Consider the following 72089-nt stretch of genomic DNA (forward strand, 5'->3'; position numbering starts at 1 on the left):
ATCCCATGGTCAGTGTCCATGTGGGTGGACGCTATGCCTTTAACACCTGGCACTTTTGGTGGAGAGGCTTATTCACAAAAGGTCAGGGACACGAACCCTTTTTGAATAGACATACTCCTTCAAGTGCACCTTGAAGGTATGTGAAACATTGAGGTCAATCATTGTTCCCCGGGTGAAACCTAGATATGCAGTCTCGGTTTCCTCTTTCTTTTCCTGAGTCTCTTCTGGTGCTTCTGGCTCTTCATTGGTTCTGCTGGGGCTAGCACACGTGGAATGGCTAGGGGTAATAGTCTTGACTTCATCTTCCTCAAGTTGTTCTGTTGTATGCTTAATAATCTGTATCATGAATTCTGCATGCTCATTAAAATTTGCAGAAGTCCCTGCTTTCTTTGTTTCAAAGATTGTGAGAGGGTCCTCCAATGGTATCTGCTTCTTCTGGGCATCCTTTGATTTTGCCCTTAAAGTCTCTAGCTCATAGGCCATGGCCTCGTATAGGCATATGCAGTTGATGTGAAAGCATCATATGGGCGCTTTGCTATTGTAAAGAGTCTTCCCTTCAAGGTATTCCACATCTCCTGGGCTATTCGGACCAGCTGATTCTTCAACTCAGAAAATTCATATTTTTTAAGGAATATGCCATTTCCTTGCGAATTGGACAAAGAATTCATCCTTCATCTCTTGGATCCATCCTGTCACAGTCGGCATGCAATCCTCTTATACCTTGACCTATGCTGTTAGCTTTGCAATTCTGTTGCTCCATAGACTTTGCATATTCTCTCTGAAGTTTTGCAAGTTTGGCCTGTGCACTGGCAAGCTGTTGCTACATGTCAGACTGTTTGATCATGAATTCTTGTGCTACCTCTTTTTCTATCTGCAACTATTGGACTTGTTGCAGCTTTGCTTGTTCGTTCTATTGGTGTTCAAAATACTTTTGGAGTATGAGCAGGGCATTGCCTGTGCCCGCCTGCATGCTTGGCACCTCTATCTTTGGTGCAAATGCTTGTGTGTACTTCACAGGAGTTTCCTACAAGTCTAGCTTGCGGATTGCAGATAAATGTTCAAATGGGGTCTTGGGGGGTGAATTGAGGACCACGTTGTCCTTGGGCTTCAACCATGTTTCCTTTGGCATCATTGCTTTAGCTCATTGGTTGAGCTTAATTTTTTTGGCAGATTTCTATTCTGGTTGCTGAGGGGGCATCTCCTCCTTGGCCAGTGGCATGTCCCAAAGTGTATCTGCTGTTAAGGACTTACCATATACCACTTGTAATGCCTCATCCTGAGAATACTGAGACACTTGCAACTCTTGCACTATTGCATCCTTCAATTTGTTGGATTCTTTGCTTTCTTGGAGCTCTATTCTATCATGCATGTGCTTTTTTCAATCCTCTCTGTATTGTATAATGACATTTGGCAGCTCTTCCTTGTTATCAATTGCAAATTCAAACAATGCTGTAATGAAGGGTGCAATCTTTGAATGTGCATTAGATGTAGTCAAATCTTTATTTGCTATCTCCTCCATGAGACATGTATGCAATAGGTGAGCCCAACTTATGCGTGTGCCCTTCTCGTCTATGCGGAGTACTACATATGGATCCTGACTCATTGTGTTTGGCTTTTGACCAAAAGCTGCATTCTTTCTAGATAGCACACTAGTTATTGGCAATGGCTTGTATCTTGCACATTACTCACAAAGAAATTGTAAGAAAATAATATGACATCTGTGCTCAACAGATAACAAGATCTCGTACGCAAGAGAGAAAACAAGATAGTATGGAGAATCAAAAATTTGATTACTGTAGAACTGATACAATAGATGGCGCTGCCTCCCAACCGTGCGCTCCTGTGAAAGAAGCTTCGATGGCATGCTGGAAACAGTAGAAGACGGAGGCTGGATGCTAAGGAATCAGGGTTAATGTAGCCAGTGATGAAATGGGCTTCACGGGCTTGCTCTTATATAGCCACTAGTCGTAGTCAGTTAGGCTCAATTGGGTGGCCGACCCAGTCCGCCCAAAACGGTCGACTGGGGGTCGGTCTTGAAATAGGCCACCAACCATATGATAAAACCGGTGCAAAAACAGAGCAACTAACCTGCGGTCTCCGTTCAGCCCACAGCCATCCGGGATCATCTGAGGCTCCAAACGGGCCCCGTAACCCGAGAGTGGGCTGCCCCAGGAAATGCTCCTTCTACCCTTAGTGCAGTCAGTCAAGGGATGCCTTCCTGCACTTGCATGTAGCCTAGTTGGCGGTGTGCCAACTCTATCTGAAACTGTCCAGCCATCAGGCCACACATGGCCCCCATCTGGTGTCCAAACCAGGACCTACCGGATAATCGAGCTACTCAAATGCCTTCTCCTCATATGGGGGGCTTACAAGTAGAGTTAGCTGGTTTCTGCATAGTTTGCATAGTTACACGAGAGTGGAGCATTGATATCTAACACCCCCCCTCAATGTCCACCCGCACGTGAACTTACTTTTTCGGCCCAATGCCAAGTCGATGAAGATGCCTCTCCAGCAAGTCGCTTCCAAGAGCCTTCGTGAAGATGTCCGCAGCATTCTCTGTAGTTGGACAGTACACCAAGTCAACCTCTCCATCCATGATCAGCTCGCGTACAAAGTGATATTGAATCTCAATGTGTTTTGTGCGAGCGTGGAACATTGGGTTCTTTGCAATCGCCATGCAACTCTGATTGTCACATGATAACTGCGTAGGATTGTCTGCACTGCACCCATGTCCCCCAAAATCCTCCTCAACCACATCGCTTTGCAAGAAGCAAAGTATGCAGATTTGTACTCGGCCTCAGTAGAAGAAAGAGAAACTGTGGGTTGCTTCTTGCTGACCCATGACACAACTCCAGATCCAAGTGAGAAACAGTACCCTATCACTGTTCTCCTGCTGTCCATGTCTCCTACCCAATCCGAGTCACAGAATCCGATCAAGATGTTGCCCTTGGTATAGGTGATGCCATAATCAAGTGTGCCTTTGATGTATTTCAGCACCCGCATCCCTGCCCTCCAATGGTTCTCCCGGGGTTTATTGGAAAACCTGCTAGTACACCAGTCGCAAAACTGATGTCCGGCCATGTGTTGCACAAGTAAATCAAGCTGCCCACAAGCCTTCAATACTGCGCTTCGTCCACCAGTGGTGATGAATCCTAGCTTGAGAGCTTCGCGTCAACCTCCATAGGGGTACCAACTGTTTTGCACTCAGCCATGCCAAATGCCTTCAGTATCTCTCCAGCATACTTCAGCTGTGAAATGAAGATCTGTTTCGGCTCCTGCCAAACTTCAATCCCCAAACAAAAATGCATCAGCCTGAGGTCTGTCATTTCAAACTCTCTTCCTAGCAAATGCTTCGTCTGTGAGATCTTCTCTTCATGGTTTCCTGTTATGACAAGGTCGTCCACATAAAGGACCACAATCATACACCTGCCTCCTTCTCTGAAGATATACAAATTTACATCAGATGGGCTCCTCCTGAACCCGTTTTGCAGAAAGTAGGCATCAATTCACTGGTACCATGCTCGTGGGGCCTGTTTCAGCCCGTAAAGTGCCTTCTTCAGTTTGCAGACTTTACCTTCTGAATCAGGGATCTCAAAACCTGGTGGCTGTTCCACGTATACCTCCTCCTTGAGATCTCCATTCAGAAAGGCGGATTTCACATCCATCTAAAACACAGGCCAACTTCCCTGGGCAGCTAAAGCCAAAACACTGCGAATTGTGGTTAGTCGAGCTGTGGGAGTAAAAGTATCTTGATAATCAAAACCATGTACCTGTGCAAATCCTTTTGCCATGAGCTGAGCCTTATACTTATCCAACATGCCGTTGGACTTGTACTTAGTCTTGTACACCCACTTGGTTCCGATTACCTTGCGTTTTGGTGGTCAATCTACAAGGTCCCAAGTGTTGTTCTTCATTATGGAGCCATACTCCGAATGCATAGCCTCCATCCACCTATCATCACCTTGTGCCTCTTCAAGACACTTGGGTTCATCAGCACGGATCACTTCTGCCATCAAAGCATAGTTGACCAAGTGTTCTTGTGCCCTTCTTGGCTCCTTTAATCTCTTGGACCAGCGATGTTTGGATGGTTCCTCCTCAATGGCTGGAGGTTCTCTGCCATCCAAAGGCTGCTTTACCCACTTCGGGAATGGCCGTTGCCATTGTGGTTTTACAGGCTCTTCTTCATCTTCTTTGTCTTGAATCCTCCCAAGCACCGTTGGGGGAGTTCGGTCTGCTATTGGTGGCGGTACTGGATGGATATCATGGTCCTGGTTGTCTAGGAAGGAAGCATCCTCCTCCAATTGATGCGGCTGTTCTGAGAAGACCACATCGCGACTTACAATTACCTTCTTGGTAACAGGGTTATAGAGATGGTAACCCTTCGCCTTTTCGCTGTAGCCCAAGAAAATACACTTTCGGCTCTTCGGTTCCCATTTGGTCCTGGTAGCATCAGGGACATGCACAAAATAGTCACATCCAAAAACTCTGAAATGTGCAGCTAAAGGTTTCTTACCAGAAAAGGCTTGCAGTGGAGTCATCCCATTCACAGCCTTCGTGTAGCTACGATTGAGGATGTAAACTGCAGTGTTACATGCTTCAGCCTAGAAAGTCTTTGGCAAATCTTTCCCTTTCATCATACTCCGGCCCATTTCGCAGATGACGCGCATCTTATGTTCTGCTACTCCATTTTGCTATGATGTATGCGGCGGGGGTTTCTGCCTCTTGATTCCATGACTTTTGCAGTAACTTTCGAGTTTGTATAATGGGTAGGCTATGTAGAACAAGATGAATCTTCTATAGTAGCCTATGTTGGACTCCCTTAGCATTGGTGAGGGGTGGTAATTCCAAGATGAGTTTGATTTTGTTGTGGTCCATACAGATTCCATTTCAGGGCACTATGTGGCCAAGAATTACACAATGTTTGACCCAGAATTGGCACTTAAGAGGGTTCAAGGATATGCAATATAATTGGCACTTCTTTAGGATGAGTCTGAGGTATTTTAGGTGATCATCCCACGTCAGTTCATGCATATGTCATCCAAGAAGAATTCCACAAAGACTCAGGTACTCCTTCAATACCATGATCATCGTCCGTTGGAAGGTGGCAGGCACATTGGTCAACCCGAATATCATTACTGTAGCCGCATACACACCCCACTCAGTTGTGAAAGGCTGTTTTATGTTGATCCTATGGGGCAATAGACACTTGGTTGTAACCAGAAAATCCATCTAGGAAGCTATAGGCTTCCTTTTTGGATACCGTTTCAAGGACATGTTTCGTGAATGGCAAGGGATAGTGGTCGCATCTAGTGGTGGCATTAACCCTTTTCAAATCCATGCATACTCTAATTTTTCCATTTTTCTTCAAGACTATCACGATGGGTGACACCCAGTCCATTTGCTTAATCTCATTGGCAAATCCCACATCTATGAGTTTCTGGATTTCCTCCCTCACTATGAGTGTGTGAAAAATGATTGTCAAGATGGATGATTTTAAATATTTGTTCATTTTTCCTAGCTTTTTGGCCTATCACCGTAGGTAGCCTTAGTGAAGGTTATGGTTTTGAGATGGGAAAATTAAAATCATTGTTATTATTTATGCTCTCTTAGGTGTTAATTTGTGGTTGGTGCACTTGTAGAATATTAATGATTTGGGGTCCCCTTGTATGACTTTTGGGCTATTCTCATTTACTCCTCTTCGCACACTCTTAATCTCCTTCCCTTGGGCCTCCAATTTTATGTGCTCTCTTGGGCATTTCACCCATACACAGGCAGGCCTAATGAATGATAGATACATCATTCACCTTGTTTCCATATGTGGGGTGTATTGCAAGGGAAAAAAGATATGACATTTCAGTTGACATTTGTATTTTTTTATCGTGTTGTAAAGCTCTTATGATAACTGTTGGCTACTGCCATTTTTAAGGAGTATGTCTTTATGATCATTTCTCTTTGGGACACAGTGGACTTGATGAAGGTGGGCACTAACTGTAATCTTGAGAAATGCAAAAGTCGACATGTTCAAGGGCACCATGCATTTGGCAGTAGATCAGTGGGGACGAGTCGAGGTTATTGACGCTGGAAATTTGATTGCAAAGGAAGATAATAACCTCTCTTTAGTTAAATATGAGCTGGTCAGTGTAGCTGATGAATGATGAATGAAGCAATGATTCTTGCTAGTGACTGGTGGTGATCTTTTAAACACCAGGGTCATCTATTAGAGTTTTGGATGTATTATCATTCACAAACCAACTGCACCTATCAATTGAATGTGCTTGGGTTTGAAGCTAGAGACAAGTTTGCTGGAGCATACTTTTACTATGGCCCTTAGTTTAACTACATGATTAGGGATGGTTGTCGAATGCACACTAGGGAAAATGTGATTTTTGGCCAGCTATGTGAAGATTGCAATGCCTTTTTTAATCTAGGGAATGGTTGAAATGCATGGCAGTATGAGCATGATGAGTATATGCTTTGTACGAAGAAAAATGAAGAGTGTGATGATAGTGGCACGTCTTGTTGCTAGATAGGTATGGAAAAACATCAGAGGCTATATAAGGTTTGTGGAGGAAGTAACTTTGCAAAAGGAAAGTGCTTTCTAGGTTTTTTGGATTTGCTCTTATGATAGCAACAAGTGGATGTGTTATCACATTGAATGTCTCAAGGACTATGTAGCAAGAAGGGGGCCAGACAAGTGAGATCTATCTTATCAACATCATAGGATTTTGAATGGTTCTTTGAGTGCACATTTCCATGATATTGCAAAGCTGAATCTTTCAACAGCAAGCGCATGGATGTGTTTGATCTCGGCATTAAATACTTTTTCTTTCAGCTGAGTGCTGTGCTCACGAGTACTTGTACTCGCTTGTTGTCTTACAAACGAAAGAGATAGAATAATGTTTTTTTTTCATTTAAAATAATTTGTAAGTATTTGATTGAAAGGGACAAAAAAGATAGATACATGATCTCAATGATAATATTTTTCTCTGTGTTATTATGGGAGGTAGCTGTGCTGATTAAGTTCAACTCCATCAATTTGTGCTATCCACAATCTATTGAACGATCTGAGAACATCGGAATCATCCCGCACAAGGATACACACAGATCCTCTCAGGCTCACATTGGCAAGTTTTCGGGATATCGTCTCTAAGATCAAAGAAATCGACAAAAGACTATGATAATTTGAATATCACGTAGCATGATGCTCGTAGTAATTTTAATGGCATTCGACTACAATTATGACTATTGCCATTCAGGTAATATGCCAATATCTTATCTATTTGCGAGACTTATCCTCGATGCTAATATTCTCGGTGTTTATATTCTTGACGTCTTCTCGGCACCCAGGGAAGGGCCCATTCTCTCGGATTATAACTCTTTGGGGAAGGAAGCGCGTTGCCTCCCCACCAATACTATATGTGGTTATAATAATTAAATATTATATACTACCATATAAATATTTTCAATTGCTCGTCCATTCAAAATTGCTTGTTTTCAATCTGAATTCTTACAACATTGCGAGGGAGCAAAGAAATCCAAGATGGATGCAAGATCGAAGGATGACGACACCTTTATTCATATGTGACAATATTGAATAGACAGCAACGAGGATCAGTTATTGTATCACCTTATTCGTGTATTTGTTGGACTTCAGCTTCCAAAGTATGAACATCACAAAATCAATAATAAATCACCACCCCTGACATTTGCATGGAGGATTGGGTCCGTTAGGACCTCTATGTCGCATCTCATGTCCACCATTTTGCTCCTTTGCTTTTTTTCTTAAAAAATTGATAAATTACTAGGATTCAGGTTCGATTTGGAGTTAGTAGTTACGTGCTCAACCACAAAAAGTCTGCCTACCGCAAATCTAGTTAAACCTTGGTTAATCCAAAACGTTTCCATGTAGACCATATTTGATTGGAAGAACACAATGATTAACTTTTTGGTATAGTTTAAATCCATTTTGACCATATATCCATTATCCACAGAGGTGGTGCACTGTTGGGGGTTTTGGGACTTAAACTAACACGGAAAGGCAACTGGGTTCGAGACTTAGATAAAGCACAGAAAGGCCAATGAGCAGACGATAGCATTTCTTCAAGACATTCCGAACTCAAAGGGGTGCCCCCTCATGGCGGGCTTGCTCTTGCCTAGTCTCGTTTCTTACACCTCTCAGGCGTTTCTTCCTTCTTCTTCATTATCGTCACGTTCTGGTGCCACTTTCAAGCAGCGCAAGATCTCAACAGTAGTATTGACATCATTAAAGCGAGCCGTTCAAGTAGACGTTTACAATCCTTATGGAAAGGTCGATTTCCCGTCAATCGAAGATGAAGATGGTATGCTCACCTTCCTTACAGCTCTGTTGTTCCTGGCGCAGTTGGCCGCTGCCTTTAATAAATCTTAGTTTTGCGTTCTTTTGTATATATATTTTAATTGTATAGGACCTCCAGTAGCTACTAGATTGTGAGGCACTTAAAATATGCACTTTAGTATCTCCGGACACTTCTGCGCCCTTGCACCTGCTCGCAGTCCCTCCCCTTTGTTCTACCTCATACTGCTTGCCACTGTCTTTCACTCTGAATCAATGCATACGAGATTGTCCTCACGAAAATATATATGCACATATGTCCTGGTTACCACGTAGCATTATTATTTCCTTGAGGCTTGTCAACTGAGCTTATGGCATCGTATTTATGGAGGGAATTTAAACAAATTTGAGGGCTGTTTCCAACGATGTGTCCCTCCAGGTCACACAGAGGTTTTCAAGTCAAGGCTGTTGGCACTTTGTTAAAGAGTATAGATTGTTTAGTGAAATGATTCTGGCCTGAACATTCTCAGGCTATTATAAAAATCAGATTACCATCTATCAAATCATCAAACTAATCCAAAGAGTCAGCTGTCTGCAAGGCGCAGAGAGAGAGAGAGAGAGAGAGAGAGAGAGAGAGAGAGAGAGAGAGAGACCTAGCTGCCTTGCAGCCTGCTTCGTGTCAACAACTAGTGTGGAGGACTACACAACCGACCGATTATTTGTGGAAACTTAAAAAATACATGCAGGCGGAGCCTTGCAAAATCCCTCCTGCTTTTAGTTAGCCTTCATGTAGAATGCCCAAGCTCCCAACATTGCATGGTCATACAACACATTTTCCAACTCCATGGTCTGTCAAAGCATAACTTCTTTTTTTAAGCAAAACATATCAATGTCTTCTTCTATAATTTCTTTGATTTTTCTTATTAAAGTTTTCCTTGCAATTTCAGATATAATTGAGGATGGTTGGGTCAGGGACTCGATGTCCACACAAGTTGTAAATATCGAGTGAAGTCCCTCGATTTGGTAATGGAGGACCAACCCAAGAACTATAATCTCGAGAGTTGGTTAACAGAGGTCAAACCCAGGAGACACCATGGTTAGGTGGCCTATTCTGGTTAGGCACACTCAAACTTATTGATTCAGGACCAAAGGTGCAATCTTGAGGATTGCTAGATACCAATTATATGTCTTTCCGAGTGCCAAACCATAGAGGCCACTAGATAGTCTAACCAAAGAACCCATTTAACATAATTTACTCATCTTCTTCTTTTGGGAGCTTAATGATCAATCAAAACTTTCCTACAGGTAAGCAAGAGCATACAAATTTTGCCACAGCTGACAAAGGGGTGTCATGCTTTTCCCAAAGAGATGATTTCCAGGCTTACTTGGTAGATGGAAAGCGTGTTACGAGTCAAGATATTCAGGTTCGAGACCTCCCTCTCAACAACAACCCAAGTTCTTGCTAAGGGATAGTGTTTGGGAGACGAATCGATGCTTGGAACATTTGGTAGCACTAGTGATAGGGGGCCAGCCAGTTCAACAAGTTGCCACTCTCATCGGCATCTAGCTTAACATTATATACACCTTGGAAGGAAAGTTCTTACGAGGGATGAAATGTACCATTTTTTACAACTGATCAACGACTACCATAATTTGTATGTTACCTTTGGAGTATCGCAAGAACGATTACCATAATTTGTACGTTACCTTTGGAGTATTGCAAGAGTTGCTGATGAGGCTGTGATACCATGTCAAAATTTCAGGAGCTGAAGTATGCCCCTATGCACAGCGGGAAACATACATGACTCTCTCCCTATACACAACAGTAAACTGAACCCACAAACTGTAAATAAAACAGGAAATAGAGCAGCAAAGGAACTTCCAAGATATACTCAGTTTCGCTCATCACAAAATTGGCTGAACTGGTTCAGGGTGAAGCAGCAAAAGTCCAGCAGGGTGCTGGGCAAAATGTAGTTAAGGACGACTCCTCAAACTGAGGTATAGATGAAGGAAGAGATGCTCCTGAAATTCTGCTCCTGCATGCCTTTGAAAGGGCTTCAGTGGGATGCAGAATAGAGAGACTGAGGCCTCTCTATATAGGGCAAGGAGCCCTAATAAACTGACCCAGCCGACCCGGTCTGGTCCTTCTACCTGACCTGGTCTGGCCCTTTGACATGACCTGCAGGTCTGTTTGACTGCCAGCTCAGCTGACCTGGTCAGTCCCAAAATTCTGCTGAGAAGGCAGTCCAAACAGGTGCCTAAAGGGCACACTGTTTGCTACCCTCATTCACAGCTTGCAGACAGCAAAACCCTAAAATGCTGATAACTGCACTGTTGCGGCCCAGCATACCCTCACCTGCCTACAGATGCACTGCCCTGATGTCCTCATACGGGGGCTCACAGGTGGATCAGTGATCTTCTCTAACAATCCTTCCATTAGTTTTCACAGTGTACACTCCAGTTTGTTAACTTATTGAGACCATTGTTTAGAGACTCTCCTATTACACCAATTGTCTCTTTTTTACAAGTAAAGGAATGGATTCACAAATGATAACTTCAATATTTCCAAAGGAGTTACCACACAGTTTACCACCTCGATGGCTAATGGACCATGCAATCGAACTGATTCCAGGTACTATTCCACCGTCAAGGCCTCCTTGTCGGGTTTCCTTCACTCAGCATGAGGAAATTCAAAGACAAGTCTCAGATTTACTTGATAAAGTTCACATCTGGCATTAGATGCAACCGGTTTAGTTCTCTAAACTCCTTGTGGACAAAAAGAATAAGTTTGAGCTCTTAATAATCTCACAGCTAAGAACAAGTACCGCTGCCTCGCATTTATGACCCTTTTTTATCAACTCTTATATGCAGCAAACTTCTCCAAGGTTATCTTTGCTCATGTTTTTTTTTCAAAGAATATCTTTGCTCATGTTATCACCAGATACCACATATGAGAAGGAGATGGATACAAGACATCTTTTCACACAAACTACGGGCATTATGGATGTTTGGTCATGCTGTCCAGGTTAAACAATTATGAAGACCCAGCCATAGCTTTGTAGGTTTGTCATCGTTTGCTTGGATGACATCATAGTTTTCAGCATCCTTGATCAAACACAAGCAACAACTTGAACCTAGGTTTTTGAAGTTCTCCGAACAAATTCTTTACTACATTAACATCAAGAAAAGTGAGTTCTTCTCTACCAAGCTCAAATATTTGGGGCATGCCACTTCATCACAAGGCACCTCAATTGATCCCAAAAAGAACGAGGTTATTTGTATTTGGCTCACCCCAAAGAATGTTCATGATGTATGCTCTTTTCTCAGGGTTTATCAGCTCTCCGAGATTGCAGTACTACAGCTTTTTGATGGCTTGCCAAAACAAAGTATAGTTTCCAACAACTTAAGCACCCACTCACAACAACACCAATTATGGCTATTGTTGACCTCAATCTTCCATTTGAGGTCATGACTTGATGCTTCCTACATAGCTACTGAAGCAATCTTGATGGAAAAAGGCAGAGTTATTGCTTTTGATGGGCATAAACAATCTAACATCCACTCCAAATATCTGGTTTATGACAACGAGTTCATTGCTATTGTTCATGTCTACCGCACATGGAAACATTATCTTATGGGAGCGGACTTTGTGGTAAAAACAGATCATCACTCATTGAAGTATATTTTCACTCAACCAATTATGTATGCTCGTCAAGCACATTGGGTAGAATTTGTTAGCTCTAGCCTCATCTATGGTAACCTCTACTCTTTTTGTTGATATCTCAGAATCTTTCAAAGGCAAATATGTGCATGATAAAGAACTTCGGCAGAACAGCACAAGTTCTTCTCAAAGATCAACTATTTCCTAAAGAATAGGGATTTTCTCGTCCTATTCTTGCAAAAATGACCTTCTGTATTATCATGATGGTATTTGGGTTTCTCATGACAAGGATGTATGATGACTTTTGTTGCAAGAGCGCCATGTAGTTCCGTATGCAACACATCCAGGCATCAACAAAAATTACGAGCTACTTAGTGTCACTTATTACTGGGCATCTTCTACCCTTTCTCTATTCCACCTGAAAGATGGGAATAGCATCTCCATGGATCTCATTAAAGCCTTGCCTTGTTCCTTCAACCCTGAAGGAAGGAGCCCCTCTCGAGAAAGAGGCAACCCCGTTTCAGGAATAGATTTATGTTTTCAGTTTGGAGAAAGGTCGCACTCCCCCTCCTAAGCCTTTCACATCCTCGTCATGGCAAGCAGACTTTCCACATCCCAAGCTTTGGGGATTTGGGAAAACTTGATGGAACAAAGAAGATGAAGATTTGGAGCTGCCTTGTGTCCCTCTATGCAGCCTCACCACGAGCATGTTAGCAGCACCAGCAGCAGGCAGATATGGCAGCATCACCAGCAGCAAGCAGTAACAGTAGGCAGAAGGTGGCAGTAGCAGCAGCAGCAATACTGATCTGCAAGGGGTGGGGAAGGAATGGGATGGGGGGAGGCTGAGGCTGTGCACCTATAGGGGGGGGCTGGGGGTGTGGAAGGAGGGGTTTCAGGGAAGAGGAGGGGGGGAGGGGATAGGGAGAGGCATGACTGAAGTGGGAGGGCTGAGGGTTGGGAGGGAAGCTGCGAGGGGCTGGAGGGCTGCATGACTCCAAGGGGAGGGGCGCAATGAGAGGAGGAGGGGTCCTGGGGTTGAGCTGACGAGGGCTTGGGCCTGTGTGTACTGCAGGGCAAGGGGTGCAATGGGAGGGGCAGGGGCTGGGAGGGGAGCTGCAATGGGCTTGGGAGGGCTGGGGAGACTCTCTGAGAGAAAGAAAGAAAGAAAGTCATATTAACGTCCTCTGGGGGCCTCACGGGCCTATGGGACAGTGCAAAATGTCAAAATGACTTGCAACATATGGATAGACCAGAGAGTCGAGTAGTGCACATGGCATCTCAGCTCGAAATTATTATAGCATAACTATTACATTCCAAATACTACCCTGAAATTGGTCTGAATAACATCAGTTTAAGACTGAGAGTCTTTGGGTCTAGGTTTGAAGTCTCAAATGAGTGCCTGCCCATCTCGATAAACTGTCCATTTGCCCTCTTTGCATGCTCCCTTCACTTTGGTAAGTTCATTTGCTCTTTGTTTGAGCTGAGTTGGAGTGAGCTCTTCAGATATCCAAACTCTAGTGCCCTTCATCTTGTTGGTTTGTTTGAGAATCTTGGTTCTTGAAATATTTGCTTTGAAGTAGACCTGTACTTGATTCCCTTTTCGGGTGATAAGGCCTTATGTCCTCATCCCATTTGATTTGTGGTATTGCCTTCTTGAGTTGGGTATACCTCTCTTCCTCAGTGTATTCACCTTCCTCATCAAAACAATTAATGCAACTGTCTTGTAATCCCCCAATGCATAAGATCTTCTTGTTTCTTGCTATGGCTCCTTGCTCTTGTACCTCTCCATAAACATCACATTTGTTACTCTTGCTATGCATTGTTGCTGTAATTTCTTGTCCTATAGATTTGAGCTGAGTAATGACAATTTCTTGTACCTTAGTCACAAGGTGTGGTGCAGGAGCTTTGCCATTGCTCTTCATTTCTGAAATTGCCTTCTCCAAAGAAGCAATTCGAAGCTTTGCATCCCTGAGTTCTTGTTGTAGAAAGTAAATCTTCTCATGTGGGTCTCCTTGGCTTTGAAATCTGTGGTATGTTAAGGCATAGGGGGAGGGTGTTGAAGCCATATCAGCATAGGATGGCTTCTTGCTGGCTGGAGTCGAGGGGAACAGCTTTGTCTTGGAGAACTCCATCACAAATGACCTGTGCAAATTTGTCTTGCCCTTTGACTATATCTAACCCCCAGGGCTAGGCCAAGGGCTCAGCCTTGCATGGGGTTTAGGAGCAAATGCTTGTTTGGAGGAAGTACAAGAGATGTATGGTACTGGTACGACGAACTGTACGAACGACATGCTGCGAGCTGTACGGACGGCGAGTTGAGAGGGCTGTACGGATGACAGCCTGTGAAGTACGGACGATAGGCTGAGGTACAGACTACGGTCTGCAGTATGGCCAGCGGGCTGAGTACAGACAACAACAATGGGCCGAGTACGGACGGACGGAGAGGCTTACAGTGGGCTTACTATGGGCTGAACAGACGGAGAGAGAGAAAGAAAGAATGAAAGAAAGTCTATTAACGTCCACTGGAAACCAAAAGGTCTATGGGACAGCAAGAACCTGTCTAGTACATCTGCTTTAGGGAGGGCACATGGCAGCCCCCAAGGAGTGCAAAAAACAACCCTCATTATTTTAGAGTGCCTACATAATAGTCTGAAAGAGTAAACAGCCATACATCAGGCCATACATCAGTTTAAGACTGAGAGTCTTTTGGTTTTGATTGCATGAAATGTTCTATGTGTCTTAACCCTCCACCTTCTAATACACTTTTGTTCACTGAGGAAGCAACTATTAAGAATGGATGCTGATATTGTTTCTCGTCATTTCTCTATTTTAGCATTCCAATATTCTGAGACTCACTACTTTCCCTCTTCTATTTGTAGTTAGTCTAGAGGTGGTACCAGCACCGCCTCCGTCACTAGGGCGCATTGACATAACTATTGATAAAGACATCATCAGGAGGTTAGACTTGTCACCTGCTCACGACGTGCTTAGAGGCTATGCAAATCAAACAGGTGGGAAGGATGCTCTTTGTCAAATATCTTTACCGTTAATCTATTCTTTTGTAGATGACATTTAATAAGTGAAAAGATGCACACTCATTTGGAAATTTCTTCTAGCTTTTAGACATTGAGATCGTGTTTGGTTCTGATTGCAGGTATTCAATTGACTTGCAGGTGACCACACAACGGTATCACCTCAAGATCCGAGGCAATTGATGCAACGTACAGTCGGATTTGTAATAAATTATGAACGAGATGATCCATTAGATTCCCGTGAGCTGTCAGAAATGCCTGATGTAAGGCTATGGTTTGTTCGACTTGATGCTGCCTATCCTTGGCTCCCGGTTGTTTTAGATTGGCGAGGAGGGGAGCTTGCTCGATATGCTGCCATGTTGGTGCCACACCAGGTCTGGTTCTAAGGGGGGTAATAAAGTTAGAAGTCTTCTTTCACATCATGCAAAGATTGAAGAGTCTACGACACTCAACGACTGTTCATGAAGTGTGGTAGTTTACATAAGATGTGATCAATGTACATAAATTGATACTTGCTATGTCTTCCCTTTTTGACAGATGAGCAGAAGACTTGGCATAGTGTTCAATCCAGAGGCCCTTGAATTGTTTGCAATGAAAAAATTATTTATCATATACCCATGGTTAGGAGCTTGTAAGGTGGCTAAACCTTCTGCCAAGATGAATGATATGCTAAAAATGCTGGGCTTCAATATTGATGATGAACTCTATAAGCTTTTGGAGACATCCCCTCCATATTCGGCAGTTTGACTATTATGTAAAGCCTTGGGTTGGACGTGCATATCTAATCTTTAAGTAGATGCTTTAAGATTGCCTTTCCTCTTTTCTCTCTCTAGAATTTTTTTCCTTACTCTCTCTTTACCCTTCTCTCCCCTCTCTTTCTCCTAATTTTTCCCTAAAACCTAAACTCCACTAAAACCTCTCAGTTTACCCCACTCTAGCACCTAATTATTTCTTAATTTTTCTAATTCTCTCCTAATTTTTTGTATTTTTCCCATTCTTCCTTCTCTTCCTAACTTTCCTTACTCTCCTAATCTCAAATTTCTCCCTAATTATTTCTTGTTTCTTCTTATTTCTCCTAATTTTTTCTAAATTATTTCTAATTTCTCACTATTTCTCCTATTTTTTCCTAATCTTTTCTTTATTTTTTCTACTTTTCCTTTTTATCTCATTTCCTAATTCATCCTATTTTTTCTTAATTTTATCCTAATTTTTAATTTTTCTTAAATTATCTCTTACTTTCTCACTATTTTTCCTAAAAATTTTTCTACATTATTCCTAGATTAGTCCTAATTTTCTCCTTAATTTTCGTGTCTAAGTATTCTTAAATCTTTTCATATTTACTTCCCTCCCACCCCACTACTCATACCCATCTAATTACCTAGTTCGTCTCACCTCCCAAACTCCCCATCTCCTCGAGTCTCCCCTCCCTGACTCCCTAACCACCCCCGTCTCTATGACTATCTCTACCGACTAAGCTCCCCTACTAAGCTTATCTAACCTTTAAATACCCGTCGCCTCCTACTTGCTCTTGCTCACTCACCTCTCGCGGTTGTCTCGTTGCCTCGGTTGTTGTGTCGTCTTACGTGTCTCCAAGCTCTCTCCTTGCCCTCTGTTGGTAGGTTGTCTATCTGCGTGCGAGCCTTGACGTCTTCGCCTCGATTGCGGCACCTTGGACCTTGGTTGTCCATCTCGCCTCACCCAGGTGCTCCTCGTTATATTCGCCTCGTACTCGCTCGCAAGTACGCAACCTACGCCTCGATCCCTTTTGTCATTGCCTCACGTCGTCGATTGACTCACAAGTCTACTTCTTGCTTTAAAACTCACTCTCTTTTGTACCGGTAGAGATGTTGAGCGGGAAAGCACCATTGAGGATGAGTATGTCGTTGGCGAGGTTGGGGATGATGGAGTGATAATAAGAGTAGTGGTATCATCGAGATCAATTGCAAAAAGATTATCAGTAACTCTTTGAGTTCTTGCTAGAGCGCCATCAATTTTAGAGCGGGAGAATTTTAGAAGTTTAACCCAATAATTGAAGGAGAGGGTTTTGATGAGTAAAGGGAAGTTTTCTGCCAAAGCATTAAGATCATGAGTCTTTATAAACAAAAAGAACTCAAACACCTGAAAGTAGGGGAGTATTGCCTGAGAAGCGGGAGAGGGAGCAGGAAGTGGATTGTTGAGAGTCTTTGCTTGGAGCGAGATATCTCAGGAATGTTTCTGTATAAGAGGGTAGAAGAGAAAGAAAACAAGTTAGATCAAGGAGTCAAAAAGCAAAAAAAAACGGTCTTGATGACTTAAAGGCACTATGTGGAACTGTCCAAAGTTGCAGGGGAAAGTGTGTGTGTAGTAGACATTAACAACACCCCTTTCATAGTGAAGAGTAGACAAATTTAGAGTGAAAAAAGAGAAATGTTTTAATAGAAATACTTTGCAATAAATATCCACAAAAAAGGAAGTAACATCATTAAAGGATGAACAATCTTTTCAAAAGAGACAAAGCGAGCAGTAAAGCTTTGAAAAGTCATTGGCAGCATCACTTTTATTGAAGAGGGGAGTCTCCCTACCTGTCACCATCTAACAAGAAAAATGTGCTGAGAATCAATTAAACCTTAGTTGGTAAGACGTGTCATAAACATCCCTCCCTTGTTATCGGAGTCACTGTAAAAATAAACACTTGACAACTGACTTATAAAGCAAGTTAGAGAAATTATGAGTACAAAGTTAGTATGGAGTAACGGCATGATCACTAGAAATAAGGGTTTTAATTAATAGGAGTTTAAAAAATAGGGGTGGTTTGAGGGGGTTAAGAGGGGAGAAAAATATATTTAGAGAATGTAAGCAAATAGGGAAAAAAGGAAGCAGATAGAAGGTAAAAAGGAGGAGTTACTGTAAGAGAGAGAGAAAAAGAGAGAGTGGGGTTTAATGCAAGGGGTATAATGAAGGACCATAGATCTAAAAGATCCAAAGAAATTAAAGAAATTTAAGGTCCATGGAATGGGAAGAGGTAGAGAGGAACAAGGTAAGGAGTCTTTAGTTAAATGAGAGGGGTTGATGCAAAAATAGAGAGGGGGATTTTTATGTGTATAAAGAAAGAGAGGGGGGACATATGTATTTATATGGAGGGGAGGGATTTTAAAATAAAAAGAAAGGGAAAGAAACTAGAAAAGAAGGGGGATTTTTTTTAATGGGAGGAAGAAAATTTAAAGATACATAAAAAGAAGGCAGAAAAAACACTAACATGTAGGGGAGATTTAAGAGACAACTATCTAGAAAGGGAAAAAGAGAAGGGGGGACATTAGATGTCGACGAAGAATTGTTCATGTAGAGTTAAATAGAAACATAGAGGGGGAAAGGGGGATTTACTAGTTTAAATTAACAAAAAAAAACCTTAAAGAAACGAAAAAGGGAAAAGCGGGGGGGGGGGGGGGGGGGAACCAAAACAAAGGAAGGAGGGGATAAATGACCTCAGAGTCCATGGAGAAGCATGACAGCACAGACTGGGGGGTGAGGAGACGGCGTGGACCACAAAGGATTGGGACAGTGCTGTCACGAGGACAGCGTAGATTGGCGGCAACTAGTAGCAGAGAGGCATAGGCAGGGAGCAGAGTGCGAGGTATGGGTGTCGCAAGGACAGCGTAGACTGATGACAGCTAGTTGCAGAGAGGTGTAGGTGGGGAGCGAAGTACTAGGAGCGGGTGAGAGTGTAGTGGGGGGTAGGCAGTGTGTACGAATGGGCGAGGGGGTTGCGCAGACTGTAGAGACTGCAAGGTTGCAGAGGATTGTTCAGAGAAGGTGGAGGTAGCGTAGAGATAGCGGCGGGGAGGATGATAAGTGTAAAGGGCTAGAGTGCGTAGTGAGAAGTAGATCAGGGGAGGGTTTTAATATATAGCGGAGGGTAGGGTAGTCGAGGAGTCGGGGGAGGTGAGGGGTCTCGAGGATAAAATGCAAGGCCCTCGGCTCGTGCAACAAGGACTAGGGCCACAACTCAAGGAATTAGGTAGGGCTGCATAGCGAGGGAGAGAAAAGGGATAGGCAGGGGGTGAAAGCAAGGTAAACTAGGGGTATTAAGTAAAGAGAGGAATTGAGGGATTTAATTTAGGAAGAGAAAAAAAGGGGGGGGGGTATGGGGGAGGGGTAAAATACTAGAAAAAATAGAAATTAATAGTATAAAATTAAGGAAAAATAGGAAAAAGGGGGAGATTAGAAAACTAGGAAAAATAGGAGAAAGGGGGAAATAGAAAACTAGGAAAAACAGGAAAATTAGGGAGATTAGAAAACTAGGAAAAATAGGAAAAAAAAGGGGGTTAGAAAAAAATAGGAAATTAGGGTGATTAGGGAAATAGGAAACTAGAAAAAATCGGGTAATTAGAAATTAGAAAAGATAGGAAAATAAGGAAAATAGAAAGATAGTGAAAAATTAATAAGGGGTTAGGAAATTAGGGGAAGATTAGGGAAAAAGGGGGGAATTAGGGAGAGAGAAAGAAATGAGAGTGTAAGTGTAAGGAAATAAGGGGTTAGGAAATTAGGGGAAGATTAGGAAAAAAGGGGGGAATTAGGGAGAGAGAGAAATGAGAGTGTAAGTGTTAGAAGGGGAAGGGGGGGGGAAGGAAAAAACGTAAAGTAACTGTAAGGGAAAAATGAATAGGAAGTGTGTGTGTGTGTGTGTGAGAGAGAGAGAGAGAGAGAGAGAGAGTTGATTGGGAGAGGGAGAGAGAGAGGGAAGGAGAGAGAAAGACTAGAATAGAAAGTAGTTAACCAAGGCATGAGGTGTCCAAAAACTATTGGGAGGACATTTTTTTGCAAAACTCTCAATAGAGCACTGCCCTTGTAAGGTAGTGCTAACAAAACAATATAATTGGGAGGACACTTTTTTGCAAAACTCTCAATAGAGCACTGCCCTTGTAAGGTAGTGCTAACAAAACAATATAAGAGAAATTAATGCAATGATCAACACGATTATAGTTGGACCCTCCTCACCTCCCAATTGACTGATCTAATTTTAGATTCGAAAGGGAGTCACGTGATTCAAACGGGCTGCTAGTGATGGAATATGGGAAAAACATGTGCGAAGATTAATGGAAATGGCACTACCTAGCTAGTGAAACTAGGTCTGTTGAAAACTCTTTTCATGCTTCAAAGTGTGAAAAAGCGAGGAATACCCAAGCTTTCTATGGTGCTTCTTTTATCCCTATCACATCCACATCCTCAGGCAGGTAGTGCTCTGATCACCCTATCTCTATCAGGTCTAGTTTTAATCACTCGCCTAACAGCTCCTTGCCCGTGCGGAGGCTAGCACTGAACATCGAGTCTTGGCCAAGAATCCAGAAAGCACCAACAGCATCGACTGTGTAAGGGCCACAATCATTTGGCCTCTTTGTTGCTAACTGTGAGTATCCAACAGATACCCATCTCACTCCATACGTTAATCAATGGGTGTCAAATTGATCCCCCTGGGATGAACTTTTTCTTTGGTCAAGGCTTTTTGTTGCAGGACTCATATCAGTTTTTCTTTGGTCATCATCAACGTCTCCGGCGTCATTCCGCTAGGCTTGGCAACTTGCACAATCTGGAGAGTTAAATAGAAACATAGAGGGGGAAAGGGGGATTTAATTGTTTAAATTAACTTAAAAAAACAAAAAAGAAACGAAAAAGGGGGAGAAACCAAAACAAAGGAAGGAGGGGATAAATGACCTCAAAGTCCATGGAGAAGCGTGACGACGCAGATTGGGGCGGTGAGGAGATGACATGGACCAGAAAGGACTAGGGTAGTGCTATCGCAAGGACAGCGTAGACCGACAGCAGTTGGTAGTAAGGAGGCAAAGGCAAGGAGCAGAGTACAAGGTGCAGGTGTCGCAAGGACAACGTAGACTGACGGTAGCTAGTTGCAGAGAGGCATAGGCGGGGAGTGGAGTACGAGGAGCATGTGAGAGTGCAGTGACACATGGAGCTTGTGGGGGGGAAAGCAATGTGTACGAATGGGCGAGGGGGTTGCGCTAGCCGTAGAGACTACAAGGTTGCAAAGGATCGTTCAGAGAAGCTGGTGGCAGCGTAGAGGTAGCGGGGAGGATGATAAGTGTAGAGGGCTAGAGTGCATAATGAGAAGTAGGTGAGGGGAGGGGTTTAATATATAGGGGAGGGTAGGGTAGTCACGGAGTCGGGGGAGGTTAGGGGTCTCGAGGGATAAAATGCAAGGCACTCGGTTTGCACAACGAGGACTAGGGCCACAACTCAAGGAAATTAGGTAGGGCGGCATAGCGAGGGAGAGAAAAGGGATAGGCAAGGGGTGAAACCAAGGTAAACTAGGGGTATTAAAGTAAAGAGAGGAATTGAGGGATTTAATTTAGGAAGAGGAAAAAAGGGGGGGGGTATGGGGGAGTAGGGTAAAATAGTAGAAAAAATAGAAATTAATGGTACAAAATTAAGGGGAAATAGGAAAAAGGGGGGGGGTATGGGGGAGTAGGGTAAAATAGTAGAAAAAACAGAAATTAATAGTACAAAATTAAGGGGAAATAGGAAAAAGGGGGAGATTAGAAAACTAGGAAAAATAGGAAAAGGGGGGGAATAGAAAAGTAGGAAAATTAGGGAGAATAGAAAACTAGGAAAAATAGGGAAAAAAAGGGGGTTAGAAAAAAATAGGAAATTAGGGAGATTAGGGAAATAGGAAACTAGAAGAAATAGGGAAATAAGAAAATAGGAAAATAGGGTAATTAGAAATTAGAAAAGATAGGAAAATAAGGAAAATAGGAAGATAGTCAAAAATTAATAAGGGGTTGGAAAATTAGGGGAAGATTAGGAAAAAAGGGTGGAATTAGGGAGACAGAAAGAAATCAGAGTGTAAGTGTAAGAAGGGGAAAGGGGGGGGGGGAAGGAAAAAATGTAAAGTAACTGTAAGGTAAAAATGAATAGGAAGTGTGTGTGTGTGTGTGTGTGTGTGTGTGTGTGTGTGTGTGAGAGAGAGAGAGAGAGAGAGAGAGAGAGAGAGAGAGAGAGAGAGAGAGAGAGTTAGTTGATTGGGAGAGGGAGAGAGAGAGGGAAGGAGAGGGAAAGACTAGAATAAAAAGTAGTTAACCAAGGCATGAGGTGTCCAAAAACTATTGGGAGGACACTTTTTTGCAAAACTCTCAATAGAGCACTACCCTTGCAAGGTAGTGCTAACAAAACAATATAAGAGAAATTAATGCAATGATCAGCACGATTATAGTTGGACCCCCCACACCTCCCAATTGACTAATCTGATTTTAGAATAAAAAGGGAGTCACGTGATTCAAACGGGCTACTAGTGATGGAATATGGCAAAAACAAAGATGAATGGAAATGGCGCTACCTAGCTAGTGCAATTAGGTCTGCTTAATAAGGGGTTAGGAGAAAGAAATGAGAGTGTAAGTGTAAGAAGGGGAAAGGGGGGGGGAAAGGAAAAAATGTAAAGTAATTGTAAGGGAAAAATTAATAGGAAGTGTGTGTGTGTGTTGGTGAGAGAGAGAGAGAGAGAGAGAGAGAGAGAGAGAGAGAGAGAGAGAGAGAGAGTTTTGATTGGGAGAGGGAGAGAGAGAGAGGGAAGGAGAGAGAAAGACTAGATTAGAAAGTAGTTAACCAAGGCATGAGGTGTTCAAAAACTATTGGGAGGACACTTTTTGCAAAACTCTCAATAGAGCACTACCCTTGCAAGGTAGCGATAACAAAACAATATAAGAGAAATTAATGCAATGATCAGCATGATTATAGTTGAACCCCCCACACCTCCCAATTGATTGATCTAATTTTAGAATCGAAAGGGAGTCACGTGATTCAAATGGGGCTGCTAGTGACAGAATATGGGAAAAACATGTGCGAAGATTAATGGAAATGGCGCTACCTAGCTAGTGCAATTAGGTCTGCTTAAAATTCTTTTCATGCTTCAAAGTGTCAAAAAGCGAGGAATACCCAAGCTTTCCACGGTGCTTCTTTTCATATATGGGAGCCAAGGATGAGTTCAAAGAACTCATCAAGTACATGCAAGGCTACCTCAAGGATTTTTCATATCGACTATAAAGAAGACTACTTGTCCCCTTTCTCAACCCTAGACCCTTTTTAAACCTTGCAACCTTTTCCTAAATCTTACAACTATTTGTTACTCTGAAAACTCCTGATGGAGGTGAAAACCTCCATCAAGCTCCATGAACAACAACACTTCTATGCCTAAGCTAATGCAGGAACTTCTATGTGCACTTGAGCCTACATCTCTAATGAGAATATGACCTGAGGCCATATCCTATTACTATAATCACTTTGCTACAACAAATAACCAAACACATGTGTAGCCCTCAAAACTTACAAATGTAAATAGTAGCAATATTTCGGCATCATTGCTGAGAAGATTAGTACCTTAACTGAAAGTAGGGCATGTATAAGCGTGCATGAGCAAGAAACCCTTATGAAAACTATAATGGATAAATTGCTCAAGGACAGAGAGTGTGTAAATCATTTCAATATTGCCAAAATTTTTATAATTATAGCAAGGACAATGTTAGAATCCTTGCAACACCATTATCTTACTTCAAACAATGTCTTTAGTTAAAGATACAGATGAAGATTGAAGAGCTCAAAATTTTGAATAATTTTTTTACTGCTTCACATTCCCCTCCAAAGCAACACAAGGGGGTTGGAGGCGCCCTAGTAGATCTCGAGGCAGGTGGATACAGGTCGAGAGCCCTAGTAGGCTAGGCAATGACTGAGGGGGTGGGCTACTCAAGTCGAGGCGCTAGATGGATGCGAGCTGGGCTGAGGGTGGCAGAATGGGCTGAGAGAGAGAGAGAGAGAGAGAGAGACTATTAATGTCCATAGGAGACAAAGGTCTATGGGACAATAGAAAAATCATCTAGTACATCAGCTTAGGAAGGGCACATGGCAGCTTCCAGATAGTGCAAGAAGTACATTATGGCTTGGAAAAAACATAACCTCAGTTCAAGACTAAGAGTCTTTTGGCTTGGATTTAAATGCTTTAAATCCATTTTCCATCATTCCTAGTAGCATTAATTTAGCTGCCTTATTTTTCAACTGAGCTTGTGTAAGTTCTTCAACTATCTATATCTTAGTTCCTTTCAATTTGTAGGATTGTTGGAGGAGCTTGACTCATAGATCCCATTAGTTAAGCATAAGAGTGGAGACCTTCACATCTTGGATCATTTTGGGGGTTGAGCCTCCCGTGGGTGGCTAGGCAGTGGGATTGGGACCCCACTATGACACATGGCCCAATGAGAAGGAGCACTCTTCAAGATGGTATCAAAGTAGGTTCTAATGCTACTAGAAGGAGGCATGTAGAGTGATCCTAGCCAATGAGGGGAGAGATGAAACCCTACATAAAAATCCATAGCTGAGGTGGCGGCGTTGCAAGGTGACACATTGAGCTAGCAACAAACTACATGGAGCTCAGTAGAACCGTCTCTGCCCACGAGCCAAAACCAGACAGGACCAATAAAGGGTAGAATAACAAAGGTGTACCGCACATGTGGCAATGCAGTAAAGGCGCATAGTTTAGCACAACAATCTACCCACGAGGCAAACCCAAGTAGGACCAACAAAGGGCAAGATAGTAGAGGTGCACCACACACCTAGCAATGAGCAACCAGGCACAATAAAGGCGATGGGATGATAGATGGCTGGTAGCAAACAAACTACATTGAAAAGGCACCACATCTCAAGAATGCACCACTTAAGATAGAAAGAATTTATCACAATATCGGCAAGATGCAACATGGATAAAAACTTCATAAGGTGAAATTCGCACATCCGCTAATATGGCAGAAGCATATATCTAGATGAATTTAGGAACATGCCCAAACTCATCCTCTAAATACACAACACATAGTGCAGTTTCAATCTCATAATAGTCGCTCATAAGGTTGAAAACCATAAACTCCATCGTGCATAGCAAGAACTAGCTCCTATGTCATCCCCACGAAGGTCATCCATGACCAACAGTGATGGTTGTAGGTCATAGTCTAAACGAATTCTCTCACACATAAAATCCACACACCCACACATATTTGGGCATCAGGTCTTCGTACTAAGTTTCTGTCAGCACAAAGGTGAAGGGCAGACTCAGCCACCATGACAAAGGCTACCACTAAAGGAGAAGGCTAATTAAAAAGTAGTCCACATTCTCTTCATTCCAGCTACAACTGCTTGTGAAGACTATATGATTTCATTTTAGTCTCTCCCAAATGAGATCCAAGCAAAAAAAAAAGGGCTTAAACAATCTATCTAATAGGGCAACACACCACTTAAGATAGATATTTATTGCAATATCAGCAGTGAACTGCACATGGACAAAAACTTCACAAGGTGAAATTTCCATGTCCGCTAATACCCGCTAATACGGTAAAAGCGTATATCTAGATGAATCTAGGAACATGCCCAAACTCATCCTCTAAAAACAAACACATAGTGCAGTTTCAATCTCGTGATACACTCATAAGGTTGAAAATCATAAACTCCATCATGCATAATAGGAACTAGCTCCTATGTTATCCTCCCCACTAACGTCATCCACAACCAACAATGGTCAAACTACACATATGCTCTCACACATAAAAATCCACAAACCCACACATACTTGGGCATCCATTTATACAAAGGACTTTGTATTGAGTTTTTGTCATAAGCACTTCAAAGGTGAAGGGCAGACTCAACCGTGACAAAGGCTTCCACTAAAGGAGAAAGTTGATTAAAAAGTAGTCCACATTCTCTTCATTCAAGCTATAACTGCTTGTGAAGACTACACAATTTCATTTTAGTATCTCCCAAATGAGCATCTAAGCGAAAGAAAAAGCTCAGATAATCTAGCTAATAGGGCAACACACAACTTACGATAGAAATAATTTATCGCAATATCAGCGAGCCACAACATGGATGAAAGCTTCACAAGGTAAAATTTGCATGTTTGTTAATATGACAAAAGCTATATCTTGATGATTCTAGGAACATGTCCAAACTCATCCTCTAAAAACAAACACAGTGTGTAGTTCACTCTCATGATAGTCACTCATAAGGTTAAAAACCATAAACTCCATCATACATAGTATGGATGAGCTACCATGACATCCCTCGTGATGTCATCAGTGTCCAGTAGTGGCTATAGACCATAGTATAAATATATCCTCTCACACATACAAATCCACACACCCAAACATTCTTGAGCATATACAAAGCTCTTTGTATTGAGTTTCTATCAGCATTCCAAAGGTGAATGGCAGACAACAACTAACACACAATGGGCAAGCTAGTAAACCAAAATTGGATGTGTAAAGCAATATTCAACCGATACATGGCTCGCCCATCCAAACCGTGAGGCGTCTCCTCTAAATGTAAGGGATCTTGCAATCACTGTCACTATTAGATCGACAATTCAAAATGCTAAAAACTCACGTGTATTGCGAGTTGCATCAAGTTTGAAACCTGAGACAAGAGAATTGATATGTATATGGGAGGTGATGAAATGGATGATGAAGGATGGAAGACGGTGGATAAGAAGGGAAGACTATTGGCGGAAATCCAAAATAAGAAGCAAGATCCACCACAAGAAAGGGGTTGGCAGAAATCCAAAATAAGAATCATGATCCACCACAAGAAAGGTGTCCTAAGGTGGTGGTGGAGAAATCTGGGGAGGTTTGTGAGGCTCACAAGTCTAATGATTGTACGGTGGCCGTTGAAGTTGCAGAGGAAGAACTTCTGGACACGTGCAGCAAAAATAGGTTGTTGGAAGAAAGGCTTGTATCCAAGAATCAAATGGAGGAAGGGAACCAGAAGAAGCTTCTGGCTAAAGGAGTGTCTAAGAGGATTAAGAACATGGCAAGGAATGCACGTAGCAAAGAGAATTGGCTTAACTTCTTGTGGGATGCATACAAAGCGTTTGCATAGTAGAGGGTTAGGTGGGATGTCTTTGATTTCTTGGAATGTTTGAGGGTGGTGTGATAAGACCAAGCAAAAGGGGGTGTTGTAGCAATCGGAAGGTGGGGTACAGATGATATTTTGCTTCAAGAATTAAATATGGTTCCTCTATGGTTCGGATGATGGAGTGTGGCTATCTCATCGGTGAGTCAATTAGGATATGATGTGTTTATCAATGCACCTATTCAAGGAAAGGGAGGAGTAACTATTATGACACGTAAGCATCTGACTGATAAGGAGATTTTCGACATGAAGATGGTCAATTTATTGCTATGTATGTGTTTGAGACTAGGTTTCTTGTGAATGTGGTGAGTATATATGCTTCAAATGATCCCTATGATTGGTGTAAGTGTTGGGGTGAGTATATATGCTTCAAATGATCCTTATGATTGGTGTAAGTGCTTGGGTGATCTATGTGTCAAGATGGTAGGGGGTAGATTGGTGTTCGAAGGGGATTAGAACATGGCACAGTTCAGTGAAGATAGACTATTGGAATCTAGAGGGATGTCAGGTCAAGAACTTGAGGCTTGGGAGGACTTGTGTCTGAACAAGGGTCTAGTGGATGCCATTGAATTGGTTCCAGAGGGGATGAGTGGGTTTACATGGAGTAATAGAAGAAAGGGGAGGGATTACAAGGATAGTAGGTCAGATATATTCTATTTTTTGGGGGAAGGGTGGTGGCTGTGTGCTCCCATGGGAGTTGGACATTGCTAGACTCAGGGTTGTCAGATCAGATTCCCATTAAATGTTCCTTCTCTTTTCCTAGGTTTGTTGGTAGGTCCTTTGGTGTCCCCTTCAAATTTGAGAAGAATTGCTGAAGAAGGGATCTTTCTATGATGGAATTTGAAGAGTTTGGAGATCATTGTTAGCTGGGATGGAGGACCCATGCAGAAGTTGCGATGCAGCTATCAGGGTGGCAATTCAGACTTCAAAAGAGTGGGAGGTGATAATTAGAAGAGAGAAGAGGCTATTGAATGAAAGGCTAATGGAATGTAGAGTAAATCTGAGAGAGGCTCTCAATTTGAACCCAATGATTCTATTGTATCCACATTGTTGGTGGAAATAGAAGAGGCTATGTAGGGTGAGGAGTTGGTGGAGAGAGGGGAAAAGGCTCGAATACAAAGCAGGTTGACATGGTTGTCCCTTAGGTATTTCCCTTTGAAGTTCTTCTTTCAGGCTATGAAGCAGAAACATTTGGAGGCCATTGATCGAGTGGAGGATCAACAAGGGAACTTGGTGACTAAATTCTGGCATATTGCTAATGTGTTTAAGAAGGATCTAGCTAATATTGTTGGGACTTCGGGGGAGGTGAGTAGGGAGTGGCAAGACTATGTGAATGAGATGTTGGGTGATCTACAAGCTAGAGTGTCTGATTGTCAGTGAGAACTCTTCTCCGGGAAATATTTTTGGGAGGTCTTGAAGTCCCTTGAGGAGGATAAGGTGCCTAGACCGGATGGTCTAACAACGAAATTTTATATGGCCTTTTGGGATGTTCTAAAGGGTGATTTCATTGAAATGGAAAATGAGGCTACGGCAAGAGGACAATTTTCTAAAGATGTCAATGTGGGTTTAATCAAACTCTTTCTGAAAAGACAAAATAGGCTTAAGGTTCAAGACTAGAGGCCAATTTCCATGCTTAATATGTCCTATAAGTTGATTGCCAAGCAGCATAAGGGATATATGCATGAAGGTGGTGGACAGGGAGCAAAATGGGTTAATTAAGGCAAAAGATATTTATGAAAACATTCTGAATGTTTCATCCGATTTAGACTATGCGGCAACTATTGGGTGCAAGTGTGTAATGCTTAGCTTTGATTTTGATCGTGTATAATAGAGTGAGATGGACTTTATGCTGGCGGTTTAATGGGTTTACAGGATGGTGAATGCACTATTTGCCAATGCCTCAGCTGTTAATGGTGGAGTTGTGGGGCAGTTTCTATGAGATAAGGAGTTGTGGGGCAGTTTCTATGAGATAAGGAGGCCCCTTGGCACCACTATTGTTTGCCATTTGTATGGTGCCCCTAATCAATATGATAAAGAAGGGGCTAGTTGATGGGTCGATCAGGGGTTTGGTTCTACCTTCAAGAGAGTAGTTTTGCATGTAGCTATTCGTATATGATATGATTTCTATAACAGAGGAGGATCTGGGGAGTGTTCAAAAGTTTTGTGGCATTTTGTAATCCCTTAGGGTCGGTATACAGAAGGCCGAAAACATTTGGGCTTAGAATGGATTCTATGGTGAGGCCTGGTTGGCTTGGGATGAAATGGATTGACAGAGGTGTGGTAGTTAGATACTTGGGCACGCCCCTTGGGATGGGAGTAACATTAAGACAAAGGTTTGATTGGTTCAAGGATAAAATTAAGGCCTAATTTCGGGCCTCACATGGGATGGAATGCGAGGGTGCTGATAGTCAAGCATATGTTGGTGGCTTCCACTATGTATTTGGCTACGCTGTGGAGGTTTAAGAAAAACCATTGGTAGGTGGAGAAACTGTTGAGGGCTTTTATCTAGGCTAAGGAGAATAGACAGCTTAAAGGGCACTATATTCCATGGGATGCCATGAAAATTCCTAAGGCTACTGGGGGTTTGGAAGTCCCAAATGTGGATGTGAGGAATATAGCCTTAATTGGGAAAGGGTTGCTGAGGATGTTTGAGTGGAATATCCTGTGGCTGCATTGCTGCAAGTGGTTTATAGAGAGGCTGAAAGGGAAGGGAGTTGGGTTTTGGAAAGGTATGTTGTGGTATGATAAACTCTGTTCCTGGTTCCCCTTTAAAATTTTAGGCTTTGACTTGGTGGTTGGGATAGTGGAGGCGTGGAAGGCTTGCAAACCACTAATGAGATGGAAGGGTAGAAAACGACTTAGGGGGGATTCTAGCCTCCTAGAAGGCATATGGTGGGGTTGGGCCATTACTTTGGAAGGAGAAGCTCTAGCCAGGGCAGATCTACACATTGCTAGGGCTGTTCCAACCACGGGGCTAGTTTTAAACCTGCCCGATGGCATGCTAAGAACATAAATTAAGTTATTTAAAAATGAAAGGTCCCCTGGGCCATATAGACATGCCACATATGTCCAATGGCATGTCGATATGGCCCTTGCCCCTGAAGGGGACCCAATGCAAATGGGAACTGAGATGATCAGATAGATGGTGGAAGCAAAGATTTGTTGACTTGTAGCAATGGGAAAGTGGGTGAAGGTGTTACCATATTGTCCACTCTGTGGGAGATGGATTGAGGATGCTATACATATGGGATGGGCTTTGTGTCAAGGAGTCTCTGGTTGCATATTGCTATCATAGTTAGAAAGGTGGGGTTGATGTGAAGATTTTGTGTGTGATCTAATTGGCAATTGATGTTGTTGGGTGACACGGAAGGATTGCCGTCTACGTTGGCAGCTTGATGATGGTTTGTTTGGGTTGCTGGCTTACTGGCAGCTTGATGATAGTTTGTTTGGGTTGTTGGCTTACTGGTTGTTTGGGGGATTAGGATTTTGTAAAGGGAGAGTGCCATGGTTGGGTTGGCCATAACTATTTTGGTTGATATGGGTAAGCTGGTAGTAGGAGAGAGCCCTTCATGGGTGCATGTTTGTCTGAGTTGAGTCTGGTTTTGTAAATAAGGTGAGTGGAGGATTGCCAGGTTGGTGTTGGCTGTGGCCCTTGTAGCTAGCCACAATTTTGTTTTCTCCTAAGTAATAAAATCCGACTCTTTTACTTTTTAAAAAAAAGGGTGCTTCTATATTTGTTTGGCATTCCATGGACTCCATTCGAAAAATGAAGGTCAACTAAATATATCTTTACGACAGGCAGCCTAGGGAGAAGTTTGTGTTTTTTGAGCTATCCTCGAGCCACTTGTCACAATAGTGGACGTTGATTTACACAAATCTAATGGTGTGAATTTGTTTAATTTTATTTTAATTTATGATGCAAGTACAAAAGCACTCTCTATGCTTTTCACCAAAACTATGAGAACTTTTGACCACACGAAGTACTTCTCGCTTGAAATAACTCCAGCTCCTGGTAAAAGCTTCTTGAACCTCAAACCTAGCATTCAAGTCAACACCCACTATCTTCCTAAGTCACGTTCTGTCACACACTATTGTTGCCTCATTTGCACTCCAATTCCCATAGCGAACAATTCTTAGCCGCTATTCAAAGCAGGTGAAACACCTAGATTTGTATGTCCCTCATTAGCATCAAGTTCAACCACGTCTAGAGCCCAATCATCTCTGACGTCTCCTGCACATGTCTCATCAATTTTAGAGAAGAAAGTGCTTGTCAATGCTTCTTCTATGAGACAAGCAGCATTCAAACTCATAAAAAGGGGTCTGGCCCCATTTCAAAAAGTTCGAGCAGATGAAGGCCATCAATTGTCTGATAAAGAACTTCTAGGGCCGTTTTTTGAGGATTCTAAGCACCTCAAAACGCTTCTCACAAAACCGCATGTTCATAATTGACTACAAAACAAGGCAATCATTGCTCTAAACAAGAGATTCCTATGGAAAGAAAACAAAAAGCCAAAGAAGAAAGATAGGACAGGTTCACGCTCCACAAGCATCTGTTGTTGGCAGGGATCTTTGCGAAGCTGCTCTGGATGGAAGGAGCAGGTGAATTGAAAGTGAAGAAGGGCTAATCTCTGGCAGCAAGCAGTCGCTCAAGTGCAAGAGGGGAACTGGTCAGAGGGGAAGGACTCTCTTACTTCGTTTGTTTCAAGCACTTAAATTTGAATTCGTTGTGTTTTTTCTTACTAGGGCTAGAGAGGGGGCTCTTTGCAATGTCCAATGTTGCAGAACGAGGAGAGGAAGGCGATTGGAGTGGTAGCGATCTGATGAGAGGACTTTGGAGATTGAGAAGACGCTTTGGTTTCTGGGCAGTTTTCCAATTCTGGGCCTGTGATGATGAGGGCAATGAATAGAATCGTAGATGCCCAAGCCTCTCCGCCCCTTTCCTCTAGACCTTAATGGATATACAACACTTCAAGTGTGTCAATCTGTGATGTACCGCAAGTTTGTAGGATTTTGCTAGAGAAAGAGCTCTCTTTGATCACCACTCACAGTTGTCGTTGCAATATATCATATAGGAGAACTGATCATTTTTTCTTTGATGAGGGCAATGTATAGAATCATAGATGCCCACACGACTCATGTATCTTTAACCTATTAACCACGGACACCCAAAAAAAAAAGGAGAGGACACTTGGCAGCTTGGACGAGAAGAGCCTACCACATGTCATAAAGAAGGAGCACTTGGATGGAGGCTTGGAGGCGGGAGGAGGTGAAAAGACAAGAGGCGGGCTTTGGGGAGGAGGTGGAAAGACGAGGCACCTTTAGGGGCAAGGAGGAGATAGAAGGTCATGGAATGAAGGAGATGGAAGGTCACCTTTGGGAGGAAGGAGGAGATGGAAGGTTAATGGAATGAAAAGAGGAGATGGAAGGTCTCAGAGCCATGGGTTAAGACTTAGCCAAAATTTAAGAATCAAAGATCCACCTTCAGATGGGGAGTGGTTGAGGATGGTCATGCATCTTTGCCTGTGCAAAGAACGGGTTCAGTACTCATCTTCCCAAGCGACGAGCAGTGGGCTGGTTGTTTCCCTCGCAACTCAGCTTTACAAACTCTCTGTAGGAGATTTCGTAGCCCAACAGGTAATGGAAAATTCTGGCAAAACAGCCACTTTATTTGCCTTCTTTATGATGGCACCCACCATTCTGGGCTCCGAAGCCACTTTGGGTATCACGAACTAATCGAGCCAAGACATCATCATAGTTTTCGCGATTGAGTCCTCACTTAGCTCCAAATATACGTAAAGCCTCGTCTTCCCCTGCTGATGTGCTGGGAGCAACAATTCATCATCTCTACAAATGGATTGAAGTAGAGTTGACCTACGTTGTGTCTGATAGTTCAAATTGACCAAGCTAGCGAGGTAAACAAAATAATCACACCAAAATTGCTAGGACTAATCCTTAATCCAAACCTTAGAGTGAATGTCGGGCATTTGCTTACGGTATATGCTCTCACCTTCTAGGTAAGCCCTTCCAAACTAGAGTTTGCACCTCATGTAACAGGCCATGGCACTCTTTAGCATGTTTCCTCTTTTTCATCCTTCCCTAACGATGTTTGCGGATTATTATGTGCTCATTGTTGGCTACATAAGCTTCTAAGAAGAAGAGAGAAAAGCTATCATCAGCTGAGTTTAATTTACTGATATCATGAAGGTTGATGCTCACATAAAGCTTGTGAAATGCTTGAGGTGACTCTTTGATTTGCTCGTCCTCTGCAGCTTATGAAATTTTCCATGAGCTAGTGAGTTTGCTTAGAGTTATTTGCAAAAATTACTCCAAAAATACAAGTATAAGTACTTTTAGAACTAACTTTTGGTGTTTTAAAATTTTAAAAAAGAACTAACTTATGGATGATGTGGGAGATGCATGGAGTCATCTACATGCACTCGTGCATAGAAAATTTGGAAGATTTTTTTCATCAATTAAATGACGTAGTTACTTGTGCGATTTCACAAAATGCCTCATGAAGTCCTCACCCAAAAAACTTTTTATCTTTTTGTACACAATGAAGACAGATCTGGATGCAATATCTTTTTGCCACGACTAACTATTCCACTTGGAGACTTCAATTCCGTCTCCTCTACTTTATTAATTCTTTAGTTGAATGACTTCTTGCTCAACTATGGGGCATTCATTTCTATTAGATTGATGTTGAATTCTACACAGACTTGCCTTAATTCTAGCCAAGTTCTAGTGAATGGTGTGTCACTCGGTGGTGTGCTTGAATGTTGGATAGATCTTCATTGGTTTTGGAAACTCAATGCTACTTTTATGCCATGCCAACAGCCCTCTTTCCCTTTTTTGCCATGGTATAGACCTTCATGTGGTGTACAAGAGTGCTAAGGAATTGTTGGGAAGAGAGCATATTGAGGTGCATAGTGTGCTTGTCAAGAACGTGTTTTGAAGAGCATGCAATGCTTTCTCCTTTTGTGACACGTGGCTTCATGAGGGTCGAGATAACCAAATTATTCTTGACATGCAAATTATGCACTTGAAGGGATTCACAATGTTATTGGCGGATAGAATTTCCACGTACTCTCTTACAGATCAAGCCAAGGTGTTTAGAATCTCTCAAAAAAAATATGGGAATGTAGTTAATTTGCATTAATTGGTATGTGAATAGGCAACTCAACAAGCAATTTGGACGCTGGAATCTGAGTGAAATTTTATAGATTAATTGGGCATGGCTAGTCCCTATCCTCCTTTGAATCCAATGATCCACCTACTAATTTATATCTGAAGTATTGATAAAAGCTAGGTTTTACAAGTCCTTTGTCAAATTGGAATTTTAGCACCCTCATGTGCTTTACTCATTTTCTATTTGTGGGTGCAGGTTAACATGGGAGCCATTAGAAAGATGTGGGCTTTACGACCAATATGCAGGAATATGATTACGACTAGTGACATCTAGGTAATATGTCAATATCTTATCCATTCAGGAGGCTTATTCTCAGCGTTTATATTCTCGATGCACAAGGAAGGGCCCGTTCCCTCGAATTATAATTCTTTGGGGAAGGAAGCACGCCGCCTCTCTGCCCACACTATGTGTGGTTATACTAATTATATATTATATATTATCATACAAATATTTTCAATTTCTAATCCATTCAAAATTGGTTGTTTTCAATCTGAATTCTTATAATATTCCTCTCGTTTGATGTATGTATTTGATGCAAGGGAGCAAGAAAAGCAAAGATAGATGCAACATCGAACAATATCAACGCCTTCTTTCACATGATTGTAGCCCATGTGACAATATTGTATAGACTGCAATGAAGATCACTTATTAGCTCTTATGAGCATCACCTTATTCATGTATTTGTTGGGCTTCAACTCCCAAAACACAAGCAATATGGACAAATCAATAATAAGTCACCACCCCTAACATTTGCAGGGAGGATCGGGTCCTAACGGACCTTGTGTCGTGTCTCATCTCCACATTTTTACTCATTCTCTTTTTCCTTTTAAAAATTTGATAAATATGCTAGGATTTAGATTCAGTTTTGAGTTAGTCGTTACATGCTTGCCGCCGCAAATCTAGTTTCGTCAATTACACATGCTTCTGATCTTTTGAACGAGTTTATGAGCGATTCACAAAGCATATCAAAGTTAGATGTGGTTTGATTTATTACACATGAAGCACATATTTTTCTTTCGTCTGTCCCCCTTCAAGTGAGTTTTCTTTACATTTATTGAGCGTATCTTTTACTCACAACGATCTTTTGATCTTTTTTGTGTTTCCCCTATGCTCAATGTTTCCTTGTGGTTCATTAAATTAATTTTAGAATGGAGATCGTCCTTAGAACAAACAAAAGCTAACATTTCATCACTATTAGCAAGTTTTGAGCTCGGGATGACTTTGGAATGACCCATCTTGGAGGCAATTCTTCCAATGAATGGACGTGGATGACATGATATGAAGCTTCCCTATAGGATTTGTAAATCTCCGTTTTACTCGTGCATGAAGTGTAAACTCTCGGATCCAAGGGTTACAAGTACCCAGTCCGGGTTAGGTTAGAGGTCCTTGGGCATGACCTCCTCCATTGCTCACCGCCATAGCCAAAACCCTAGCTTTTCTCCATAGCCATATCTTCTCTTCCACCAGGTTTTCTTGGCATATTGGGCTTGTGTTGTTGATTCTACAGACCTTCCATCATGGAGGAGGAGCAACAGAAGCTCGAGCAGCCCTTGCTGCTTTTGGAAGCTCGCGTCCCTGCTGTTGAAACGCTCTATTCGGCACCCTTCGACCAGGTGAAGCCTATGCTGGATTTGGAAGCTCCCCTCCCTCCTGACGAATCCTTGGGCTCGCCTTCGGACTTCTCGCAGGAGCAGGAGCAGCAAAAGCAGCATTTTACTGAGTATGCTTCGTCTCCCCCTGCTACTGTCTCTGCCCCCGATCAACAACGTAAGGCCCCTGATTCGCTATCGTCACAGCCTTTGACATGGCCTAGTGAATTACAGGCCAATGAGCAAGACGGGGGTAATGAGCACCAAGCCGAAGCGCCTTTGCAACAGCAAGTGCCTCATTACTCTACATACAGCGAGTATTATTCCTCTGCCACCGACCAGCGTCATCTGCAACAAACAGTCTTTGATTCCCCAAAGCCAGAGAATAGTGCCACGCCTGGTAACGAGTTCTCCAGCCAAGATGGGGATCGAGTCGGGAAAAGTGAGGATCAAATAGGGGAGCATCGTCAGCAACGATTCGATGATCCCTACGGTGGGTATCAATCTACTGCAATTGCTTCCGACCAATGTCATCAGCAGGAGACGGCTTCTGATTCGCTACAGATTCAATACACGGCCTGGCCCGGCCCCGATAAAACTGCCGAAGAGGAGAGGGATGAGGTGAAACAGGAGCACTTGGCTGAGTATTCTTCTTACGGTGAATATCATTCTGCTACCGAACGATCTCAACAACAACAGACGGCCGCTAATGCAGTAAACCCTACCACCGCAGAAGATGGGATTAATGATGATCAAGCTAGAGTGCTGCTAGACGGGGGTAACGAGGCGGAAGCGGAAGTGCAGCACGCTGATTATGGACATCATGCCGAACAAACCTATCAGCAAGAGCCGGCCTCTGGGTCGCTAAAACCACAGCAAATGGTCTGGTCTGGTAACGATCCCCCCGCGGAGGACGGGGATAAGAAGGATCAAGCCGGGCTTTACGACCTGCAGAAAGATGAATTAGACAGGCAATATGCTCCAGATTCGAACGGAGGTGCAATGGTTCCCTCAGCTGTCGACGTGGATGTCGATGCTACTGCAGAGCGTGAAGGGATCGGAGGTTGGATCTCTGATGGAGGGCAGCAGGAACACTTGGAGAACAAGGAAGAAAGAGCAGGTGTTGGAGGATGGATAAGCGATGTGCCGGATCAAGGGGAGAGAGATGCTGTACGATATGAAGAGGTGGGAAGCAGCTTCAACGGAGTGGATGGTAGTCATGGTGGCACTGCGAAAGTTGTGGACGATTATCGCAAGGAGCGGCCTTCGACCCCGGTTCCCCGAGATGAGGACCGCGGAGAGGGTTCTAGTCAGCTTGACAACCAACCGAGTGGTTCAGCGGGGGAAGCCAGTACTGGGAGAAAGAGGCGTAGCAGATGGGAGCCTCAAACAGATGGGGAGGGAGACACTCAAGACAGCGCAGCATCAGGAGGCAAAAGAAGGAGATCACGGTGGGCTGCAGAGGAGCCGAAGCCTCTTCAAATTCAGTTGCCGGATTTTGTGAGGGAGCTGACAGGAGGTGTAGATCTAGATCCTGAGCTTCAGGCTCTGAATATCAAACTCTTGGACATCAACAGAAGGCTTCAAACTGGACAGGTCCTAGAGGACAGGCCTGACGGAACCAGGTCCCCTTCTCCAGAACCTATCTATGATAATATGGGAATTAGAATTAACACAAGGGAATATAGGGCTAGAGAGAGGCTTACTCGAGAGAGGCAAGAGATCATTTCTGAGCTGATTAAACGGAATCCGGCATTCAAGCCCCCTGCTGATTATAGACCTCCAAAGCTTTACAAAAAACTTTTTATACCTGTAAAGGATTATCCAGGGTACAATTTTATCGGATTAATTATTGGTCCACGCGGCAATACACAGAAAAGGATGGAGAGAGAGACGGGGGCCAAAATTGTGATAAGGGGGAAGGGTTCTGTCAAGGAAGGCCGGTTACAGCAAAAGAGGGATATGAAGCCTGATCCTGGTGAAAATGAGGACTTGCACGTCTTGGTTGAAGCAGATAATGCAGAAGCTTTAGAGGAGGCCGCAGGCATGGTGGAGAAGCTTCTTGTACCTGTTGAGGAAGGACGGAATGAGCATAAGAGGGCACAGTTACGGGAGCTTGCTGCACTCAATGGCACTATCCGAGATGACGAGTTTTGTCGCCTTTGTGGGGAACCTGGGCATCGTCAATATGCATGCCCTGCTCGCCATTCTACTTTCAAAAGTGATGTGGTATGTAGAATTTGCGGAGATGGTGGCCATCCCACCATTGACTGCCCAGTGAAGGGTCCTAGCATGAATAATATGGATGATGAATACAAGAATTTCTTAGCTGAACTGGGTGGAGGGCAGGATTCCGGTAGCAGGCCAGGTGCAGGGGATGTTGGTACAGGTCGCCAGATGGGTCCAACTTTGGCTTTGCCAGGGCCTCAAGGTGTTAATCCACCATGGTCAGGTGGTGCCAATGGTGGAGGTGCAGGAACAGCTGGTACTGTTGGGGGTGCATTAGGTGCCCCAGGAACTGGCGGTGGATTCTCAGGGGGGGGTTTTGGTCCTCCTGTTGGACAACCGCAAGGTACATTCCCGCCACATGGATTGAACACAAGGTTTAGCAAGGACAGTGATGATTCCAATCTTTATGTGGGTTATCTACCACAGTCGGTAGATGATGAGGGCCTGATAAGATTGTTTTCCCATTTCGGCAAGATAGATGATGCAAAGCTTATTAAAGATCGCATGACTGGTTTGAGCAAAGGTTATGGGTTTGTAAAGTTTTCCGATGCTGCTGCTGCAGCACAAGCTGTGGTGCACATGAATGGTTATAGGTTGGATGGAAAGATTCTGGCAGTAAGAGTTGCAGGGAGACCACCGCCTCCAGTTGGTTCTGGTGGTCTGCCTCCACCTGGAATGGATCCCATGGGTTATCCTCAGCAGCAACCCCAGCATCAGCAGCAGCAGCAGCAGCAACAACAGCAGCAACAGCAAACTCCGCCTGGAGTACCTCCTGGTACCGTTATGCATGCGAGTCATGTGGGCCCACCCCCTCCTTGGGGCACACATCAGTTGCCTCCCTATAATCCTTATGGTCCACCGTCTAACTCGTATGGAGGTGGCCCTCCGATGGCAGGTCCCATGCAAGGGCCCCCTCCAGGACTTGGGCCCTTCCAACCTTATGGAGGTCCGTATGCTGGTTCTGTGGGGCAGAGACCACCTCCCTCCGGTCCGCCTCAAGGTGTACCAGGGATGCCACTGCAGGGCCCACCAAATGGGCTTCCTGGAGGACCTTCACCTCTCCCAGGTCCACAAGGTCCTGGAATGTCTGGAGGTCCTCCCACAGGTTCTACAAGTGCTATGTCAAGGCCAAGTGGAGTTCCTCCTGGTGGAATTCCACAGGGTGGTCCCCCTGCATTCGCTCCATTCCCCCAATACTCTGGTTTCTATGGGGCTCCACCTCCTTCTGCCAGCTCTGGCTCATTAGGTCCGCCTCCAGCTGGGGGAGGTGTGCCACCTCCATGGGCAATGGGTGTTAATAATACTCCTGCTGCATCGACTCCATCTAATGTGCAACAGGGCGATGGTGTGGAGTCTGAATATGAGAGATTCATGTCAGAGATGGGGCGCTGACAGGTATGACTCCTATTCACTCGTTCAGGTTGGGAGCTTTAAGAGTGACTGACTTGAATGCGTCTGCTTCTTTTCATTTGGAGGAAATGGATAGGTTATTTAATGGGTTACTAACAGGATCAGATCACATATACGATTTATCATACATTATTGTCCGGACTCTGTTACTGCAGTGATCTAACATGTGGAATGTGTTCTTAAATGGACTGGCAGGTTAAGGGCTTGTGGCAGCAGTTCTCCTCTGACCCTTTTATAGATTTGCTGACTTGAGATGTGCTCTTTAACTCTTTTTCTGACAGTGCTGAGACTGTGGACACGGAAAGCACTGGGACATTGTCTTATCCTTCTAATTGTAGATCTTCATTTTGTATTGTGATGGGACTTATCTGACATGCTCAGGATTTGGTTTATTATGTAGGATTTCTCACATCTGGTAGGTTATTGTCAAGATTTGAGCATAACAGTACTGACCCTTGAACTGCTAATGTTTTAAGGCTAGATACCAAGGTGCCCAAGGAGGGACTTTTCTCAGATAAAGGTTTCTAAGTGGAGTTGTATTCACCTATTGAACATTGTTTGGGTTATTTCATCCTTGTAGCTTTGACACTGTCTTGTTAACAGATGTATGGTAGATTTTGGTTGGTACAAGTGGCTCTCAGAACCCTCACCCTCAAATGTGCTGTATAATTTGTTGTATGCTTAACTTATAGATGGGAATTGTAAAGAAATCTTAATGTTTTGAAACATTTTCGCAAGCGATTTGTTTAGTTACCCTGCAATGATTTTGATGGGTACTCGTTTCTAGCAATAGTCATTGTGCCTTTTATTCAGCAGTTATGGGGCTTAGAGCAGAATGGTGGTGCTCCAGAGCTGTCGTACTCTGCATAGATCTGCTGTGAGTAACGTCATGGAATTTATAATGGCAGAAGTTGTAGTGGAAATGGCTACCTATGTTTTAAGGGGGTTTCCCCACCTTTTTCTTTGTTTTCTGTTAGTTTGAGGGATAGTTTAGTGTTTTCTCACGTCTAATGGCTGCTTATTTTGGTCGAAATTGTTAGCTGGTAAAAAAAGAAGTGAAAAGCTCTGATTATGCTGCCTGTAAGTGAGTTTTGTATCACATACTTGGATGAAACGATTTAGTGTTTCAATGGGAAGAATATTCCGGTGAATCCGTGCTAATGAAGGTAGAATTGCAGAATCATGTGATATCAGATTGTATTGACATGCAATCACTTTTATGGAGGTGGTTGCACATCTTGTTCGGCTTTTGGCCATGATTCAATTATGCTCCTTAAGCTGTAAAATGAGTCAGTTGTGTTGGGCTTGTCCCTATAGATGCAAATCTAATGTCCATCACTTAAAATGCGATAGAATTAAGAGTGTATGATATGGTACCACCGTGTCTCTTGGTACTTCGGAACCTGTATTTCTTTTCAATCATGAATGGGAACTCACATTGATTTGAGCTGCTTTGGAACAAGTCCTAGCCTTCAATTGCAACTAAGATCTAGTTTGTTTATGTGGCGAAATCTGTGCTTCCTGCCATCCAACTATGCATGGTTTTACCCATGAATGATTCCATATCGTTCCAAAATTGCATGCTTAGTGAATCTAGTAACACACTAAAGAAAACACATTTTCATGGTGGATTGCTTTGTTTGGAGGGGGGTGTGGGTCTTAACGTCTGCTGCATAGGTTGAATGCAATTCAGGAATATCTTCAGCTACTAAAAAACCAGCCCATTTGTAAGGCTAGCCAGTCATCCAAATCATGTTTCTGTTTAAAGGTATGTCCCTTGGGTGGTTTAAGTTTGTTTTGACTGTCTGGTCGTATGGGTCTGTAATCATAGTTGCCTGCTTTATAGGTGACAAAAAGCGGAAGCTTTGTATTTGCAGGGTAATCCTGCTGTCTTTGTTTGGCAGATGCGTTACTATGTTGCCAATTTCCAAACAGTTGTACGAACAGCAGGTTTTTTCATGTCCTGGTGAATCTTCCGAAACTTCTAGATATGATGTTCATGAAGGTGGGATTCATTTTTGTATTGTTCCGTAGTTGGATTCTTGTTGGGTCAGTCCCTCAACTTACCTGTATCTTGTGGATGTTGGTGCTTTCTGATGGGTTAGTGGGCACAGTTTTGCAGCATTTGGTATAAGGAATGTCTCAGTACTCGCAGTGGATTACCTGTTCACTGAACAGCTAGTCTTATCTCTTCTTGTGCAAAACAATTTTTGTATCCTCTCTTTTGAACATTACCAGAGTGTGGGAATAACGGAATACGAACCTCAGGAAACAATCAAGTGAGCTACACATGCTGATAGGGAAAGCTCACTCTGCTTCTTGATAGTTGTGTCGTTAATTTATAAGTCGGTTGATCTGTTTGCATGCATGCAGAATTTCCCTTTTTGGTTGGTGGAAGTGAGGGTGATGATGGAAACAGAAACTTATCCCTACCAGCTTCTCAAAGTCTCTCTTCCTGATTTTTACTCGATTGCTTAGGATAGGTGGTAATGCAAGCTTGCATGCTTATAATTTTGGGAAGTGGAGCTTATTGTGATGTTCTTGTCATTGCTTTACGCACTTATTTACCTCAAAATATTTTCTTCACCCATTCCTTGCTAGCTCGAGTATTGTTGTGTGAGTCGTGTACATTACTGTAAAAGCCCAATCAATCACAGTGATTCCAATCGTGATCTCAACACATTTCACCAAAAATCTTAAGATTTATTATGACTGCAGAAGATAAATTCTTTCTGTACAATTTCACAGAGATTTTCCATATCTCAGCATCACAAAAGCTGAAATGACACCAACAAATACGTGAGACTGGTGGGTGGAATGAAGTTTTGTCCTCTCACTAGAAAGGATAAAGGACATTTCCAACTTTGTTCTAAAGATACAGGATTTATGATCCTTGGACAGAATTCTAAGACCCTAACATCTGTGGAGTGTTTGACAATAGGTATTCCCAAACAGTCGGTGGATCCTCCAAAACATCATAAAAGTGGGCTTCTAACATAAAAGAAGCCTAGATAGTAGTGGGGATAATGAATCTTGTTATAACATGGTACTGATCTGTAGACAGCAATGCAGTGAGGAAAGAAGTAGAACTTAGCTACTGGTTGTCATGCACAGGAGCAAATTGCAATCAGGATTTGTTTTTCCAGGCAGGTGCTGAGGCAATAACTCTCCACGCTTTCAATTTATGGACAATTTCTGCAGCGATAAAGTCAAGGGCTACATATTGGAGCAGACAGATTGCAATTTGGATGAGCAGGGAGGAACTCCGAAGAAGTTATTTTAAAAATGGAACCTTGCTCAGGAGGCCTAGAACAGCAACTAGATGATCTGCAATTTTATTCTAGATGGTGAAAGAGAGCAGCAACTTTTAGGTAGGATGGTATTGGGCATTGTATAGCTTGAACGTAGTATTGGTAGACTCTGTGTAAGTGTTTCTATAATTACAATAAGGATTCTGACAGCCAAGAGCTTGCCGAGTAAGTAGGACCATATAGTGTTCGTGGATCCTCCAAAACATCATAGAAGTTGACTTCCAATGAAAAAGACCGCTAGACAGTAGTGGTGACAATGAATCTTGTAATAATGCGCTACAGATCTGTAGACATTGATGCAGTGAGGAAATAAGTAGAATAGCTACTGGGAGTCAAATCACAGCTGGAGGGATACAGGATCCACGGGAACAAATAGCAAGGCAGTAACTCTCCATACTTTCACTTTATGGATAGCTGCTGCAGCACCTTCAGTTTGCAGGCACTGAGCAAGTAACGGTTACTCATTGGAGCAGACAGATTGTGTTTTGGATGAGCAGGGAGAAACTTTTGAGGAAGTTACTTAAAATAACGGAATCTTGCTCAGGAGGCCTACAACAGAAACTTGATGATCTGCAGTTTATCCTAGATCGTGAAAGAGAGTAGCAACTTTTAGGAAGGTTGATAGTGGGCATTGGACAGCTTGAACGTGGTATTGGTAGATGAACGTGGTATTGGTAGATTATTAATCCCATAAACATTGCTGGCTAATGTAGTCCATGAAATATATAAAGGCTGTTTGCCTCTAGCCCAAGGCATCCTACACACATTCAAAAGATACATACTGTTGAACTGTTGCTATATTTTACAATAAGGATTCTTGCAAGGCAAGAGTTTGCCACGTAGATCCACTTGTTCTGTTGCTGTCAGGTACATGATGGCTCTTGTATTTCCATGGAGATTTCCACGAGGTCTTATTAACTCTCTCATTATATTCTGAGATGCAATTTTCTGTATTAGTTGACAATAAATATGTGGAATCTTGGCTGTTGATTTCATTGCTTTGATATGGCCAGTGCTACAAAGCTCTAGACATTTTCCATAGCGCTCTAAATTTCTTTGGATCACCTTCATTTTAAGTTGCATCTGTGTGAAATTTGGAGCATCCTTCCTACTTTGCTATCTTACACAGCTTTGCTGAGGAGGATTTGAGGAGGATTGGAGTAGTTAGCCAAAGTTTGTTTCATTCGGACATTTGCTTTTGATTCCTGTCAAAACCCCTTCCTGGTTGCCTCAATATCAGTTCAATGAGCTGATTCTACCATGAACTCTGGCAAGTAGGGGGGTTTAAGAGAGCTAAAGAGGACTATATAGTTCCCATTTCCCCCCTTAAAGGGAGGGTTAGGGAGCAAGGGTAGGATGGGAGAGGGTGAGAGACCAAGGGTAGGGTAGAGTGGGTGGCGGAGGGTTACGGAACGAGGGTAGGATGGGGATTAGGGGGAAGTGGGGTAGTGGAGAGAGTTCAAAACAATGTCATGAAAACAAGACCCAATTTCTTTATATAGGGCAAATATCTAACTTTCAAAAATACATATTTTTACAAATAAAACTCAAAATTCAAAAATTGAATTGAAAACTCGTAATTAATATGCATAATTTCTCGTTTCCTTTTGTATTATACGCATATTAAATTAAATTCATAGCCTCTTTATTGCATCACATAAGTAAAATTAAAATAAAATTTAGAATTCATGTATGGACATCCATATTGGAAGAGTACACACCATCAACTTCATGTGATTCCACCCATATGTGCCCTTCTCTATGATTGGTTGCACGCCACCTTTATCCTCAGTGACGACCTTGATATTAAACCGAGTGAGCTATCTACATGAGGCACAATACACATTAATTACAATTTTTGGTCCACTAAAGGGGAAATGTCAATTGATCCCTATGAGGCCATGATGCCTTAGCTTAAGCAAACATTCCTTCCCTCTTTAGGCATTAGTGTGCTAGCCAAATTTTGCCATTTCGTGTCATGTTTTTAGAGTTGCACTTGTTGAGCATCATGATGTTATTCCATGCCATGCAACGAATGGTGTTGAGGGTATATACTCTAGTATATGAGGAGGAGCAACATTGGGACGCTCAGTTGGAGCTCTATTCAATGATAGGAGCTAAAAGTGTTGAGATACTCAAGTTGAGAGGTTACATTGATGGCAAAAGTGTGGACATCAGGAGTACCCACAGTTTATCGATACTGAGAAAGTCAGGGTGTGGACATCAGGAGTACCCACTGTTTATCGATACTGAGAAACTTAGGTTTCTAGCCATATAGATTGATCAAAGCCTAAATGGGTTGGCTAGAACATGGGGGCCTCTAGTCCTTATACAAACCCCCTATTGGAGGGTAGATTGCTATTGCATTTGGCTATCAAAATAGTAGTGCAGGACAGTAGAAGTAAGCCAATGATCTAGCCATTAGATGTGCAACAAGAGCACCAGAGAAGGTGGGCTAGAGGTAGTAGCAGGAGGGTGCAACAGATCCTAGCATAGCGCTTGTGAAGAGCTAAGGTGATAAACAAATCACTGAGGTGTAGAATGAAAGCTGTCAGTGTGTTTTGGGGCTCCTCCCTAAGCCATTGAAGATCATGTTGAATACTCAAAGTTCTTAGAAATATTTTAAATGCATCTTCCCAAGAGGCCAAGTTTGATGTTTAAGCATGGACTTCTACATTATTGTTGAATAGAACAAGAGCACTTTTGATGTGGTAGTTCCACATTCAAAAGGATGCTCCCAAGAATATTGTGCACATGTCAATAGCTCCAAGAGCTCCTTACTAAATTCAACCATGGATCCTTCATAATCATCTAAAAGCCATCAAATTTTTTAATTAGGAAGTACCACGGTGGGAATCTAAGGTAGTTTCTAAGGTTTTTCACTCTAAGGGCACACCATATGCCCCATGTGCAAGGCCTCTAAGAAGCATTTACTCAAAGAAAAATATATGCACACACACACACGCGCGCGCGTGTGCGCATGCACACACACGCATGCACGCACATGCACACACACACACACACACACACACACACAACAAGCAACATGCACATGCGCTTGCGCGTACACACACACACGCAGGCATGCATGCACTTTCTATCGCTTATTTCCCCCCCCCCCCCCCCTCTTTCTATTTTCCTTACTTACCCTTAGTTCCCTTATCAATATTTTTTCTTATCTTCCTTATTTTCCTTAATTAATCCTTATTTTCCTGATACTTACTTAAATTTCCTTAAATTTTTATTCTCCATTTTTCCTTTAAGTTTTCTCATTTCTTGAAATTTTCTTCTTTTCTATTAACCTTCCTTATTTTATCTTAATTTCCTTAAATTCTCCTTATTTTCCTAAAATTTTGCTTATTTTTCTACTTTTTTCTTATTTTTCCTTACTTTACCACTTTTTTCCTACTCATTTTATTCACTATTGCTTTCCCTAACCAAACTCTACCAAACCCACCTAACCTAGCTCCCCCCCCCTCCTTTAATTCTTTTTCCTACTTTTTCCTCTTTTCCTCCCTAATTATTCCCCATTTTGTTCTTTTTTCCTATTTTATTCTCACTTTTTCTTTTGTTGATTTATTTTTTCCTTATTTTTGATTGCTATTAATTCTCTTACCTTCTTCTAATTTCAATTTTCTATTTTGATTTTGCAATCTACTCCTAATTATTCCCTTTTATTTTCCTTTCTATTTTTTCCTAGTTTTTTTGCCTTTTATATTCTATTTCCCCCCTAATTTTCCTAACAACTTTTTAATTCTCCTCCCTATTTCATTTTATCCTATTTTACTCTCACGAACCCCCCCTAATCATTCATTTATTGCCACATGTATCTTAATCCCTCCCCTCCGCCGTCACGACTGTAAGTAGATCTCTCTAGCTCCCCAACCCTTGATTTCCTAATATTCATAACCCTTCTAATGTATTCAGAATTTTAAGAGTCTACCTTCCGTAACCTTACCCTTGCAAGTTTCACCTAACCTACCCTCTCAAACCTAAACCCCCCCAACCAACCCTAACACCCTCGACTTCTACTCTATCTCCTGACCTTCCCACTACCATGATGCTACATGATCGAATTCTCCCCTCTCCCCCGACTACCTACACTATTTAAACCCCCTAGTCTCCTTCAGAGTCACCTGTATGCCCCTTCATCACACCCTGCTATTTGATGCCCACTCCTTAGCTCCTACTTGTATTGCCTATCCTTGTTCCACTCCCCTTGCACTCTTTGCTTGCTCTCCCTCACTGTACTGCTCTTTATCTATCATACCTCTACAGCCTCTTCCCCCACCCAAGGCAGCCTCGCATTCCACACCTTCTCTATCAATAGTAGCCCCGTCAACTCTGTTGATCCTACATCCCACCATGCCGTGATTACTTCACGTGCTCTCCTTGCTTCACTGGTGCCGCAATTCTCGCCATCTGTCGTCCACTGTCCTTGCTACCCATGCCTCTGAACCATGGACTCACAGGTGCTCTTTAATGTCCCCCCCCAAAAAAAAATAATAATAATAAATAAATTTCCCCTTCTATTTCCCTTTAAAGCTCATGTCTAATTTCCCCCCTTCTCTATATATACATATTTTCTTTCGTTCCCTCTTTTCTACATATTTATCTTCCCTCCCCCTTGTTTGTATATTTATTTTCTTTGTCCCTCTGCTCCTTTTACCCTCCCCCTTCTGTATATATATATTTTTGCTTTCCCTGCTTTCCTTCGAATACGTCTTTTCTCTGAGCGTCTTGGTCTGAGTACATTTTTTTGAGCATGGCCTATATTGTGATTTCGTAGACAATTTTATCATAACATCACACACTATTTAGTCATAAAACTACCCCAAGAAGATACTATATACATTTCTACCCCATAAAGATACCGCTAACATCACACACACTTTAGTCATAAAACTACCCCACAAAGATGCTATATACATTTAATTACATTTCTTTCCAATAGTATTTAGGGCTTATAAGATCCTTTTATTCACAAAACTACTTTTCATGTCTACTTCATTTCAACACCCTCCACCTACATCATCCATCATTCATACTATCATGATAGATAGTGATTTATCGATGAAATGATTGCAAGTCACATGGTGAAGAATTAAAGGTGCAAATTTGCATGCATCTATGCCGAAACATTTATTAGTTGCATCAAGGAGATGTTTAAGATTCAATTCGCCATGATGATCATTTGTACACAACTCATAGTTTTGACATGCAAACCTTAACTAAGATATGACATGATTGTCATACCTCTAGCAAATAGAAAAAGTTTTATGAAACCAACATGCTCAAAATTGAATATGTGATATTGAGATTAATATTCATGGGTACTCACATGATGTACTAATAGTTCTTCAATATGATTACTGCATCTTTAGCAAATGAAATAGGTGCAAGACACCACAAAAGTTATGCATGTTCAATACTAGGGCATCATAAGCAAAATGAATTGCTTGAAGGGAAAAACTCATGTCAAATCACTAGACTCAATCTTCTTTACTGATGTCATCCACATAGATATTGCGATGATGTCTCCTCTCTTTGATGGGGGCATTGAATGCAATGTCATTACACATCATCTCAGCCATAGCACCTGCATAAGAAGGCAAAAAGCTAAAATAGATCAATCAATATCAATGCCTCATTGATAATAATATTCTCCAACAAATAGGTTTAAAAACATAAAACACGAGAGTAACATACTTACCAGTCATCTGGCAGATAACAACCATTTCCACATCTTCGGAATCATTTAGAGTCCCATAGTTGCTTAACACATTTCCCTTTCCTTTCTGTCCATCCAAAAATGGTTGCAATATAGAATTGCAAATGTTAGGATCATTCTCAATAGATAAGCATGATCTCCAGAATGCACACATGCTTTTTGCATAGAACCAGTCCCAACACCTAAGTCCACCACATGTCCAGAAATTGGACACAACAACTCCAAGAAGTACAACATCATGCATGGAGCCTTCTCCAATGCACCTCTCCATGGAATACTTTCTCCATGTTTTATAGTCTTCTCACTTGGTAAATAATGATGAAACAAACTACTTCCAAAAGCAATGCTGCCCAATTTGTACCAACCACGAAAGCATTTCCAGGATTACAAACACAAGAATACCAGCCCGATGAAGAAGGCATAAAACCACAACATCCACCTAAAGACAAGAAAAGAATTAAACTGCTTAGTACAAGCCATTTCATTATACAAGAGCATAAATTCTTTCAACAGGTCATTGTAAGACAATTGTCTCACCTTATGATCAATACCACCAACTTTGATTGTACAATATGCATCCAAGCATTGCATGTACATTTGACATGCAAACTCCAATCTACTGATCCTAGCATAACACTCAACCAAATGAAGAACATGAGGAGCACACATAACTAGGATCCAGCCAGAATCTGAACCAACTGTGGTCGCTACTAGCAAGGAGTAGTGTACATGGCCCTCTGTTAATAAATTCCGAGATGGAGATGTGGAATCCTCTACTCCAAGAGCTTCTAGTTGTGTAGGCAGATCAAGAATGACAAAATCTGCAGCCCAAGCAACACTCTTACCATTCCTTATTTTTCTTTCACCTCCAAGACCCACAAAGTATTCCTTCATGTCTAGACATATAGGCTTGTGTGAAGTTTGAGACAGACAATTGTTTCCCAAACTCGACGTAATCATAGCACCAAACCTTGTAATGTGAAGCATCACATGTGCCACTCCGATTCAAAGTTAGAGAGGTCAATGGAATGTACAAAAAGCGGATAGACCTATCTTTCCATTTACATCCTTTCAAAATGGGTATAGACTGTAGTACCTGCACATCTGTATCCACACCACATATGTAAAGACACAAAGTGATAACAACATATGTTACACAAACAAATAACAGCTTGAAAAAAGATCAAGAGAACTTACCATTATTAGTACCAGGATTTTTTGGTGGCCTGCCACCCTTCTTTAGTTCCATACTTGAATCCTTGTCCTTTTTACTCATCTTCTCAAGTGTTTTTTGAACCTCAATGATTGCATCATCCTCGTGGATTGAATTTGAGCTTGATGAACCCATCTCTCCCTTTTTATGCTATGTGTACAGCTCTAGCTCCTCCTCGATGCAACATCCTTTTTTCATATCGAGCCACCACGGGCAGTTCTTTCTTTCCCACTCAGAGCCACTCAGAGAGCACTTGCTTCCCTTCTTTTTCTATCATGTTTGGAGAGTACATACAGAATTTTAAGTCCTGAAATTTTGTCCATAGTCGACATATGGGCAACAATTTTTCAATCTTACCAACAGCTTTTAAGGATTGCAAGAATCTGCATACAATAAGAGTCTTAGTACAAAAGTGAAATACTTAAGGATGGATTTTTAATTGAAAAGGAAAAAACATGTATTGCTTACCTAAATACCAATCGTCGAGATGCCCTCATCATCTCCATTTTACCTATTGCAGTTGTAGCAACAGTCATTGAACCCTTTAAATCTTCATAAAGTTCAAGTCTGTTCATTGCTTGTATTTCCCCAAAATACTCTCTCAACATAGGATCTTGAGGAAGCACAAAGCTAGCTTGTTGACTAGCAACCAAGACCTGAGAGGGTAACCTCTCAGATTCACAAAGCAACTGATCTATCCATGCCTCTTTCACCATCCACTTTATGAATTCTCTATCAGCTTTTGGCATCCCATAACTTGTTCTCAAATTTGAATCTGACCCTAAGATTATGAGGGTTGCTAGTTGTGTCTCTTTGAGACTTTTGCAATGGAGATGTTATACAACTTTTCCAATGTGACAATGGATGATTTATCATCAAATGGGAGGCTCCACAAGATATTAAACCAATCTTCACCATTTGTTGGTTTGACAATAGACAGAATCTACATATAAACAATACATGCAATCGTCACACTCAACTGTATTTTCTGATCATACAATACATGCATATCCTATACCTTGATCATTTTCTAAACAAGCATCATATTTACATCCTTTTTTAATATTATGAGTTCTTTCTCAATCTCAAAAAAACTTGAACACTATAAAAAATCAACTTTATGTTAAGAATCATTAAATTAACCATACCTTGATCATTTTTCGACCATACTTGAGATTCATATCCTTTCGAATACTTTTAAGTGCTTTCTCCATATCAACACCACTCAAATTTGGCTGAAGTTCCTTTAGCTTTGCCTCATAATCTTGCTTGTATAGTGGCTAAAATATATTCCAAAGAAATGAATGAGTACAATGAATTAGTTAGTTCTTCTTCAAAAGACATCCATGACAAATGGTATGAAACTTACTGCAAATACCATTCTCCCTAGCATCAAAGATGTCAAAGGATACCAAGTACTTGATCCTTTACTGCTTTCATTTGCCCTATGCTTTTCAAGTGTCTTTTTTTCTTCCTCAGAAAAAAGTGATAAGTACTCATTCTCATCACACGAACACATTGTCTTCGTGTTGTAGAAATAATCCTTGAGATTTGTTTTAATAATTGATGTTTCATTAAGGCTGAAAATTAAAAAATATATAGCTTCAAACATATTAAGAATTGTTCACAAAACCCTTAAAAGCTCGAAAAAAGGTAACACATAGAAGCAAGAAGTCGCACTTACAGATTGAACCTTTGAAGAGTAGCTATTAGCTTCATTTATGTTTCTTTCTTTGGAGTAATAAAACTTGCTAAAACTCAAATATGCCATGCCTTTGATGTCTTGAATTTCTCTTCAATTAGAGACATCCATGCAACAGTACGGTGATTTCCCTCCCACACAAAAAACTTCTTTCGAGATAAAAATGACCAATCAGCATCATCAACAATTTGTGCCTCAAATTCTGCATTTACATCCCTCCAATAAGGATCCCATGATTGTTCAATTTCATCTGTTACCTCTTGTGAAACACCATCCGAAAGTGTTGTAGATAAAATAAACATTCCTTTCCGTTGAATATATTTTTCAGCCTCTAGAGCTTGCTTTAGGCTATCCATATCAGTTCGTAGGCCTCTCACTCTTGTGTTTACAACACGACGACATAATGGGATCAAGGGAGCAATCTTTCCAGGATTGATTGCAAGAGATTCAATAACATCCTTCCCCTAGCCAATATCAAGTGCAGTAGGAAACTCTTGCTCAAACTCCTCATCCAATTTTTTATCCTCTTTCTTTCTCTTCTTAGAAGATTCCTCCACAATTATAGTAGTGTCTTCAAAGTCTTCCATCTCCTTATCCTCTTCAACTCCAATTTCAACCTCTTTTTGAATCTCTAAATTTGGTGTAGATTCCACTTGCAAAATTCTCTTGCTACTTGTCCTTCCACCTCTCCTGCCTCCTCGTTCTCCTCTTCCACCTCTCCCCCTCCTCTCAGAAGTTTTTATTTTCACCATCTTGCCAATGTGACAAAAATGCATTTAAAAAAAGAAGTCATCGCATGGCATAGAATAGACTTAGAAGGTCAATTAAGTCCCAGCATTACACAAAGAAAGCCCAAGAATCTTCAAAATAGAAAATACCTGAAGCTTGATCGTGATGCTGCTAATTGAAGCTGCACTTGACGAGATGATGGGGCTTGAGGAGACTAGCTGGACAACAAAAGCATACAAGGAAAAGTTATTAAGCATACAAGAACAAGTTATTAACCACAAAAGCGTACAATATCTCAGATATACTGTGTTGTGTAAGGAAAATAAGGCAAGGAGGGGGAGGCAAGGAGACAAGAAGGCCTTAGGGCAAATGTAAAAATTAAAGGCCAATAGACCCCTTTCGTCGACGAAAGGGGTCTATTGGCCTTTAATTTTCTTAAGGGCTCTCATGAAAATTAAAGGCAAGGCACACCACACTCATTTCGAGCATAATATATGGCTGCAATAGGCAAGCTACACAACAAACGGATAGAAAACTGAAAATTGGGCTACAACAGCAAATCTACATCTCCCTCATTGAACATGTAGAAATGCAGATTAGGCAGAAAGCATATCATTTTCGACCATTTGATGACTCATAAACGTTAGAATGAGAAATCCCTGAACATACTCGACCTTATTTACAAGCGAGAACTCATGCCGTATCCCCCACTTTTTCCATAAAGCAAGGTGCACCCAAAAGTTCTGACCATTTATCATTTTCAACAGAAGTTCAAGTACTCATGCTATGCATCCCAAGTTCTAATGCTGTCCACACAGCATCAAGGGCATTTCCCAAATCCCCAAGTAGTCCGGCACTGAGGCATACACAATGCTCAACCATACAAACCAGTTCCTACTCTATTCCATTCCACGTGGCCATAAGCAAAGGCTCACAGTGCTCAAATAGATCGAGGGTGCAATGATCTTGCTATCGTTCTCACAGTATTACACGTAAAGATAGTGTAACAATGAAATGGCCATTTGCCACACAATCTCTTCTCGCAAACTACGCTATGTATCACCTTCGGCTAGCATTAAAACACAAACAACCAAGACTCAAAGTGCCTTGAGCATTCCATGCAATGAGTATCACAACAAAGGCCTCACTTCCATTTCTTCCTTCTCGAGGATATCACCACTCGTGAAGCTTGCACGAAATGGCGAGCAAGGAAGGTAGGGCTCTGAGTAGGTAAAGAGGGAGGGGTGAGGGAGAGTCGCGAGAGCGAGGGAGGGAGCGAGGCGAGGGACACTAAGCCCATGCATGGAAACATGGGTGTGTGGGAAGAGGCCCTAAGCCCACCATTCCGAAAAGATGAGCCTACCATTGGTTAAAAGAGTCGGCCTAAGCAAGAGTGATGAGCTACGATGTCTTTTGATTTTGAAAAGACAGTACAACAATATAAATGAGAAACATTCAAGAGCAGTAAGAAGAAGGCAACTAAAATTGATAATAGAGGAGTCAGAGGATTCTCGAAGAAGGTCAATGTGGGAGGAAGGATTTTCTGGAAGGAGAGTGAAAAAAAAATGAGAAGAAGAAGAGCAGCAGCACCATATGGAAGCATATAAATGAATGAATGGGGAAGGAGAAGAAGAGCAACAGCGTATGGAAGCATATAACAGGAAAGACGTTGAAGCAGAAAGAGAGAGAGAGAGAGAGAAGGGCGTGATGAGTTGACGGAGGGAGGTGAGTTCAAAGCTACTAAAATTGAGCTAATTAAGTTGTTTCTTGGCTCCGAGACTAAAGTCAACCACTCCGTCTTCACTTTTCAGAAAAGTAGATGCATCAAGCAGCATCATGACGCCAAGACCACATCCTTCCACATCTATTTCATGCCAAAGCTGCTACTGCCCTAATTGGCTTAATGCTGTGATAGAGTTTGAGAGTTAGATCAATTGCATATCCTGATTCCTAGGGCCTCAAGACTGAATTGATTCTTCCGCTAAGGAAAATGCATTCAAAGTTTTAGCTCACATGTTTTCCTTAATATGTGTAAGCATGCGTAGACAAGAGGTTTTGGCAGTCATCGAAACATATTTTGCAACGATCTAGTAAACCAAAATGTTAAAATACATCTAAACATAGAAAAGAAAAGATCAAAATTACTTGGTTCTGCAAGCATTTCAACGCGTTGTTGTAGGCAGTGTTTTTATTAAGGTTCACCTCTCCCTACGGGTTTTCTTGTCCAAAAACTACAGAGCATGAACGTGTCATATTGCAAACTACTTAACGAGCATGAAATCGCCCCTCTGGGTAGGACAAAAGAAGAACAAACGGATGGCAAGTAGAACTCTTAAGTGATGCAAAGGTGATGGAATGTAATGCTCAGTTCCTTCTTCGATTCCCCAGAATCATCATCTTGAGGGAAGGCCTATTTCATGATGTTGATCTTGAGGGAAGGTGTTGAGAGTTCACGCTCAACATCATGTGATCATGTGTGCATAGCACCATCACGTGATCATATGTCCATAGCACTAACCTTATAGAGTGCTATAAAGGAAAGGGTTAGATCCCCTAACCCTAACCCTAAAAGGGTTTGTATATATTCTATTTTTTCAACTAAATCCAGTGTACAGTTAGTCATTTGTGGTGTGCTCTCTAACTGTGCCCTCTCTCCTCATCTCCACTCTTCTCCTCTCCCCTCTTCATATTTTGTCATGGTATCAGAGCATGGTTCTGCCTTCCACTAAGGCATTGAGATTCTTGAGAGTGTGAGAGAGATTGTGAGATTGAGAGTTCTCTTGAGTGATTGTGAGATTCTTCCATTCACTTCCCTTGAGAGAAAATTTCTGTTCATTTTGGAAGAAATTCCGTCCACTTCCGTTCATTGAGTGATTCCTTGTATTGTTCTTCGATTTCAGTTGAGGGAGAGAGATCCTTTGTAAGAAAGACAGGGAGAGATCTTCATAATCCATTGAGAGAAATAGAGGAGGTAGATTGAGGGCTCCTCGGCCTTATCCTTCCAAACTTGATACAAGCTTGGCCACCTCTGTTTCTTGTTGGAGCACGTCTGCTCAGACATCGTCTTCATATGATCTTCAAGGCCTCTCAAGGAGACTTTCACATCAAGCCTAAAGCTCCTCCAAAGTGCTGCAACCGCTTCAGCACCATAGCCTACGACTTGTAGCTCCAACGGTCGCCTCCAACAACGCGACCTAAGGTGTAAGCACAATGCTTAAGGCAGCCGCGACCAAGCTCTCCAGCAAAACCGGACCTCATGCACTGGCGACTCGCAACAAACAGCAACCCCTAAGCTTCATCAGCTACACGGCCGACCACACGCAGCGGCTCTACCATCCTGCTTCTCCAACACACACAGAGCTAGCTGACAAGCAAAGCTCAAGCTAGCTCCTACGTAGCCAATGGCGGCTACTCAACAAACCTCTTCCATCATTCAACGAACGACCGCACAAGCCAGCCGCCTCCATCTCTGCAACAAAGCGCGGCTCCTGTATCTTGGGCAGGACATTTGCAAATCCGGATGGACGATGACATCTCAGACGGGCTACCAAGCTCGTACGCAGCTAGCTCCAACAACCGACTCCTTCACCGGCTACTCCATCGTGGCTCCATCAGCCCGCACGCCAGTGACTCCTATGCAGCTCTCTAGCCAACAGCCCCACCACGGGCTGCTCCAATGCCGAGAACAACGAACGGGCCACTCCATCGACAACCAGCGCCATCAACATCTCATCGCAGAGCTCCATCGATGGAGAAGACGACATAATCCAGAAGATTCCATCAAAATCTTGGTAGATTCTGGCTTCCCAAAAAGTGACACGCGGCCCGTGCACCATGTCATCTTATCTGCCACATGGCAGATAAGCCTCTCAAATTTTACCACGTGGCAATCCTTATCTGACACGTCAGCAGCCCCGTGAGACTGCCACATCACCCTACCAGCTTAACTACCACGTCATCCACCCAGTTGACACATGGCAGTCGACTGCCACATCAGCAACTACCATGTCAACAGCCCAACTCAGCTGACACGTCATTAGTGCCACGTAAGTAGGCCACATCATCAGTGACATGTCATCATCGACTGCCACATCATCAACCACATCATCAAGGACACATCATCAGTGACATGTCATCAACCACATCACTTGTGCCATGTCATCAGGGACACATCATCAGTGCCACATTAGCATTGCCACTTCACCTTGCTGACATCATTTGTGCCACCTCAGCACTGACCTCCTGCAGGCATAGTCCCTTGTCAAGCACACTGTGCACACACTGCATGTGCACATAGTTGCCACCTCAGCATAGAGCTTCACAGGCACACCTCTTGCTAAGCACAGTGCCACATCATCACTGCATGTGACTCACAGTGACACATCATCATTGAGCACCATTTGCACTCCTTTTGCCCCTCCACCTAGATCAAGTCATATCTCTTGATCCAGGAAGAATTTGAGGGCGCTCCAAAAAGGAAAGTCGCTCGTTTTTTTGTGCTCTACGTGCTCGTTACGTCATGCACACATTTCGATGCAAGTTACACTCACATTTGAGCCTCGTCGACAAAACCACTTCCTTCACACATATTTGCCTCTACATCGACGCATCTGACCCAGTACTTAAAAAGAACAAAAACAAAAGGAACTAGATTGCCATAGAGGGGATGCTTTGAATTTCCCCAAGTTGCCAATCTAAGCCATGCCCAAAATTCTCGACTAGTACCTACTCGGAGTCAGTCCATATGCTCACATCCAATTTCACATCATTACATTACCTGAAACCTTACGTTCATCAGTTGAGTGAGCAGACTTCAGAGTTCAGAGGCATTGCAGATTGATTCAGTGGGTAGATAGCATTTGATTTCACACACACATGCCACCATTGTAAAGCCTATTTGGCTATCTCACGGCATCGTGCACATCATTTTCAGCCTTGTAAAGCCTCTTGGCTATTCCCAGCATCATTGCCACAAGCCTTGTAACACAGATCAGATTTTATATACTGCAGTTCTATCTTCACCGATGGTACAGAAATTTCACTTGGCATCTTTAGTGTATTTGCAGTTGATTCATACAGAGACTTTCACAACACTTTTGAGTACATTTCTTGCACCATGTCGACTAGCAACCTCAATCTGGAGGCATCTGCTAAGTTAGACAACTCCAATTATGGTACATGGAAATATCGAATGGAGACCATTCTTGTGCTTCAGGACAAATGGGAGTATGTCGATGGGTCTACACCTAGACCATTGGCCGATCCAACCACTAGTAGCTCTACTCCATCCGTTGTCACAGCACCAGCAATGGAATCTACATCAGGATCTACATCTACACAAATAGTTTTCGCACCACTAGCAGATCCTACCATTGCCTGAGCTCAAGCAGAATGGGATAAGAAAGACAAGTATGCATATCACCTGATCAAGCAGAATGTGCAAGATGTCATGCTAGGATAGCTCAACACAGTCAAGACATCAAAAGAAGCATGGGATATGTTCGCCGCTCTCTACGAGTCCAAGAACACATCCAGGATTCTCACCCTGAGAAACCAGATCAACCATAGTTTCCGCAACAGCAGTGAAACCGGTCATGCTTATGTACTCCACATTAAAGACTACAACAATCAACTTGCAGCAGCAGCTTGCAGCAGCAGGGTTAGACAATGAACCCCGCAGAAATGGTTCAAGTCATTCTGAATGGACTAGGAGAGGGATACGAGAATCTAGTCCAGAGTATTGCCATCCAACAGCAAATTCCAACAGTGGAAGAACTTCAATCAGTCCTACTTGGTGAAGAACTCAGGACTCAGGCCATTCAAGCACGTAAAGGTCATTCTAATGATCAGGCATTCACAGCTTCAGACAAAAGCAGAGGCAAAGGCAGAAACAGAGGTAGATCATACCACAAAAGTAGTCATCATCAATAAAATCAAAGTCAGAATCAGCATCAGCATCAACAACATCCTCAGCAACATCAAAATCAGCAAAGAGGAAATCATTCCAACCGAGGAAGATTTCAAGGACGAGGGAATGCATCCACCAATATGTCAAACATTCAATGCAACTACTATCACAAGTTTGGACACTATGAAAGAGATTGCTGCAAGCAGCAGTACGACCAAGGCGGTCAATCCAGCAGTAATCAAGGGAATTCTTGAGGAAGAGGAAATCATCGTGGTGGACATTCTAGTCACAGTCATTTTGCAAATGAACATGGAAATATGTTTCTTGCAAGCGAGGAATTGCATCAGATTGATACAATGTACCTAGACACTTATTTCAATCCCAAAGAGGATTTTAAATATCAAGTCGACCAAGTGGAACAGGATCCTTGGTACATCAACAGCGGTGCATCATCTCATATGACAAATCATTAGGAATGGTTCACAAAAATGAAACCATTAGAAGGTCAGAAGAATGTCATCTACACAATAGACAATACACCGAATCCAGTTCAAGGGATAGGTGTTATCCCTATGAACAACTTCACTGGTACAAAAGGATTAGTCAAAGATGTGCTCTATGTTCCGAAGCTCAGCAAGAACCTTTTGTCAGTAGGTCAAATGACGGAACACAACTACAAAGTCATCTTCAATGGTGATGAATGCATTATCAGAGACAAATCCAAAAGATGTCAGCTAGTAGCAAAAGGTGTCAAGAAAGGATGCTTATACAGAATGTTAGCTACAGTACCAAATAAGCATGCCATGTCAGCTCAAATGCAACAGATGTCACTATCTGCAAAATGGCACAAGAGATATGGTCATGTCAATTTCAAGTACTTGTTAGATCTAAGGAATCAGAATATGGTAATTGGGATTCCGAAACTACAGTTTCTTGGAAAGGTTTGTGAAGCATGCTGCTTCGGCAAACAAAAGCGAACCAACTTTGTCAAAAGTACCTCTCGTGCATGAGGTATTCTTGATTTGATACATACAGATGTATGGGGTTATGCCCAGACCCGCAGCATCAATGGTTCACTTTACTACTTGACCTTCATCGATGACTACAGCAGATATTGTTGGGTCTATTTTTTGAAAGAGAAATCTGAAGTGTTTTCCAGATTTCAAGAATTCAAAGCCATGGTAGAAAACCAAACAGGCAGAAAGATCAAGGTCATGAGATCAGACAGAGGAGGTGAATACATGTCTTCAACATTCATGAACTTTTGCAAAAATCATGGCATTCGAAGACAATTCACATGTGCAGGTACTCCTTAGTAGAATGCAATAGCTGAAAGGAAGAATGGGACTTTAGCAGACAGTACTAGAGCAATGCTTAGTGAAAAGCATCTTCCAAATCAGTATTGGGTAGAAGCAATAGCTACAGCTAACTACTTGCTTAATCGGCTTCCTACCGAACCGATACAGGGTATGGCTCCTTATGAAGCATTCACTGGACATAAGCCACGCATTGGGCATCTTTACATATTTGGTTGCATAGAATATGCCCACATACATGATGATCATCGCAGAAAATTGGATGCGAAGTCACGAAAATGCATCATGGTTGGCTACACTGAAGAAAGCAAAGCATACAAATTGTATGATCCCATCAACCGCAAAGTCATTATCTCCAGAGATGTAATCTTTGATGAGGAATTAGAATGGAAAACCTCACCTACATAGGAGATAGAAGCATCGACTTCACAATCATCTATAGAACAGGTTGATGAAGAAGAGCAAGAATTGCCAACAACACCCTAAGCAGCGCCACAGCAGCTCAGACGGTCTACTAGGGAAAGCAGACCACCAGCCAGATTGACATATGCTCAGAAAAGCAAAGCAATTCAGGTGGAAACAACCAACTATGCTCTTATGACTACCATCATGGCTACAGAAGAGCCAGTGTACTTCGAAGATGCAGTAGATAAGCCAGAATGGCAAACTGCTATGAATGAAGAAATGGATGCTTTGTATAAAAATAACACTTGGGAATTATGCGACCTTCCATTAGGAAAGAAGGCCATAGCCAACAAATGGGTATACAAAGTGAAGTACAATCCAGATGGTAGTATTCAGATATATAAGGACAGATTAGTTGCAAAAGGATTTGCACAACAATATGGTCAAGACTATGATGAGACTTATGCTCCAGTAGCAAAGATGGATTCCATACAGTTCTTGATATCACTAGCGACCCTCAGCAAATGGAATGTATATCAGCTCGATGTCAAGAATGCATTTCTCAATGGTTATCTAGACGAGGAAGTCTACATGCAGGTTATGTTGAACCAGGAAAGGAGAAAAAGGTTTGCCATCTCAAGAAAAGTCTCTACGGCTTAAAGCAAGCACCTAGAAGTTGGTACAATAGAATTGACAAGTATTTTGCTGATCTGGGATACATGAAATCCAATGCAGATCATACTCTCTACTACAAAGTTCAAGGGGAAGACATTACTATTGCACTTTTGTATGTAGATGATCTGATTGTGACAGGAAGCAAGAATAGCTTCATCAGAAAATTGAAACAAGACTAATCTGCAGAGTTCGACATGAAAGATCTTGGACTTATGTACTATTGTCTTGGAATTGAGTTCTGGAAAGATTCAGATAGCACATTCATGAGTCAGCTCAAGTATGTTGACAGTCTCCTGAAGAAGTTTCATATGGCAGATTGCAAGATTACAGCCACTCCCATGGAACAGAGTTTGAAATTTACTAAAGATTCAGAAAAGCCTACAGTCAATGACAGATACTACAGGCAACTCATCGGATCTCTTATACATCTGACAATCACACGGCCAGATATTTGTTATGCAGTAAGCTCACTAGCACAGTTTATGGCAAATCCAAAACAGTCTCACTGGAATGCAGCCAAAAGAGTCTTGAGATACATCAAAGGTACAAGACAGTTTGGGATAGAATACAGAGGAAGTCATCCATGGTTGCATGGATACTGTGATAGTGACTATGCCGGAGATCATGAGACCAGGAGATCGACACAGGGATATGCATTTTTCCTTGATCAAGGTGCTATATCATGGTTGTTAAACAAACAACCAGCTGTTTCTTTGTCTTCGACTGAAGCAGAATATAGAGCACCTGACTACAGGTGCATGTGAGGCTATATGGCTTAGAAGACTATTGTCAGAAACAGATTACTTTGATGAGTCAAAGCCAACAACAATATATTGTGATAATCAATCGGCTCAAGCATTGGCCAAAAATCCAGTATATCACTCCAGAACAAAGCACATTGATGTCAGAGAGCACTTCATCAGAGAAAGAGTGTTACTTGGTGACATCACTTTGCAGCATTGTGATAGCAAAGAAAATGTTGCAGACATCTTTACCAAACCACTCGGTAAAGAGCTATTTGAGAAACACCGACTAGCTCTTGGTTTGACGCAGAGGAAGGACATTCCCATTAAAGGGGTGTGATGGAATGTAATGCTCAGTCCTTCTTCGATTCCCCAGAATCATCATCTTGAGGGAAGGCCTACTTCATGATGTTGATCTTGAGGGAAGGTGTTGAGAGTTCCACGCTCAACATCATGTGATCATGTGTGCATAGCACCATCACGTGATCATATGTGCATAGCACTAACCTTATAGAGTGCTATAAAGGAAAGGGTTAGATCCCCTAACCCTAACCCTAAAAGGGTTTGTATATATTCTATTTTTTCAACTAAATCTAGTGTACAATTAGTCATTTGTGGTGTGCTCTCTAGCTGTGCCCTCTCTCCTCATCTCCACTCTTCTCCTCTCCCCTCTTCATATTTTGTCAAAAGGGTCAGGAGGTTGAGCCCATTGTGCAGGAAAACCCCAACGCTGCAATTCAGCAAGGACAAAGCAGTAGAAATAAGGCCGAGTACAGGCCTATTTGAAGTGAGGAAGAGAGCCAAGAAGAGCAGTAGGAAAGTGCGCTTGAGGTAGGGGGATGAGAAGCAAGCCATGAAGCAAAAGACGAGAAGATGGAGGGATGGGTGAGGGTGGATATTGAAGTAGACGATTGTGAGAAGTGCAAAGGGAGGAGAGCGCATGAGGATTATGAGAAGTGCGAAGGGAGAAGAGCAGCTGGAACAGGAATAGTAGTAGAATGGGCAAGACGTGCATGTTTGGCGTGTTCAGCACCATTGTTTTCTCTGCCTACACACTCGCTTACTTGAACTCTCTCCCGCAAAGCAGCCTCAAGATCCCTCACCACTCCACTTTATCCAAGCACGTAACAGCATGCACCATTGATTGATCACCTCTCCCCTTATTATACAACCAAGCAAGACTTAACCTATCGATCGACAGCTGCAAGCTAGCGTGATTGCACGAAGGCGACTAATTGACTTACTACTCAATCAATCCATCTAGCGAGTGTAAGCGAGCTTGAGTCCCACCAAGGCTCTCAGGACTCTAGTCTCAGGGCGAGCAAGCAAGCAAGACGTAATCGATCGATCGATCGATCCATTGAGCGAGCAAACTAGAGTACCCTGAAGGCTCTCAGGACTCTAGTACTAAGGGGGAGGAAGCAAGCAAGACTTAATCGATCGATCCATTGAGCAAGCGAGCGAGGTATAGAGAGAAGAGAGCCCGAGAGCCCATGGCTCACGTCGTTAGAGCCTCTCCTTTGTTCAATTCCCCACGTCTATGATCTCGGAGCCCAAACATGGATGCCCACCTCTCCTTCTTGAGATCCTGTAGATGCCCTCCACGCACCTCGCCCATTAGAGCTCATGCCTCTCATGCTTCTGTTTTCGTCGATCATCATGCATTCACAATTTTGCTCTCTCATAGATTTGGTCTCCGCATCATCTGCCTTTGCTCTGCTTCCTTCCCCATCCTTATCCTAATCCTCCAAGTCTTTAGATGCTTCCCTTGCATTGCCTTTGGCTTCCAAATCGTGACTCGCCATCCACGCATATCCATCAGATTATATCCACGCTCCAACATCGCTCTCTGCACTTTTGTACTCTCTCTCTCTCTCAATATATTTCTTCCCTGGTTCTTAGCGAACCTTGCCGCCCCCAATAGAAATCGGTGTTACAAAGTGGTGCGAGGATCAAAATCCAAACAATGACAGATGAATTCTATGCAAAAATCAGTGAGAAGAACTTACGACATCATGCGAGCATCAAAATGCAAGCAAAGGTAGATGAATTCCGTTACAAAAATTGGCGGGGATGAGGCTTGAATGGTAGGTGCAAGCAGTGATGGAGAAAGCGTGAGGTGAGGGAGAGAGGGACATAGAGAGGGTACAGAGGCGAGGGAGGGAGGCGAGGCAGAGGGAGGGAGGCGAGGCGAGGCAGAGGGAGGGAGGCGAGGCAAGGGAGGGAGGGAGGCGAGCGAGGGAGGGAGCGAGGCAGAGGGACACAGAGAGGGAGGGAGGGAGTGAGGGAGGGAGGCGAGGTGAGGGAGGGAGCAAGGCAGAGGGACACAGAGAGGGTACAGAGGGGTGAGGAGCCAGAGGGACAGAGAGGGAGGGGTGAAGCGGAGAGGTGTGGAGCAAAGGGAGAGAGAGTGAGGATAGTTACCTACCACTTAGGAAGAACACTTATGAAGAAGCCGATAGACGAAGAGCAAGAGGAAGGCTGCGAGAAAAAAGGTGCTTCCTATTAAAAGCATTCAAGTCGGTTTGCAAGTATGAAAATTAAAGGCCAATAGGCCCCTTTCATCAACAAAAGGGGTCTATTGGCCTTTAATTTTCTTAAGGGCTCTCATGAAAATTAAAGGCCAATAGACCCATTTCGTCGACGAAAGGGGTCTATTGCCTTTAATTTTCATCGAAAAAGGGTCTATTGGCCTTTAATTTTCATGAGAGCCCTTAAGAAAATTAAAGGCCAATAGACCCCTTTCGTCGACGAAAGGGGTCTATTGGCCTTTAATTTTCACATTTGTAAAACTCAAATAGTAGGATTGATATTTGTAAAAATTGGCATCCCTCTTCCATGATAAAGAACACCTTTGCTAGCAAGGGACTACCACATGTCCTCGACCGACCCAAGTACTTAACCTTGCCTCTTTATTAGCTAGCACTCCTTACCACACAAAAATTCATTTATTTTGTCGTCTTTATTATTTCAAATCATTACAATCAATGCGTTGGACAAAGGGAAGCACTGTAGAGGTGAAAAAATTGACTAGCTTAGAGCTGGTTGTGGTCCCTCTAGAAGCAACGAGTATATCACAACACATCATTGGCAACATTGTTACAATTTTAGGTGTAGGAGAGTCTCTCTATTCTGATAATAGAAGGCAACCAACTCTATAACCCCCCCTATGTCCATTGCTCTTTATTGCTCCTACTTTTCACGCACTTATATCTATGAATCATTTATGTATTTCTTGCCATGCTTAATTATGAAAGCAAGAGATAAGAACGAATATGCTTTTGGTTGTTGGAAATCATTGTTGAAAATTTTGTCTACATGTGTATGTTGATTCTTGAGGCATGTGTGTGTGTCTCTATATGTGTGTGCCTATGGTATTACTATATTTGTATATCATCTGTGTGGTCGAAGTCTATGTTCATGTGAGAGCAAACACATGCATGTACATATACACGTGTATACACATAAGCACTGACCGCATGCACATGTAGATAGAGACACACACACATGCAAACCTATCCAAAGTTAATCAACACACATGTGTAAACATATAGACATACTCCTTTACAAGCGTACATATACCATGAGTACAGATGTGCGATACACAGATGTGTACATATGTGCATATACACATATATAGCAAGTGGTTCCAATACACACACACACACACACACACACACACATAGAGAGAAAGAGAGAGAGAGAAAGAGAGCAAATAGTTATATTCAACATTTGTTTGATTTTCACTAAATTTTCTAATCAAATCCCAATGCAGATCTAACACTATATTTTTTCCATACAACCTCTTTGTCTCTCTCTCTCTCTCTCTCTCTCTCTCTCTCTCTCTCTCTCCTCAGCATTGCTTCTACAAACTAAAAAAACCTCTCTCCATGTGTATAAGCCATCATTCCCCACCAAGTTTTGTAAAACCCATGTGGTCCTTGGTGGTTCTCGGGTCCATGTCATGGCCTGTGTGTTTGCCTCCTAGGAATCACTTTGGATGAGACAATTTGGCTCCTCGGCATTGTTGCTTCGAAGTAAAAAAACTCTCTCTCTCTCCCTCTCCCCCCCCCCTCTCACACACACACACACACAAGTATGCAATGCTACCAAAAATGGGCATTCAGAATTTTTGGACTTTTTCTCTTGTTTTGGACTTTTTTCCCAAACCAATCACCTCCACTTAATATTGACCTAGTAGACTCAAAAAGGGTGTTTTCACAACACTATATATATCTATCTTCGCAAATTATGATCTGTAGAAGCAAAGGTACAGGTATAGTGAGTGGGAAAGAGAATGTGAGGGGCCACATGTGACACACCCCTTAATATGTGGCCACATAGGGCTTGATCCTTACATGCCCACCTAATGCTTGAGCCTTCTATTACTAGCTAATTTTAAATTATTTTTTAATTTTTAATTATGCCTTTAATTATTAATTTCTATTCATTTTTATTAATTTCTTAATTAATAATTAATTTTTATTACTAATCCTATTCTATTACTAAATAATTTTTTGATTAATTATTTATATATTGATTTTTATCACTTTTTGTTAATTCTTTAATTATTAATTACTTTTATTACTAACTAGTTTTTTTATTAATTAATAATTATTTCTTAATTTAAATTTAATTATTAATAGATAGAATTCAAGAGTTGTTGATATCAACATAGAGGTGGTGTAAAGATATACCATTTCGGAAAATGATGTATAAGATCACTGAGAGGAGACCACTGCATAGGGACGTATCTACTCTTATGCTTCAGAATCTCTTTCTGAGTCATCAGACTTTGTGACTACATCTTCAGTCGAATCAAGTCTATCCAAACAATATTTGATATGTGCGAGGCTGCTATCAAGGATCGTGATACTTTTTTCCACATCGTACCCATGCTTGTTTTTAAGATTTCAAGTCCTGCATTTCCAACAATGGATGACGCTACTCACCTCCACTTCAGCCAAGCCCTCTTTATTTGGAACCCATTCCCATTTCTTTTCCAAACAACCCGTTGTTTCATTGTATATCTCTTTGGGAGATTTTTAATGGTTTGGGTTCATACAATAACACTATAAATGTGCCAGGGATTCCCATTTATCCCTTGCTATCCGAGCAACCTTTGCGACCCAAATTTGTCTCCGTTGGTCATACAACTCTGATTCTGGATCTGTTGCACAAACGGCAACAAAAAGCTCCTCTTAGACTTCGTTGGATGGTACAATCTCTGGCAACAGCTTATCACCCTTCCTACCACAAAGTTTACGAGTGCATTGCTCATCTTCTTCTATATCTTCAGCTATAGTGGACTCTCTAGCAAATGCAGATTCTTCTCTTGACTCAATTTGTTGCGGCCAAAATAGATCTTAGTATTCTATGCTCAGTAAATTTTCTTGTTCTTTTAGATATTTGATAAGAGATTCATTTGCCATGATTATCTCCATATTTTTCTCAGACTGCTCTAGCTATTTTTGCATCATATTCCGAATTTGAGAAATGAATGCTTGCAAGCCTTTCATTTCATCCATGTCAAGTGCTTTGTTTTTTGTGAGAACTAATGTAGTCTCGCAATTATCAGCCTGTATACGCAAGATGCGAGGTAAACATCCACGTGAATCCTTGACCTTTCGTATTGTTTTTATGATGGATGTTGCTACTTGGTTACGTTCATGTTCATGCAAGCAATCAATCCGTAGATCACAAAAGAGTCGGAATCCGTGTACTAATACTCCACACAAGTGTGTTTTAAGTCCACGTTTACCCTCCAATGGAGGTGGGGTATGCCTGAATGTAGGCAAAGTTGTTGTATTCTGGTCCATGCCATCAATGGTGATGCACAAAGACTTCCTGATATCTGAAATAGATTCCTCCCTCCAAGAAGCATACACCATTCTAGCATCTTGCATATGACATAAATGGATTTCTCTCCATCTTATATATTTTGCTCGACGTTTCTGCATTTACTATGCTCAATGGAATTTTTCAATTCATCACATTTCTTGCATTTTGACATTCTTTGCTTTGATGGCGTCTTCACATTGCAAAATCGCCCATGCCAAATTTTATAAAAAGTAGCTCTAGAAATTTCTTTCTCTTCTCTGTCTTGTAATGTTCTATTAACGGACTCTAGCACAACATTGTTTGTCATTCCTAGAGGAAGATGATGTTGGCACATGATACTTCCATCAGGCATTGTTTGCGGAAGATGAGATTATGGCAATGCATTGTCTTCAAGGATTTGCTTTAAAGTTGTGGCTGCATTCAAGGTGCTTTTTTGTCCTTTTAACTTGCACACACTTCCATGAACTCTATGAATCACCTTATCTTTGACCTCTGCCCATATGCCCCAGTAGGTACCATGTGATAATCCCCTTAACAACTTGTATCCTTGATTACAAATCACTAGTCCATTAACCGTCGGCAACAACCGAGGTTTGCATAGCGTTATCTTTAAGATGCCTTCAAGTTGTCAAAGGAAGCAAGAAAACTCTTGAAGAAGATGATTATGTCTATTTGGCCCTGTCTTGCTCCAAATACCTACACATATAGCCTCACAATCTTCCTTTGTAACTCTTCTAAGGCAAAGTTTCTTACACCAAACTTTCATTATAGTTTCTTGTATAAGTTGAAAGCAAAAATTGAAAAAACAAGTTGAATGATTTTTGCCATTCATAAGGGCTGCCCAAAAGGTTATTCGTGGAGGAATTTCCAAGAACTAGAGGCGAAAGCGGCAATAAACGAGTTGGAGACAATCGAGGAGCAAGGGCGTGGAGGTAGGGAAGCTTGAGAGAGAGAGAGAGAGAGAGAAAGAGGACTAAAATAGTAAATTGAAATAGACTAATAGTGAATAGGAAAGTCTAACTTGGACCGGGACAAAAATGAAAACCAAAAGAATTTCAAAAAACATGAATTTTGTTTTGCCAAGCTTAGCCATCGTTTCTTAGGCTTCCACTTGAAATGTGGCATGCCAAAAAGTAACTTGGCCACAATGTAATATAAAATACAAGCATTGCAATATCAAGGATTTGGACTAAGTGCTTGCAACATTCTAAAATTGGCAACAAACTCGTAGTAGACGGGTCTAAGTACTCGTAATTCAAATGGACATAGATGGGCAGAGTGTACATGTGGTTAGAGCTTGTGTAGGGCCAGGCAAGGCTTAACGAAGAGTACCAAAGAGGAGGAGCTCAATCTGCCTCGCTTTCTCCTCAGCCTCTTGGAGACATTCAGAGGCTAGCGTGGCGGCCCACTGGGCCTCCTCCCTCCAATGTAACATTGGACGTTACTATAAATCAAATGAGCTCATTGACTCATCCAATTGCCATAAAAGCTAGTTGACTAGGTATACTCTTGAATGGCAACAAGAAGAATCTTAAAAGGCAACAAGAAGAATCTCAGCTGACATGCTTTGTCTCTTTACCGGTGCTTGTTCCACTTTTATAGAGCATGTTCCCATGGCACAATCCACACACATTCGCCACGCCAACCTTTGCGTGCACCAATTGGATTTTGCAAGCACTCGAGCTTAAAGGAGTCTCACTAGGCTAGGCTCTAGCACATAGAAAAAGGGAGTGTATGTGAGAATGAACTAGAGCTCATCATAATCTATGTTACAAATTTGGGCATGGCAACAAAATTCGGGAATTGCTTATAGAGGACCTCCCCACATAGCTCCCAGATCTCAAATCTCAGCATTGCAATGCTGAAGATAGCATGGCAGTGACGAGTTCCCATGAGGGCTTTAGCTTCTGTAAAAGGGACATTTACAATGCACCAGAGGGTTTTCACAGACTGGTCAACCAATACGATGGAAGGTGAAAGTGTTTCACCTAATTGTAGTGCTTGGGCATTGCAATGCTGTGTTAGCAAGCCACCCGTTGGACTGGCATCGTAGGGTTGAGTTTCAACAGCCAAAGCAAAATGGACATAGTAATTTTCTTGCTAGTAGGGTTGAACCAACCCTGCTAGCCATTGCGGGGAGGTCCTCTTACATGCCTCCAATGTAACATTGGATGTTACTATAAATTAAATGAGCTCATTGACTCATCCAATTGCCATAAAAGCTAGTTGACTAGGTATACTCTTGCACAGCAACAGGAAGAATCTTAGAAAACAACAGTTGTGCATAACACCGATCTCTACCTTCTCATTGCTTAAGTGGTGTTAACTTAGTCTTTTAGAGGCTTCAGCCTACACAAAATGAAAATTTAGAAAGAAAGATTGTAGTGGAAGAAAATTTGAACACTCTTGGACTTAGAAAACAACACTTGTGCATAACACCTGTCACTACTTTCTCATTGCTCAAGTGGTTTTAACTTTTAGTCTTTTAGAGGCTTCAGCCTAAACAAAATGAAAATTTAGAAGAAAGAATATAGGTACCTATTGCCCCAAATTGAAAACTAATGTGTAGTGAAAGGGGAGGGAAGAGTAAAAATTTTATGTAATCAAAGCTTTATTCCATCGCGCAAATTCAATTTATGTAATCAAAGTGTTATTCTACTACACGAATTCCTAGAATATTTGAGAGAAGGGTATGACCTTCGTGGAGAAGCTTCTACTGGTTGTTATAAAGAGCAACCCAAGCTAAAGGGAGGAGAGCTGTGAAAGCCTCCCGAGGAAGGAGGAGGAATAAGTGGCAAGAGAGGGAGGCTGGAGTGGAGAGAGGAAGAAGATGAGGAGGCGAGGGAGGGAGAGGTGCTGACGTGGGGGAAATATGCAAGAATGGAAGAAAAGTTGAAAGATGAAAGAGTGAAGGGAGAAGTGAACACTCATATTTTGCATATTGAGGGCTTGTAACATTAGGTTAAAGTGTTAAATTGAAAGGGGGGGGCAGATCAAGTAATTAATTAATTCGAAGAGGAGCAAAAAGATTAGAGTAAAAGAAAATTTAAACACACTTTTCCATTCCTCGAACTAAGGTGTACTCTCTTATTTAACGTACTAGTACAAAGTGTACACACTATTAAAAGACCCCTCTCTCTCTATATATATATATATATATCTATATATGTATGTATGTGTGTGTTGGTGCATGCACATGTGCATGCATGTGTGTACATGCACACAAAGATTCACTTAATTAATGGCATTTTATATACCATTTCAATGAAATAGCCCATACCCCATGATGAAAATTACATCAGCATTTGAAAATGTCAATGAAAGTAGTTTATAGTCTTACTATGAAAAGAAAATGCATGATGGATGGGAACTTTAAGTTGGATGGATGGATGGATGGGGGGGGAAGTGTCAATGAAAGTAGTTTATAGTCTTTTAACTATGAAAAGAAAGAGTAATGGATAAGTATTACTATGAAAAGAAAATGTCATTGTGATGAACATTGGGGGGAGGGGGGGGCGGGAATGTCAATGAAAGTAGTTTATAATCTTACTATGAAAAGAAAATGAGTGATGGATGGCAACTTTAAGTTGAACACGAAAGAGTGCCCTCCATTATGTTCTTTTCATTAAGTGTTACTATGAAAAGAAAAGAGCGATGGATGGAAGTTTAAGTTGAACATGAAACGATGCCCCTCCCCAATGTTATCACTATTATGGTATATTCCAATAATGGTACATAATAATGGAAGATACATCACAATAATGGTAGGTGAAAATAGTGACGGACATGTCAAGTAGTTTAACATAGATCTTAAAGTGGGTGCTTTTGCTAATGAAAATCCTATGTTAATATTTTAAGAAATTATTCAACTTAAAGCAGAACCAAAATAATGAAATGTTTGATGCTGTGTGAGGGACAAGCAAGACACTTAAGGAAGGGAGATGATATGATATGATATGTGAGAGAGGGAGGGACAGAGAGAGGCGAAGTTCTGTAAAAACCCAAGTTCTTTTTTCCCCACACACTCGGCCACAAAATATGATAGAGAGAGCGAGATACAGTGCAGCCAACTGTCGATAGGCAGTAGGAGTCTTCCCAGCTCAAGTGGGCTAGCTAGCTGGGTGAATGCCACAACCGTAGAAAACACTCGTACAAAACCAAACTTGGTTGTATGGTCAGAAAAGCCCTGCACACGTGGAACGCTTTGGGGATTCTAGGTAGTGAGGATGGGGGGGAGGACGTCGGATTTGGTTCCGACGATGGGGGCTTTGGTGTCGGGGAGGGTGGAGCGGCCGGGGAGTTCGCTCACGGAACCATCGTTAGCCACCGCCACAGGATAAGTGAGGAGGTGACCCGCCAGATCCACGGGCGTGTCGCCCACGAACGCATCCCACAGGCCGTCGGCGATGCTGTTGACCTTGCGGATGCAGTCCAAGGTCCAGGGTTGCAAGAAGGAGTTGTCCAAGCGGCCCAAGTGCTCGTACCACAGCGACATGCGGAATCCATGGATCTCCCCGCGCGGCGAAGGCGGCTCGCTGGCCGTGGTGTAGCACGGTTGATAGGCGCCCATGGCGATTTCCGTGTCACGACCTCCGTCCAAGGATCTTTGGTTGATGTTGGCGGATCCCACGATCACGTACTCGTCGTCCACTGCATCCAAAACCGGCACCACAACAATTATATATCATCAATGGAAGAAAATTCAAGAAACCAACCAAATCAGTCTGAATTCTTCTTGCATGAGCATGCTTGCTTGCTCACTTACCGATCATCATCTTAGCGTGTACGTAAATCATGAACCTCCTGTTGTCCTGCGCCTGCTTGTAATTGGAGTCCTCTGGCGGGCTGTCTGGAGGCACATACTCGTTGCCCACCCTCTTCTCCCGATTGCCCAGACAAAAGAAGGTGAGATAATCTTTGGGGCTCTCGTCGGTCAGCTGCTTCGCCTCCAAAGCTTGCGCAATAATCTTGTACATCATCTCCATCGTTCTGTGCATCCAGTGAAGAATCGCTTGCACCGACCCGCTTTCCGGCACGCCCTCCGGCCACATCGGCACCACAACGTACACGCAGAAGCGCTCCCCGGCCTCGATTTTGCTCGCGATCTTCAATGCCAGCTCCACCGGGATGAGATGCAAGCAACCAGCGTCGCGATCCGCTTCCCAGCTC

General features: G+C 42.3%; 3 protein-coding genes across 5 annotated transcripts in view; 2 read left to right on the forward strand and 1 right to left on the reverse strand.

Annotated features, from left to right (window-relative positions):
* Positions 1 to 8012: 8012 nt before the first annotated feature.
* On the forward strand, positions 8013 to 15798 carry CRR6 (chlororespiratory reduction 6). Its single transcript, XM_087396830.1, has 4 exons — positions 8013 to 8339; positions 14852 to 14983; positions 15146 to 15378; positions 15542 to 15798. Exons 1-4 carry the CDS (start codon positions 8135 to 8137, stop codon positions 15749 to 15751), a joined length of 780 nt encoding a protein of 259 aa, XP_087252956.1. The 5' UTR covers positions 8013 to 8134; the 3' UTR covers positions 15752 to 15798.
* A 19699-nt stretch (positions 15799 to 35497) lies between these two features.
* Positions 35498 to 43285, forward strand: LOC147905114 (uncharacterized). Of its 3 annotated transcripts, none has more exons than XR_015542704.1 (3): positions 35498 to 39331; positions 39542 to 41312; positions 41461 to 43284. XR_015542704.1 is itself a non-coding variant. In XM_087390230.1 (2 exons), exon 1 carries the CDS (start codon positions 35636 to 35638, stop codon positions 39326 to 39328), a length of 3693 nt encoding a protein of 1230 aa, XP_087246356.1. In that variant the 5' UTR covers positions 35498 to 35635; the 3' UTR covers positions 39329 to 39331; positions 39542 to 43285. The 3 variants fall into 3 exon arrangements, 1 of the variants encoding a protein (XP_087246356.1); XR_015542705.1 differs by having other exon boundaries at positions 39542 to 41625; positions 42461 to 43281; XM_087390230.1 differs by having other exon boundaries at positions 39542 to 43285.
* Positions 43286 to 71111: 27826 nt separating this feature from the next.
* The window catches only part of LOC147905115 (phospholipase D alpha 1-like), a 5607-nt gene continuing 4629 nt past the window's right edge, over positions 71112 to 72089 (reverse strand). Inside the window, exons 2-3 of the mRNA XM_087390242.1 lie at positions 71686 to 72089; positions 71112 to 71570 (exon numbers count right to left, since the gene is read on the reverse strand). The exon at positions 71686 to 72089 is cut by the window's right edge and continues 1499 nt beyond it. Of these exons, the coding sequence (XP_087246368.1) occupies positions 71134 to 71570; positions 71686 to 72089 (841 nt within the window). The 3' untranslated portion in view covers positions 71112 to 71133. The remainder of the gene's footprint in view (positions 71571 to 71685) is intronic.

The sequence above is a fragment of the Dipteris shenzhenensis genome, chromosome 2 (assembly GCF_047967505.1).
Source record: "Dipteris shenzhenensis isolate YYH24624 ecotype China chromosome 2, Dip_SZ_1.0, whole genome shotgun sequence".
Taxonomy (NCBI): domain Eukaryota; kingdom Viridiplantae; phylum Streptophyta; class Polypodiopsida; order Gleicheniales; family Dipteridaceae; genus Dipteris; species Dipteris shenzhenensis.

Coding starts and splice junctions, on each gene's coding strand:
- CRR6 (XM_087396830.1), top strand. CDS start 8,135: ATGGCGGGCTTGCTCTTGCCTAGTCTCGTTTCTTACACCTCTCAGGCG. Junction 8,340..14,851: donor GTCAATCGAAGATGAAGATG/GTATGCTCACCT, acceptor TTCTATTTGTAG/TTAGTCTAGAGGTGGTACCA. Junction 15,379..15,541: donor CCATGTTGGTGCCACACCAG/GTCTGGTTCTAA, acceptor CCTTTTTGACAG/ATGAGCAGAAGACTTGGCAT.
- LOC147905114 (XM_087390230.1), top strand. CDS start 35,636: ATGGAGGAGGAGCAACAGAAGCTCGAGCAGCCCTTGCTGCTTTTGGAA.